Genomic DNA, 72,089 nt, shown 5'->3' on the forward strand with positions numbered 1-72,089 from the left:
AGAACCTGAAAAAAGATTGCTGTCGAGAAAGGAAAAGTATTGATGTGCAGATAAGAGAAGATGAACCCATCGTCAATGAGCCAGTAACGGAGAATGAAGCGATGGAATTTTTAAAATTTCTGAAACATAGTGAATACAGTATTGTTGAGCAATTGCACAAGCTGCCTGCCCGTATTTCTGTCCTATCGCTTCTTCTGAGTTCAGAGGCTCATCGCAACGCCCTGTTAAAAGTTTTAAACCAAACATTTGTCCCGAAGGAGATACCCACAGAAAAGCTGGACCGACTAGTTGCCAACATCCAGGCCGATAATTTTTTATCTTTTTCTGAGGACGAGATCCCTTCTGGGATGATTGGCAATCATAAGGCCCTACACATCACAGTTAGGTGCAAAGGGCATGTTCTATCCAGAGTACTGATAGATAACGGTTCGGCGTTAAATGTGATACCCTTGGTGACCCTGAAAAAATTGCCAGTGGACAGCACCCTGATGAGAAGCTGTCAAAGTGTGGTTCGAGCTTTTGATGGAACGAAGAGAGAAGTTCTAGGCAAGATTGATATCCCTTTGACTATTGGCCCGGCGATATACGAAGTGGAGTTCTTGTGATGAACATCATGCCTACATACAATGTTTATTGGGAAGGCCCTGGATTCATCAGGCCGTGCGGTTCCGTCAACGTTGCACCAAAGGATAAAATTTGCAATGGATGGGAGGCTTATATGCATTCATGCTGAGGAAGACATTATTGCTTCAGTTTTACTACTGCTCCATACGTTGAAGTGGAAGAGAAAGCTGTTGAATGTTCTTTCAGATCGTTGGAATACGTCAATGCCATGTTTGTGGCAGAAGGAAAGAAGATCCCGAAGCCTAGATGTCAAACTGCACCAAAATGGGGCTTAAGCTGACTCTTGGAAGAGGAGCAAAAATTGGCAAAGGGTTTGGACGTCGGTTGCAAGGACTGGTGGGCCCAATCTACCCTGTAACTAAAAGACAGGTTCGGTTAGGGTATCAGCCAACTTTAAAAGAAAAAATGAGAAGCATCAAGAAGATTCAGGAATTGAGAAAGGCAAGATTGACTGGTGAGGACCCACGCTGGGAGCCATGACATTCCCGCCATTGAGCAGTATTTTCGTATCAGGAGGATATATGTTTCAAGGGACTTTGGAAAGCAGTAAAGGGATAGTTGAGAATGCCTTGGAGGACTTGGGCATTAATGTCATAACCGATGAGGAGTTCAAAGAAATGAGAGCTATGGGCATCTACCCTGCGCCACTGGGCTTTGTGTTGAACAACTGGACTGCGGAGAATTGCCTGTAGTTTACAAATCTTTTGCAGAGTAATACACTAGAACTCTTCCCTATTGTTCATACCCTGGGACAGTAGGTGATTTGATGTAAAGGGTTAAGTTGTGTGTCTTTACTTGCTTTCAATAAAAGATGTGTTTTGTTAATTCCCAAATGGCAAACATTTCCTCATGCATTTTTTGGTTATATGGGAAAAGATTCTCCCATATGTATATAAGTATATATGTATATATATCTTCTTTTTCGTTATCCTTTCAGGAACTCAGATATCAATAATACGAATGCTAATGACTCTGACCCGGAGATTGATTCGAGATGCCCATATGTCAAGGGGAAATCGAAGGTTGTGATGATGATGAGGGATGTGAACCACCCTCAGAATTACTAAAGATGGTGGAACAGGAAGATGAGCAGATCCTGCCTCACGAAGAGCTTACAGAGATCTTGAACCTGGGTACAGATGAGGATAGAAAGGAAATAAAGATTGGTACCACCCTGTCTACTGAAGGGAGGCAAAGCTTGATAGAATTACTTCAAGAGTTCAAGGATGTATTTGCTTGGTCATACGAGGACATGCCAGGGCTGGATACAGAATTGGTTGTCCATAAATTACCAATAAAGCCTGATTGCAAGCCCGTACAACAGAAACTGAGAAGAATGAGACCCGAGATGCTGCTCAAGATTAAAGAAGAAGTGAAGAACAATTTGATGCTGGGTTTCTCACAGTGGCCAAATATCCTGAGTGGGTAGCAAATATTGTCCCAGTACCAAAGAAGGATGGGAAAGTACGAATGTGTGTCGACTATAGAGATCTGAATAGAGCTAGTCCAAAGGATAATTTTCCTTTGCCACATATAGACACGTTAGTGGACAATACTGCTGGAAATTCCTTATTCTTTTATGGATGGTTTCTCTGCTATAATCAAATTAAAATGTACCCTGAAGATATGGAGAAAACAACGTTTATCACTATGTGGGGGACGTTTTGCTATAAAGTCATGCCGTTTGGATTAAAGAATGCAGGGGCAACCTATCAGAGGGCCATGGTGACGTTGTTTCATGACATGATGCATAAAGAAATTGAAGTCTATGTCGATGATATGATTGTCAAAGCCAAGACGGAGGAGGAACATGTCGAGAATTTGAGGAAGCTCTTTCAAAGATTAAAGAAGTGCCAACTAAAACTTAACCCAAATAAGTGTACTTTTGGGGTGACATCGGGAAAACTGTTGGGATTCGTAGTGAGCCGAAAGGGAATCGAAATAGATCCCGATAAAGTAAAAGCCATTCAAGATTTGCCAGCCCCAAGAACACAGAAAGAGGTTCGAGGATTTTTGGGGAGATTAAATTACATCGCTCGGTTTATCTCGCAGCTGACCGAAAGATGTGATCCCATATTCGCCTTCTTCGTAAGAATGATTCAGGAGAATGGAGTGAAGATTGCCGAGAGGCTTTTGAGGCAGTAAAGCGATATCTTTCGAATACTCCGATCCTAGCGCCACCTATCCCAGGAAAGCCTTTAATTCTTTACTTGTCCGTTTATGACAATTCAATGGGATGTGTGTTGGGGCAACATGATCAAACTGAGAAGAGGGAGAGGGCTATCTACTATCTCAGTAAGAAGTTCACTGAGTGTGAGGCCAGATACTCACCAATTGAAAAATTGTGTTGCGCTTTAGTGTGGGCTACCAGAAGACTTAGACAGTATATGTTGTATCATACTACCTGGCTCATATCTAAGCTGGACCCTTTAAAGTATCTAATGGGGGTACCTGCATTGTCGGAAGGTTAGCCCGTTGGCAAATCCTGTTGTCCGAATTTGATATCCAGTATGTAAGCCAGAAGGCAGTTAAAGGGAGCGCCATAGCAGAATTCATTGCGAGTAGGGCTTCAGAAGAATATGAACAGTTGAATTTCGATTTCCCGGATGAGGATTTAATGGCTATCTCGGAGGAAGAAACAATTGCTCTTGCCGGTAAATACTGGAAGATGAACTTTGATGGTGCTTCAAACGCCTTGGGGCATGGGATTGGGGCAATCTTGGTCTCACCAAGTGAAGAGCATTATCCTTTCACCAGTCGGCTCAATTTTGATTGTACAAACAATATGGCTGAATATGAGGCTTGTGTTATGGGTCTTAGAGCAGCTATTGAACTCAAAGCAAAAATGCTGAAGGTATGGGGATTCAGCTTTGGTAATTTACCAACTCAGAGTGAATGGGAAACCAAAGATCCCAAACTTGTGGAATATCGTAAATTAGTTCTGGGACTTATTGAAGAATTTGAAGAAGTGACTTTCAATTACCTCCCAGAGAAGAAAATCAAATGGCGGACGCCTTGGCTACTTTGGCAGCGGCCTTTAAGATGAACGAGCATTCAAATATGATGCCTATGAGATGAAGGCTTATGAATATCCAGCCCACTGCTTTGACATTGAAGAAGAAGATGATGAAGGACCTTGGTACTATGATATCCTCCAGTATATAAGATATCAAAGTTACCCCGAACAGGCAACTGAGAATGACAAAAGGACCATTAGAAGAATGGCAGCAGGGTATGTGCTTAATGGTGAGATCTTATATAAGAAAAGTATGGATCAGGTCTTATTAAGGTGTGTGGACACTAAAGAAGCGAAAATGATTCTTGAAGAAGTACATGAAGGAATATGTGGCACCCATGCTAATGGGCATGTAATGGCCAGACAGATTATGAGATTTGGGTATTATTGGTCAACTATGGAAACTGATTGCATCAATTATGCCCGAAAGTGTCACAAGTGTCAGATTTATGGGGATAGAATGCACACCCTCCTCATCCGTTGCATGTGATGACAGCTCCGTGGCCGTTTTCTATGTGGGGCATGGATGTTATTGGGCAAATTTTCCAAAAGCGTCAAACGGTCATCGCTTCATTCTGGTAGCAATAGATTACTTCACCAAGTGGGTAGAAGCAGCTTCCTATGCAAGTGTTACCCAGTCAACGATATGTAGGTTCTTGAAGAAAGAAATCATCTGCCGATATGGCTTACCAGAGAGAATTATCTCTGACAATGCGTTGAACTTAAACAACAAGATGATGAAATCTGTATGTGAGCAATTCAAAATAAAGCATCATAATTCCACGGTTTATCGCCAAAGATGAATGGGGCAGTGGAGGCGGCTAATAAGAACATTAAGAGGCTTATAGAGAAGATGAATGAAACTTATAAAGATTGGCATGAGAAGTTGCCATTTGCTCTGTTTGCCTATCGGACTTCTGTACGAACGTCTACTGGGGCAACTCCGTTTCTCTAGTTTATGGGATGGAAGCTGTCCTCCCTATTGAAGTGGAAATTCCCTCGCTCGGGTTTTATCAGAGGTGAAGCTAAATGAGGCAGAATGGGTACAGGCCAGATATGACCAATTGAATCTGATTGAAGAAAAGAGATTGAAGGCTATTTGTCACGGTCAGATATACCAGAAGCGGATGATACGAGCACATGATAAGAAAGTTCGCCCTCGAGAAATCCACGAAGGAGATTTGGCGCTCAGGAGGATATTGCCCATTCAAAAGATTTCCGAGGGAAATGGATGCCCAAGTGGGAAGGACCCTATGTTGTCAAGAAAGCTTTCTCTGGGGGAGCTCTGGTCTTAACTGAGATGGATGGGTCTGAATTACCTCATCCAGTGAATTCTGACGCAGTTAAGAAGTATTTTGCTTGAAGAAAAAAGAAGAAGAAAAAATGAGTGAAAATGAAAAAAGAAAAAAAAGAAAAAAATGAAAAATGAAAAAATGGAAAAAAAGAAGGGTTCAAGATGAAAACTCGAAAAGGGCGTCTTGAAACCAAAGGAGGTCTCGAGTCGAAAACCCGCAAAGGGCGACTTGAGTTTTAAATTCAGAGTTCGTGCATGATGGATAATCTGAATTGTTTTTGGAAGTAGGAAGAGCTCCTGACATGGGTAACGACAATGGCAGTTGGGATTGAGACCAAAGATTAATGGGAGATTTTGGGGTTCAGAAAGAGCTTCGCACTCTTAGGTGTCATCACAATTTTGGAGATCCTTTTCACAGAAGCTACACTCGAGTCATTCTGACGGCCAGTTCAAAAGCATTTGTGTTATTGATATTTGAAGACACCTATCCTTTGGTCTTTTCCGATTAAAAGTTTGTCATGTAGTTGCCTAAAAATTCTTCGCATTTATATAAATAAAGAGATATTTTCCCTTTTTAATTTCCCTTTTACAAGCATCTAATTTTGAAAAAGTTAAAACGTATAGCTTAACTTGTGGTACATGAGATCATTTTGTATTATTATGCAAAAGGTTTGGAAATGCAGGTATTCTGAAGCTAGTAATGGTTTTACCCATAAGCTTGTAGGGTTGCGAAAAGCTAAAACTTTGGAATTCATAGACAATCTTAGCCATTAATGGATGACCCAAGGATGTTGTCATTTATCAAGAAGATTGGTCAGGGGTACTGGCAGGCCTCAAGAAAGAAAGAAGTCAAAGTCTTGTCAAGCCAAAAGTTATAGTATTGAGAGTATCAACTGGGGTGAACGGGTGAAATGCTCTATGCCCAAAGCGAAACTGAGTTCCATTGAAATCAAAGGGGATAGTATTCTTTCGAAGAAGGAAGTGCATTCAATTTCATAATTGCATACATCGTAGGCATGAATAGGATCATGACATTGCATGATTATTTTAAATGTTTGCAGATTTCCCAACAATTATTGAAGATTGTTCGAGTCTCATACTCTCTGAAGAAATAGGGAGCAAACGCAATTGATGAAGATTGTGGGTCTTATACTCTCTGAAGAAATAGGGGGCAGACGCAATTGATGAAGATTGTGGGTCTTATACTCTCTGAAGATATAGGGGGCAGACACAATCGTTGAAGATCGTTCGAGTCTTATACTCTCTGAAGAAATAGGGGGGAGACGCGATTGATGAAGATTGTGGGTCTTATACTCTCTGAAGAAATAGGGAGCAGACACGATTGTTGAAGATTGTTCGAGTCTCATACTCTCTGAAGAAATAGGGAGCAGACGCAATTGATGAAGATTGTGGGTCTTATACTCTCTGAAGAAATAGGGGGCAGACGCAATTGATGAAGATTGTGGGTCTTATACTCTCTGAAGATATAGGGGGCAGACACAATCGTTGAAGATCGTTCGAGTCTTATACTCTCTGAAGAAATAGGGGGCAGACGCGATTGATGAAGATTGTGGGTCTTATACTCTCTGAAGAAATAGGGAGCAGACACGATTGTTGAAGATTGTTCGAGTCTCATACTCTCTGAAGAAATAGGGAGCAGACACAATTGTTGAAGATATTCGAGTTCTATTCTCCCTGAAAAAAGAGGGAGTGAACCCGTTTAAAGACGTTCGAGTTCCATACTCCCTAGATAAAGAGGGAACGAACCCGTAAGAAGAAGATGTTCGAGTTCTATACTCTCTGAAGGACTGGGGTGCTGACGCGGTTTTTGAAGATGCCTCAGTTCTATTCTCCTGGAGAAAGAGGGAGCGAACCCGTTTTCAAAAGATTTTTTCAACTCTCACTCACCCTAGAGGAAGAGTGGAGCGGATGAGTCTATCAAAGTTCTTATGGTCGGACAAACTTGATCATCTCTTGGTCTTTGCCCTATTCTCGATGCACGACAATGAGCAAAGAGGGGCAGCTGTAGATACTCGTTTTGTCCGGGACTCTCTTTCAAATTTTTACTCCATTTTATATATATTACTATTTATTTATTATTACCAAGTCTTGCATATCTATTATTATTAGTTTATTATTGGCATGTGTGTTTAATTACGTATTGACCGTTCATTTAATTATATGAGTTAATAGGCTTGTAGTCATGTATATATATATATGCATATAAGTATGTTATGATAAATGGATTTACTAAGTAATTGATTTTTACAGGCCTACATTAAAATACAACAGGCTCAAGCCCAAAGTAGCAGCCCATTTGAGGATACCTAGACCGTTAGGGTTTCCTGTCACCATCTCCATGCGCAGCTGAGCCTCCACCGTTGGATCTGGCTTCATGATCCAACGACTCTCAATCCTCCCAGAAGCCTCCACCGTTAGATCGGAGGTGATCCAACGGCTCCTAACGCACTCAGAACTCCAAGACAGCACGAACCAACCGGGTGCCACCCACGTGAAGTCTCTCGGGACTGTTCCCCATCGCCTGTGCCCAGGCTGCTCGCGCCCGTGACTTGCTCGCTCCAGAGCCCTGCAAACACACCAAACGAGAACAGAAACAGAAAAGAAGAAAACTGGAAAGAAGTCTATCAACTAGAAATATAAAGGAAAGGAAGGGGGTAAGGGAGGGCTCTCGGTCATCGGCAACGGAGAAGAACCAAAAAAAAAAATGAAAATTTCTCAATCATAAAAAACAGAATACAACCCAAAAGAACACAAAAAAGGAAATACCCAGAAGATCATTCATCAACAACCAGAGAACAAAACAAAAGCAAAAGAGACTTACCCTTCCGATCCAGTAGCTTTCGTCACTAGGAATCCACACCCCGTCTGCGATAAGGTAAACCTTTCGCTTCGATCATTTTGAGTCGTGCATGTCAGTTTTAGGTCTCGAGATTTAGGGATTTGAAGGGTTCGGTGTAGATTTGGTCATAGTTGGCCGGATAGTTGGATGGTGGCTTTCATCGGAGTCTTTTGGGGAAGGAAAAAGGTCGCGGTGGCCGTGGTTTTTGTAGGTCTACTGGAGAGTGAAACAGAGGGGGATTCGAGGGTTTGGTTTGAGTCACGGGTTAGGGTCGTGTTTATTTTAGGAAGAGTTCGGCTGGGGTTGTCGTTGGGGCTTACGAGCTCCTCATTGGAGCGTAGAACGGCGGAGCCATGGAGGCTCTGGGTTTCGTCGAGGTTTAAGAATGAGAGGGGGAGAGAAAACCAGAGAGAAGCGGCGAGTGTCTGGCAAGGGTTTAGAGGATAAATGATTTAGGTAAAAAATATTATCCTAAGTATCATATGTATTCAATGACCAGAACGGCGTCGTTTAAAATAGGGCCAAAACGGCAGCGTCTTGATAGCTGAGGGGAATCCGTGTTTTGGGATGTTTGGGGTAAACCGCGCGTAAGGTCCATTAGGTTTGATCTGTCTCATTTTGGTCCCTAAATCGAGCTTTCTTGGGGTTTCAATTTTACCTCCTAACTTTTGGTGTGTTTCATCTTAGTCCAGAACCATGTTAGGGCCATTTTGATGTTGTTTATGCATTGGATATGTAATTTGAGAAGCTTCCAATTTGATCCTATGCAATATTTTGGTTATATTATGTTTGCAGTACCCAGAAATGAAAATGTTATGAAAAAGGTTGTTGTTATTTATTTTTTATGTTTTGGTCCTTTTAATATTTTATGCATGATTGTTAAGTTAATTTAGATTTATTTTAAATATATGCATGTATATATTATTTCAAGCATGTTGTTCATACGCACGTAGGTGTAATTTATTTTTATGAGCATGTTTGAATTCATTCACTTTGATCGCATATTTAATTATTTTTTGCATTAACATCACTTTGTATAATTTATGCATGTTGTCCTCATATACAACTTGACCTAATTACATAATCGGATTAAGGGTAATACCCTTTTAATTTAAAACCGTCAGAATGGCTTTTCTTAACTTACAGGAAAGTTATTCTTGACGATTTTAAATTACAAGTGTATCCCATCAGTGACATCAAAAATTCGATTTCTTCACTTTAAAATCTGGGAATGAAAGAAAAAGAAACATTCGGCTATTTAAAGTATTTGAGAAAAGATCGTTAGAACTTACCTAAAGATCTGGTCTCGATATTTTTAAATAATCGAATATCCTTTATCTTTCTAATGACTTGGTAATTTTAATTAAATCTGTTTTGTTGCTTTTCAATATTTCAAATTTGCATTTTTGTTGTTTTGAGGGATCATTAATCAAATTAAATTTGAACTTGTGAAATTCGTCGCAAAGAAATTAATTAATCGACTAGGTACCGATTTAGGGCATTGTGGGGGTGCTAATCCTTCCCCACACGTAACCGACTCCCGAACTTGGATTTTGGTAACGTAGACCGTAAATTTGTCGTTTTAATTAAAATTAATTTTTATTTAAAATGACAACGTTTTTGGGTGCCCAATCACACCCTAATCAAAGATTGGTGGCGACTCCTCGAACCTTATATTTTTATCGTAAAGGAATTTCTAATTTTTCGAAACGAGAGGTTTTCTAAAATTGTATTATTTTTAATTAAAATTCAATCGTAAAGAAAATAATTAAAAATGACACAGATTAAAAATCGTTTCCACAAACAGTAGAACAAATCTACCTTGATTCAATATTCCCTGAAGAATAGTGGAATAAATCAACGATCCCGTATCTGATTTTTCCTCAAAAAGAAGTTGAACAAATCCATCTCTTTCAAGATTTGATATTCCCTGAGTAAGAGTGGAACAATTTTACCTCGATTCAATCTTCTCTAAAGGATAGTGGAATGAGTCAATGTTTCTCGATTTGATCTACCCTGAAGAAACAGTGGAGCAGATCCCTCATCAGATTTCAAAGCATGGAGTCGACCGGACGAAACTCATTGTCTCTTCGTCTTTGATGTATTCTTGTTGACACAAGAATGGGCAAAGAGGGGCAGCTGTCGATACTCGTTTTTTTTCTTCTGGAGATCATTATTATTATTATTACTAAGTATTATTATTATTAATATTATTAAGTAGTATTATTATTATTAGTAATTATTACTATTATTATAAATAAAATATGCCAATATGTATTATTATTATTATTATTATTATTATTATTATTATTATTATTATTATACAGATCAAATGAAGCCCAAATTACAAGCAACCCAACCGACCCAAAAAGAACATGCCTAAGTGACCAAGCCAAACAGGCCCAACAGGAGCAGAACCCATTATGGAGTCTAAACCCAGTTAGGGTTTCCATTTTTGGCCCTAGAACAACTCATTTATAGCCCTTAGATCTGATCTAGATCTAAAGGTCCACAAGGGAAAAACATTAGGTTTTACCCTAGCCCATCTCAGCCGCACCCTCTCAGCCATACGATTTGGACCCATCTAACGGTCCAGATCAAGCCTCTAATGTCGTCCATCTCCACCAGTCGTATGCCACCATCGTTGCCACCAACCAAGCCCCCTTCCAAGTCAAAAGAACAAATCAACAACAACAAACCAACACACAAAGCAACCCCAAATCCAAAAGCAAAACCTTAATCATTTTTTCTTTGTAATCATTCAAAAATGTAAAAAGAAAAGAAGAAAAACAAATATGTAAAAATGGGTTATAAAACCCCAAACCTTATTGTAAACTCTCTCATTTTTCAGTATAGAGGAAAGTAATAAACAAACAAAAAAGTTGAAGGTATTTTCTAGTTTTTTTAGTTTCGAAGCAAACAAATGATAAAAAAAAGAAACTCGACTTGCATGTAAAAAAAACCAAAGGAGAAAGGGGTCGAGTAGTTTACCTGAGGGGAAGTCAAACTCAGACTGGTTCTTCGTCAGAGGTCATCGGAGGGTGAGAAAACCGAAAGGCTCAAGGACCTTTTTGGGGCTTTTAGGGAGTTTTTAGGTAGGGTAAGCCCTAGATCTAGGTTTAGGAGAGTGAGACGAGCGTTTTGGGCTATTTTTGGGTAGGTTTCAGAGCTCCGACCACCATGTGCGATGGTCAAAATGGTAGCCAGAGGAGAGGTAAGGCGGCCAGTGAGGGACTGACCGAGGGAAGAAGAAAGAGAAAGGAGAAAATGATTTTTTTAAAAAAAATCGGTTTCAAATGAAAAAAAACTAAAAGGTTGTATTTATAGAAAATTTTAGGGTCGAATCATGCTTAGGTCCTCTGACTTTAAGCATGTTTTTGTAAAATAGTCACTTGTAGGGACCGATTTTATAATTTAACCATTTTCATATATGCTTTGTAATTTTTGGTTTAATTATTGTTTAGTCCCCTAACTTTAGCATGTTCTTGCATGTTAGTCAGATGTAGGGATTGTTTTTGTAATTTACCCACTTTTACGCATGTTATACATTTTTAGGATTATTTTCTTTTTAATCCATGTATGTTTAGCGTGTTTTTACATTTTGGTCATGTGTAGTGATGATTTAATTTTTTTAAATACTTATGGACTGATTTAGTAATTTCTCCTTTTTATTAGAATGTATATTTTAGGCTAATGAATATTTAGAAAATAGCCCATGTAGTTTCTGCATGTTTATATTTCGAACCAGAATCTATTTTTTTATTTATTTTAATTTGGCAATGCAATTTTAGTTTATTTTAATTTATTCCCCATGTTTTATTTATTTTTATTCTTTGTAATTTTAGCATCCAATATTAAGCATTTTAGTCACTTTTGTACTTTATTTTATTTTAATTTTGCATGATGGTTTGATTGTTTATGTTTTAGTCCTATTTTTATTTTATTTTATTTTAATTTTTGCATGTTGCTTGCATGTTAGTTCATTTTAGTCCTTAATTAATTTTGCATGATACCCTCATAAGCATCTCTTAACTCGAATCGAAATAAATTGACTAAGGGTAATATTCGTTCATTTTAATATTGTCGATTGTCTTAACGTATAAGAAAGTTACTTTAGATAATTTTAAAATGAAAGTATATCTCATTTAGTGACACGAATTAAATCGATCCATTTTAAAATTCGGGGATTGGGAAAAAGATCAAGTTCTTTTAATTAAATTAATCGAGAAAAGACTGTTAGATTGAATCTAAGGTCATGTCTCGAGATATTTGAATAATGGAACATCCTTATTCTCATTAAATATTAGTAAAATAAATAATTAATTATACTTGCTTGATATATGCTTTTAATTTGATTTAATTTTGCATGTGTTTTCCAATGGGTTTTCAAAATAATAACATTTGAATCGATATTGAGAATAGTAATATTTTTTTCATTTCGGTTGGAGTAATAAATGATTGCTTTAAGGCATGAGAGATCATTTATTCTCAATTGGAAATAATTCGATATTATTGTTTTCTCTCGAATTAATATTGATTTTTTAAGATGAAATAGTGATATCTCTTCAATTCGATTAGAGCAATAAATGATTGCTTTAAGGTATGAGAAGTCATTTATTCTCGATTGGAAATCATTAGATATTATAGTTTTCACTTGAATCAATATTGAATTATAAGAAAAAATAGTGATATCTCTTCATTTCGATTGGAGTAATAAACGATTGTTTTAAGGTATGAGAGGTCATTTATTCTTGATTGGAAATAATTAGATATTATCGTTTTCTCTCTTAACATTATTTTGGGTGTTGTTATTTTGAATTAATAATGAACTTTAGAATGAAACTTTAATATTTCTTTATTTCAATTGGAGTAAGAATTGATTGTTTTAAGGTATGAGAGATCGATTCTTCTCGATAGGAAATAATTAAATATTATTATGTTTTGTCCAAAAATTCAATGAATATTATTTTTAGGGGATTTAAATTAAATTAGACTCGAACTCATAAATTTCATTGCAAAGACAACTAATTAATCGAATAGGTATCGATTAAGGGCGTTGTGGGGTGTTAATCATCCACCACACGTAACCGTCTCCCGAACTCAAAGTTTGATAACGCGAACCGCAAATTTGTTGTTTTAATTAAAATGAAAGTTTTTAAAATTACAAATACATTTTAGGTGCTCAATCACACCCTAATCAATAATTGGTGGTGACTTTTCGAATCACGTTTTACTATTATCCGACCAAAAAATTATTTGAACCCTGATTCCTTTTCGGAAAACCGTTTCTGCATATAATTCATTATGAAAAAGAAATCATAAATTAGAGAAAAATTTAAAAAACTCTCAATTTTTATAAAAGAATCATAAATTATTAAACTTTTTTTGGCCTTTTTTGTATATTATTAATTATGAAAAAAGCATAAATTAGAGAAAAATTTAAAAAACTCTCAATTTTTATAAAATAATCATAAATTATTGAATTTTTATATATATTATTCATTATGACAAAATTCATAAATTGGAGAAAATTTAAAAAACTCAATTTTTTTATTTTTTTGAATTCGCCTTTTCCAATACATATTTATATAGATAACACTTTCTTAGAATTTGATGTAACTTTTAAATATAATATATATTTTACCTTACATGTTCTATCTTAAAATTTAAAAAAAAAATATGCGAAAGACAAAATAGTTTTCTCTCATTCGAAAGTCCTTCATCTCTTTTTTTTATCGGCAGCAGTACTAATTTTAATATTAATTGTTGATTATTGATATTTTTATCTTGTTATTTATTTTTAATAAGTATGTATGTATGACATGTTTTCTTCTATTTTTTGACATATTTTCTTCTGTCATTTGACATGTTTTCTTCTGTCTTTTGGTCGTTGTTTTTACTTATCTTTTTTCTAAGGGTTAATTAGACATTATTAAGATTGGTCAAGATCTAATTTACGATTTTTCGGTGGTTTTTTAATACTTGATTCCCTTAATGGTTCGTTTGTCGATGCGAACAAATCTGTTTGTATCTATCTTTGTTCGAGTTTTCTTTGTTAGATTTTAATATTTCCTTGTATGGTCTTTATATGATCTTAAGTTGCTAGTTTTATTTCAATGATTATAGGAAATTATCCTAATTATGTGCTTAATTTTGATTATGATTGTAAATATTTATTGTAATTTAAGATATTTCCTATTTGAATAAAATTAGTGATTTCTTAAAAAATAAAATTAAAGACCAACTGAATTATAAATTTTTTGAAATACCAAATAATAATAATATAATTTAAAAGAAAAAAAAAACTCTACCTAAACTTCATTCCATTAATACATTACCAAATTGCAATTATGATTTTATATGTTACATTTGTCTGTTGGGTGAGGTTGGACGTCCTCTCCATTATTAATTGTGTAATTAATGATCTTAAATTCCTCGTTATAAAGCCTACCACCTACTTGACATAAATATATGTAATATGCATTACTTTTTAGGGTAGATTGTATATTAATCAAATTCTTTTTTTATTTTAAAATCATACTTAATGTTTAATTTTAATTTTTATTTTGATCATTTAGCGTTAAAAAATTAATAATGATGTTGATGTGTCGTCATAAAATAATATTATGTAATCATTAAAAAAATAAAAAAGACCACATCAATAGTTCTATTATTTTTTAAATGGTGTGTGTCCAGAATAAAATCAAAACTATATTTTAGATGTGATTTTAAAACAAAAAATAGTTAATAACTAAAATGAAACAAAAACAATAATTGAGATATTAAACGTGTAATTTACCCTACTATTTATCATAGCTTAAATCATGTGAGCGAGTTTATAGAAATATCGATGGTGTAATGATATTTTTTGTTCTTAATTTTTTAAAAATATTTTAAAATTTAAAATTTTCATTAGTTTTTTTTATTACTAATTTTTTATTAGATTGAATTAATTCATGAAGAAAATATTAGACTCGTTAATTTTTCCAATGTTGACTATTTTGATCGTTTTATATTTTTATAAAAAATAAAAATAATATTAAAAATTATAAACATTACATAATTTTAAGAAACATACAAAATATATTTATAATATTAAAAAATATGAAAATATAAAAATACATTACGTTTTCATCAATCTGTTCAATTTGACACAAATAGAAATTCGAAAGTAAAAGAACTATTAAAAATTAGAATTAAAATGATTTTTTCTGGTCATTGTAGGAGACCCAATTTATCATTTTTATCTCTATCGTATTTTTGCATTAATTTAACCTCAAAGTTGTTTAATTGCATTATTTTATACTCTACCCCTAACTTAAAACCCTAAATTGATAATCATATAACCTCTAAACAATAAACCCTATAACCTCTAAACAATAAATTAAAACCTCCCATTTAGGGTTTTAAGTTAGAGATAAGGTGTAGAATGATGCAATTGAACAACTTCAAAGGTTAAATTAATGCGAAAATATGATGGGAGCGAAAATGATAAATTAGGGCTATTATAAGAACAAAAGTTACCCTTTTACCTTTTTTTTAATAGTATCATGCAATATTTAATACTATGAAATTAAATTAATTATTATAATATTCTTAAAAAAAAATTTGACTTGTATGAGATGAATATAAGGTTAATATATTTTAAAATTTTCTTAAGCAATTGACAACGTGTGCACACTCTGTAAACGCATCTACTCCAACTCAAAATCTCTAGGCAAAATAATAACGGTTCGAACCCAAAATCTCTAAAAAAAATAACATCCACACACAACCAACTGTCTTTACCCTAATATGATTTAAAAAAGTAAAATAATACTAATATACTTTTAGTTAATCGATTAATTGCATGACCGATATTGATTTTTTTTTTGTTTCCCTTCTGATTTTAAGGTTTCGTTTTGACTAATTCGAACCAATTAATGTTGTACACTTAACTTTGGTCGGTGAGTCTCTTAGCATGTATTTTTCTGCATACACAATGACTCGAACTCGATGTCTTACTTAAACAATATCAAGTTACTTACCACTTGAACCAACCCTGTTCGTACCGATATTGATTTTATATATCAAGGTATTTCAGTTTTTTTCTCAAATCAGTTCTAATTTTCGATTATTATTGATTTGTGAAAAATAAATTAAATCAATTTTCATTTATTAATTAAACCAACCTGCTACTCATTCCTAATTATGATAGATCCCAAACGTTTTATCATTCATCTACAACACGAAAGAATGGCTGAAAGTAGAAGAAAAAATTGCCATGTTCTTTACGTGGTTGTTTGTTGTTGTCCCGGTTTTTCAAAGTTTTATGCTTATTAATTTATATTGTGCATCTCATTTTGGTTGTTGGGTTTTTTAGTAGAAATAAATTAAACCACCTCTTTGATAAAAAAAATTATTGTTATTTTTTGAGATTTTAAGTTCGAGCATAAAGAATGTCAGAGATACGAGTGTTAAATGTCAAATAGTTGAGAGTTATATTTAAATAGATATTACTTTGTATTTATTCCGGATTAATAATAAAAAAACATTTTTCGACGAAAATTGTTTATATCTAAAAAATCTCAAATTAAAAACCTACTTAAATAATATCAAACTACTCTTATAATATTTATTTGGTTTATTGTTCCTAATAGTGAACTTCCAAGCTCCACGTATGTTTAGTATTTTGATTAATCATTTTTAACTAAATTCATAATTTTAATTTACTTTTATAGTTTTCAAACCTATTTATTGATTATTATTTTCTATTCTCTTGCCTTTACCGTTTATCATTTTTCGGTTTTTTATTTTTTTTAATGTACGATAATTAAATTTAAAACGAATTTCAACTTAAAATATTATCATGTTTAACTTAACAGATAATATAAATTTATAACATTATTCTATTTGATCTAAAAAATTATGATTTTAATAAAATTTTAGATTATAATTAATTTTTACTTTTTTTTAATCATATATTAAAGAAATGCTTAAAGTAGAAGAAAATACTGTCATGCTATTTTCGAGGTTGTTTCTTTCTAATAAGTGAACTCCCAGGCTCCACGTTGCTTAGAATTTTGATTAATCATTTTTTTAATTAAATTCATAATTTTAATTTATTTTTGAATTAATCATTAATATTTAATCAATTAATTGACTAATCTAGATCGCGTATTGTAGAAGCGATGGCGACTCTTCCAACCTAATTTACTCTAACGTCAAAGTTCAAACCTTTAACATTGCTTAAAAATTTAATGCTTCATTTCACTATATCAACTTATTGTTGGTCATTTTTATATTTTTCAACCCTATTTTATGATTTTTATTTTAAATCTAACAGTTTAGATTAACTATTATGCCACCAACTCTCATCTAATGGCTGGAAATTTTTAGTCTTTAAGTTGGTGTTTTATTTTAGAAAGTTTATTTAGGGTAAATTACGTATTTAGTCACCCACCTATTATTATGGTTCCATTTTGCCAAACTATTTTTTTTTTCAAAATCATACATAGTGTTACGTTTTAATTTTATTTCGATCATCTACCTTTAAAATTTAAAAGAATTGCTGACATGATAAATTTTTTTATTTTTATTCAAAGATGACATGACATTACTTATGGTGACACTTCAGAATAATCATTAATTTTTTGCTTAAGGGCTATTTTTGCCCTTGTAGTAAACTCAATTTATCATTTTCACTCTCATGATATTTTAGCATCAATTTAGCCATCGAAGTTGTTTAGGGGCATCATCCTAGCTCTTGAAGACCATTTTGACTAACAGAACCGTTAGCATTCTGCATCTGTAGATGCCAGGAATTTTCACGTCAGCTAATATTACTGGCGTGACTTGATGATGACGTGATATTTATTAAAAAAATGAATAATAAAATATTTAAAATATTTTTACTAAGCACAACGGTTAGAAATCATCTCCAAAATTTTAACATAATCCTTTATCTCACTGAAATAAATAATAAAATTTTGGGATTTTTTCTAATTGTTGTGTTTAGTAAATATTTTAACATAATCTCTTAATCCATAGAGCATAAGTCTAACGGTTTTGTTAGTCAAAACCATCAACAAACTTCAAGGGTTAGGATGATACCCCTAAAGTACTTCGAGCGCTAAATTGATGCGAAATAAAATAGGAGCAAAAATGATAAATTGAGTCTACTACATGGGCAAAAGTAACCCTTAAGCGTTAACTTTGTAAAGGCGAGTGACCAAAATGAACATTAAATATGATTTTAAAAAATAAAATAGTTGAATGACCAAAACAATATTATGGAAATAGGTGAATGACTAAATACATAGTTTACCATTTTGTTATTTATTTAGTATTTTCATTTATTTATTTATTTTTATGTTACTTGGACGTTTATTATAAAACAGTCGAGCACCAAATATGAGTGGGCAATTAAGCTGAAGCCAAAGCAGTTTTCTAAAGGGAAGAAGAAGAAAAATGGAGGTGGAGCGAGTGCAGGCCATTGTTTCATCGTCTCTAACCAAAGAAAACATCCCCGAAGAGTTCATCCGACCCGAAGATGAACAGCCGGCGATCACAACATTCCATGGTCCGATCCCCGATATCCCCGTCATCGATTTCAGCCACCCTGATCAGGCAGATATCGTCCGTTCGATGGCCAACGCCAGCAGGGACTGGGGGATATTCCAGGTGGTGAACCACGGGATACCCTTGGATCTGATCCAACGATTGCAGATGGTTGGCAAGCAGTTCTTCGATCTTCCACAAGAGGAGAAAGAGGTGTACGCTAACACACCCGGTGCACCTTCCCTTGAAGGGTACGGAAGCAAGCTTGCCAGAGATGTTAATCGAAAGAAGAACTGGGTTGATCATCTCTTCCACAGGATATGGCCTCCTAACTGTATTAACTACCAGTTCTGGCCCAAAAATCCTCCTTCTTACAGGTGATTATCCCCTTAGTTTATGCATGAGATAATTATTTACTTTTGGTTTAAGTATAAGGGTAAAGGATACAAATGGAATTGAGTTATAGGATGTTATTCTGTTAAATTATCGACTATTAAAGTTATAAAGTGGTCTATTGAGTTAGGATATTGTTTTTTAATTCTTCTATTATTAAAAGTTTCAAAATGTTCATCCGATTATTAGTGGCGGAACTTGATAGAATTTGGGCGGTAATTTTGATTTTTTTTAAACAGAGGTTTAAATTGAAACTTTAAAAAAATTGAAGGGATCAGTTTATATTTTTTCAAAAAGATTGGGGGTCTAACTGTAATTTTTGAAATTTTGAGAGGCTTTAAAAACTATGGAAGGGTTTTAATTAAGAATATTAAACAATTAAAGATTAAAATGAATTTCTAAAAATTTTGTAAGGGCCAAATGAAATATTTTGAAATATTTTAAGGTTTAAATTATAATTTTTCAAACTTTTGTAGGGTTGTGACGCCCACCAACCTCCATTGTGTTCCGCCATTGCCGACTATTTATATGTTCTTAACTCGTCATTTTCTATTAAAATATTAACAGTTGTTTGAGCTAGACGTTAACATGCTGCTTATGATATGATAAAATCAAATTTTAATGATGTTTACTGGCGCTGACTCAATGACATAATGTTTAAAATATTGGCTCGACAAAATAAAATAAACAGATAGTCGATCCACAAAATATAGCTCAAACAGTTCTGAGATCAAATTTTATCATATCTTAGCCAACAGGTTAAAATCCAGCTCAAGCGTTCATCAATTTTTTAACGAAAAAGAATAATTTTGGAACATATGAATAATCGGATGACCATTTTGTAACTTTTCTAGTCAAATACTCAACAAAACAATGACACTTAGTTGAAATGTCATTTTGTAACTTTTAATAGTTTAAGACTCAACAAAACATCATGTATTCGGGAGACCATTTGTGTACTCTAACCTTGAATATAAGACAATATATCTGATTTGGTTGCAGAGAGGTGAACGAGGATTATGCACAGGAGATGAGAAAGTTGGTGGATACGCTGTTGAAATGGCTGTCAATGGGGCTAGGGTTTGAAGAAAATGTGCTGAAACAAGGAGCAGGAGGCGAGGAGATTGAGTATTTGATGAAGATAAATTATTATCCGCCATGTCCACGGCCCGATCTTACTCTTGGGGTGCCTTCCCACACTGATATCTCTCTCATGACCGTTTTGGTCCCCAACGAGGTCCCTGGATTGCAAGTCTTCAAAGATGGCCATTGGATCGAAGCCGAATACATCCCCGGCGCCCTCATTATTCACATTGGCGATCAGATTGAGGTTACATCCATCCCTTAATTCTCTCTCTCTCTCTTTTTTTTCAATTAGTAAGCATTTATAGTAAATCAAAAGCTATGTTGCATGGATAAGACAATCCAATGCCGTTTCAAGTATCCAATACATTCCTGAGATGACACGACGGGTATAATTTGGGTACATATCAAAGATATTTCATGTTGAAGGGGAATGACTAGCACTAGCAGAGCCAATATGTATTGTTATATATATATATATATATATATATATAAACAAAACAAACCAAAACGACACCCTTTTAGAAAAGTTTTAACATATTTTAAAAAAGAAATTGACTCTAAATTTAAAAAAAAATTAATAATAAAAGTTTTAGAATACAATTTTCTCAATTAAAAAAAATTCTTCAAATAATTTCTAAATTTGACACTCTAAAACAAATTTTATAGCTCTGCCCCTGACAGCTAGAATTAGTTGAGTGCATCAAAGAGATTTTTTAGATGTATTGGGAATGATGTTTGACCTTTACACACGTACACATAGTTATTTTTTAGATTTAACTTAAAATAATAATAACAACAACAGTAATAATAATAACAATTATTTTTTAATAAGAAATTGAAAGTTGGTTTTGAAATTTGTAATATCAACTAACTTCCGATGAATTTTCGGATGAGATCCATATATTTTTTTTGATTGAGATGCCTTCTTACGTATGAATCGTCTTTCAGTTAACTTTCTAACACATATCAAAATGCCTCAATTAGATGTTGAAAATTTAAGATATGTTCGTTTTAGTTAAGATAGAAGTTTTAAAATTTATTTATATTTATCGTACATGTACCATATAATTTTGAAAATTATCATTTCACATCTCTATTTATGTTCATGTATCCGTATAAGTGCAACATAGATTAAAAGTATTAATGAAATTAGCATAACAAATGCAGATACTAAGTAATGGGAAGTACAAGGCAGTGCAGCACCGGACCACGGTGGACAAGGAGAAAACGAGGATGTCATGGCCGGTATTCGTGGAGCCACCAGCGGAGTATGTCGTCGGGCCACTTCCTCAGTTTGTTGATCCACAAGATCCTCCTAAATACAAGTCCAAGAAATACAAGGACTATAGGTATTGCAAACTCAACAAGCTACCCCAGTAGATGAACCCTAATATGCAATAAATAAGTGGCATGTCCTATTTTATTACTGTTTTGGAGATTTTATTGTTCATGTTTGCCTTCGGATTTTGCTTTGAGCACCAATATGTAATGGTGTATATATGTTGTATGAACCGCCTCTTGAATGAATGATATGTTTTCCGCGTATTCACAGTCTATTTCCACTCATTTAATATGTTTAAATTTTTATAAAACTAAAAGAATTTTATATTATGTAAGTGAATTTTAATTAGGGGTGTGTAAAAAGATCCGATCAGAAAATTTAGATATTTGATCCATTTTTTTATTTTCAGATCGGATATCCAGAAAAAATCAAATAATCAGATCGGATATATTTCAATTTCGAATTATCTGATAATTCGAAAAAATTAGGTTTTTAGATTTTAGATAGCATTTATCCCATTAAAGAATAACTCACTAGCCCATTAAAGATCTAGCTCAATAAAAATTAGGATATTTAATTATTTATTTTGTGTGAGTAATATTATATATATATATATATAATATATATAGTAGAGGTGTCAAATAAGTTGCATTAAGTCGCAAAATATAAAATTTAAAGTTAATTTTTGTCAAATTAAATTTTATATTTGGATCCAGATATCTAATCCGAAGTCCGGATATCTAAGTTTTTCAGATCAGATACAAACTAATATTTTAGGTATCCAAAATTTTAAATATATGAATTTTCAGATCGAATTCGATCTGATATCCAAATTTACATACCCATATATATAAAAACAATAACAATTGTCTCAGTTTTGTACAAAGTGGGAGATGGAAAGATACTTATAAATTGAAACTTTGAAAGTTTAATGTCATTTTTTATAATTCATTTGATTAAACATATAATCATTAGATGATTAAATATACAATTCATTAGATGAAATATACTATTCATTATATCGCATTTGTGACAACGAACGTTGGTATAAGTGATTGAGATTTAGGAATTTGAGCTTGTAAGGCCAAGTTCAAATCTTACCACCGTGACTTTTGGTGGACAATCTGTAAATTCATATATAAATTCCAATTAGGTTTTAGGTATGCCCTGGCCTTGGACTGGGAGAGCCACCTCTAACCTAAAATTTTTTGTACCAAAAAATAGTATATCGCATTTGTAATTAGATACATAATTATATATTTTATTGAATTAAATGTATAGTTTATTATAGGCACAATATTAAAAATGTCCTTAACATTTGAAAAAATAGTCACTTTAGTTCTTGTTCTTTTTAGCACTTTGACTTCTAATATTTTATTTTAAGCAAAATAATCCATCTGCAAATGTAAATCGTTAGATAACAAACGATCAACGTTTAAATTAACTTAACGAATTCATGTAGACAAAAAAATATTGACATGGCATATCCATGCATAGTACCTTATCAGCAAAACAAAATCACAAACATATTGGTGCTACAATTTTTTATTGAAATTGATTTTATATAATTATTTTTTATTAGATTAATTAAAACTAATTAAATCATCATCTGATTGGTTTAAAAATAAAAAGAAGTTAAAATTTGCACCATGGGTTGATGGTGAATAGCTCAACACCATACCATTAAGCCAACCTACTATTTTGTTGTTCTTTTTCAAGAAATATTATATATGTTAAATACATTAATTTAAAAAGTGAAAAATATTATTGATTTGATATTGATAGAGTTCGAACCCAATACCAAAATTTAAAAATTTAAAATTAATTTCAACTTCAGTTCAAATTAAATTAATAAAATTTAACTTGAATTTAATTTAATTATACATTTCAAACTTAATATCGACTAAATAAAATAAAATGGTCAAATGTATTCAATTATATTTGGTTGAACTCAATTACTTAGCGAAAATTCGTTTAGAAATTTAACACAAATTTTGGATTAATAATTTTAAATACTAATTGTCGTAACCAATTTTCGCTGGCGAAAACCGATTCGACTTATTTGAAAAATAAATATAAATTAATTTTAATAAAAAGATGGGAGTCGCCACCAATCATTTTTAAGGTGAGATTGAAAAACCTAAAATCATGTCATTTAAAAAAAAATTATTTTACTAAAAATACCAAGTTTTGATTTGCGAAATAAGAAATAAGGTTCGAGAGTCGGCTATGTGAGGAGAATGATTAGTACCCCACAACGCCCAAAATTGATACCTAATCGATTACCCTATATTTTTAAATTAAAAATATTAAGTTCAAAATTTTATTTAATTTAAAAATCACCATGTATGAATATTCTGAGAAGGATGTCGATCTACCAAAACTAATAACGACCGCTCCCAAGCAAAAGCGGAAGCTTCGTTATTGATCCCAATAAATGAACATTACCTTATCTATTTTAAAATCATGATGCGAGGTTTTAAAAATGATGTTGATTTACTTCAGGAATTAATAGCTGGCACCCCCGGACAAAAGCGGGAGATAACTACTAACCCAACATTGCCTTATTTTGAAAACAAAATACAATCAAACAATCAGTTATGAAACTTAATTATACTAAATGAATTAATTAAGGATTCCCTCTAACTTAAAATGTCAAATACAAAATTTAAAGAACCTAAGGGATTAAACCTAAAAATGTCTGCCCTAATATTAACCCAAATCATTTTTAATAATTTATTGAATCGAATAATTAAAATGGAATCTCGAGCATAAGCGAGGATCAAATTAAGAACTCTCCTAAATTGAATGATTAAATGTGAAGTTAAACCTATGATGGAGGCTCTATTCATTAACCTAGTCAATTTTAACCACTTATTGATTCGGATAATTAAAATGGAACCTTGAGCAAAAACGAGAATCAAATTAAAAATTTCTCCTAAATTAAAGGACTAAGGTGAAATTAAATCTAAGGCGAATGATCTAATATTAAACCCTAATAAATTTTAAACAAATTAATCGAATAATTAAAATAGAAGCTCGAGCACGAGCGGAGACTATTCAAACTATCATCCTAATTAAGATAATAAAAAATTACAAGATACTAAACCTAAAATTAAGGCTTTATTTCAGTCAAGAATAAATTGCAGAACCTAATTAAACTAAATCTAAAAATAAGGCTTTAGGTATTAAATCCAGGTAAATTTTAAAATTTGAATTGAATGATTAAAATAGAACCTGGAACACATGCGAAGAATATTTTAAAATTCTTCTAATTATTCTAACTAAGATCCTAACAGAAAGTAAGAGTTAAACTTAAATCCAGTAACCTACATTTAAAAGGAAATAAATAAATAAATAGTGTGAAACGAGTAAATAAAATATTAACATAAAATATGATAATAACAAGTAAACTAATAGTAAAAAGGAAACACAATTAAACTTTTAACCTAACAAAACGAAATTAGAAAGAACAAAGACCATGAGTTAAAACATAAAGAATAGATTAAAAAAAACAAACAAGTTTAAAATAAAATACCATAGACTTAGCAACAATAGTGAACGGCCAAAATTAAGGAAAATTGTGGGAAATAGATTAACTCAAAGACGACGACTATCAGGTATGTCTAAACCGATCCCAAAACTACATAAAACTCTTCTTTTCTCTTCTAACCCGAGCTGTAAATGAGACGAGATAGATCGCGAGCTACTTAAGATCGACTCGATCAAGGTTCGATAAATACTCGGATCAAATGGACTCAACTCGAGCTCGAGCTCGACTCGAGTTCTTAACGAGCCGAAATGAGCTACTCAATATTCGACTCGAAAAGCTCGTGAGCAACTCGAAAAAAAATGTTATATTATAATTTTATATTTTTTTTAAAATTACATTATTAAAAATATATTAAAAATACACTATTGATAATTATAAATTTTAAAAATATATTAAAAATTCTATAATACAACTACCCTCAAATTTTAATTTTTTAATTAACCACCAAAGTCTAATTGTTACATTGTATATCACTAAAAGAAAAATAAAAGTAAATTTAATTAAGCACATGTTAGATTACACGTGTTTGGTTGATTTTTTTTTAACTTTTTACTGCACAAGTACCTGACAACGTAGAAAAATAAAATAAAAAAATAAGAAAAAACAACCAAACAATAGTAAAATTGAAAATAGTTAAAAATTATTTTTGAATAAATATTCTTATATTTATTTTAAATTAATAAAAAATTATTTATCTAATGACAAATATTTAATATATATCTAATGATAATATTTTTAATAACTAATTTCTTAAATTGTTGTTATATTTTGAGGTTTCAGGTTCAAATATCATAAATATCAAGGGTTTGAGTATTTAATATCAAGATACTATATTGTACTTACCTCATAAATCGGTACCAAGTCGATTAATTAATGTCTTTGCAATGAACCCTAACCCTAAACTAAACTCTTAATCCGATCATATGATAGGGGTTAAGTTATGCACATGAAGGTAACATACAAATTATGCAAAATGATGTTATGTGACTCCTAAATAAATCATTCGCATACTTATACATAAACATATCAACATGCAAAATAAATATACACAACTAATTAAAGAAAACAATCCTAAATAGAGACTAAATTAAGAGAAACCTAAATGTGAGGACTAATTTAAGCTAAATATACTAACTTTAGAATGATGATTAAATTCAAGTAAATGTAAAATTAAACTTCCAAAATTAGAATTAAACCAATGACTTAAATACAAAATGTGCATAAACTACAGGGTCTTATATACAATTGATCCTATTCGGTTTAAACTAAAATAATATGAAAAATAACATAAATGACACATGAACATTTAAAACAATTAAGCAAATTTAAAAAAATATGATTAAATACAAAAATTAAAATACAACATACCAAACTATAAATTTATTAAATATGCGGATCCAATTGTGAATTCCAAATTGAAAACAATCATAATATCTCACATCAGTAGGTGAATAGCGAGAGAATCCTTGAGTCTATTATAAAAGACGAGGGGATGCACAGGTTTAAGGCATCTTTGCGCTTGGGGCAATTGAGTTTGAATTGAGCTCAAAATCGAGCTTCAATCGAGCTCGAGTCTCGAGCTTCAATCGAGCTCCTGATTTGTTTTTGAGTTCGAACATTTTTAAGTTCGAGTCGAGTTTCAATATTATATTTCGAGTTCGAGTTGAGTTTGATAATTTTTAACTTTTGATTTTTTTAATCGAATCGAGCTTTCTTTTAAAGTTTTTGAGTTCGAATCGAGCTCAACAATACTAGAACTCGACTCGACTCGTTTACCCTCCTTACCCCAACTAGAGAACCAAAATGCCCCCCTAAACTCCTCTAAATCGAACCCCGATTTCTCACATTCTTGGGACTCAACGAACCAAAAGGCCTCACCTTTCCACTCCCCTACGAAAAGACCCCTGGCGGCCATGGGAAGAGGCCAAAGAGATCCACCGTGGGGTTCTAAAACAAAAGGTAAAACCCAAAAACCTAGTTCCTATTTCGTTCTATTTCTTGTTTTGAAGAAAATGGCTGATGGAAAAAAAATGAAAAGATCTGCCAAAAAGCTCTCTGATTTCTATTGCTTCGTTTTTGAATAACGGAAAAAACCCCTACAGATTACAAAAACCCATAAAATTGAAAAGCCTTTTCTCTTCTTGTTCTGACTTGTTGTTTCTTTTTTGTTTTGTTTTCTTGTTCATGGTGGCTTGATGATGCATTGGCGTGGACGGTTTGATGCCGACCGAATCATAGGCATGGGCTCAGCAGGACAATCGAGGCATTAAATGCCCCGGATTTCTTGCGATTTTCTCGGCTCAATCGGAATCGGCGACGGCTTTAATGGTTGGCGGCGGATTGGCGGTGGTTGCTAAAGGATAGAGACCCTTAAAGATTAGGGTTTAATCTAGGCCGTTGGATCATCTTTAGATCCAGTGGTTGATAGAAAAGGTGGCTAGGGTTAGGGTTAGCCAAATCTTCTTTAAGTTATGGGCCAACTAGGGTTTAGTATGATTTGGGCCTGGTGTGTTGTAAAAGGACTGGATTGCTTAATTTTCATATTTTGAGATTTTTGGTTTATTTATTTAAAATAAATAAAACGGGTTTAAAAGGTAGGCCTAAATAAAATTAGTGATTACAACTAGGGATGGCAACTCAACCCGAATCCGACGGGTTTCGACCCGATCCGATCGGGTCGGATTTTTTTAAAAAAATTTCGGGTTCGGGTCGGGTTTTTTTTAAATGCACTGTTCGGGTCGGGTCGGGCCGGGTCGGGTTTAGGGTAAAAAAAATCCGACCCGACCTGATCCGAAAAATATATATAATTTTATCTTATATATTTAGGGATAATTACAATAATATCCTTCCATATATAATTTTTTTCAATTAAGTCACTGTTTTTATTGAATTAAATTTTTTTTTATTATTTCGGGTCGGGTCGAGTCGGGTTTCTAAGTCATATATTCGGGTCAGGTCGGGTCGGGTGAAACATTAATTTTGTCGTGTCGGGTCGGGTCACGGGTGGAGAACCCTTTCTTCTTGGGTCGAGTCGGATGGCTCAAAAACTCGACCCGACCCATTGCCATCCCTAATTACAACTGTCTTTCTTTGATTCATTATTGTAAAATAAGAATAGAACAAAGATATAAAACACTAATTTTATCTGATGAGACTATTAACGAATTTCGAGCTCTAAATTCTTATTAGTATGAACTCTTTGCTCTGTTGTAAAGGTGATTGTTGAGTTTGTACAAACTCTCTTATATGAACTTTTCTTTGTCGCTTTTATCGTTCATTATGAGTAGGGGGAGAGGACTTAACTTTTATAAAATAATCTTTCTTTTTATGTTAATATCATATCACTTCATGTTCATATCGATTTGAATTGTATCTCCTTAATTAACCGATAAGATTTAAACTCTTAATATTTTTGAATTAAATTATCTAGTATTCTCCCACTTGGCCCATGTGATATTTACGCCATAGTTTAGTGATAATCATAATATGTTTAAATTAAACTAAATCATTTTATACGTTGATCATATCATAAAATCATCATCATAACGATAATATGTTATTAGTTCAACATAATTCCATCCATGTATCACAATATTAGCTTCAAACTTAATATGATCTATAATGAGATATATATCCTGTTAATACTTAAGTAATTCATTCATGTATTTATACTAATCATAAAAAACAAAATATTGAAAAATCAGAAACGATATTTAAATGAGCAAGGTACATAGGAGCATGTATAAGACAATATCAATTATGGTACCCAATAATGCCCATACTTTTGATATGTTCATTAAATATATTGAGCGACAATCTTTTTGTTAATGGATCCACAATCATAAGAATAGTGTTAATGTGTTCGATTGATAAACTCAAATATTCAAACCCTGTCATTTGTGAATGGAGTAAATTGGGTTGGGAGGGCCGCCTTCGTCTCTGCAGTATATGATCTGGATTAGTCGGTCTATAGATTAGATACCAGTGATTAATTAAAAAAAATTATTCCACTTCCATATGTTTTACACCCTTTTTAATAATTGTTTTTAAAAAAGAAGACTGATGTAGTATTATTACAACAAATTTTCAGCAATAATACTATCGATAAATCCAAGTCCTAAAATACAGCTCTACAACCATAAACCATGAATAATGACTTCAAAACATGCATTTCATTCCTTACAAGTACCTAGGTACTTTTTTCACATCTTTCCAATAATCTAATCCCATGTTACTTTGATATCTACCTAACATATCGAAAATAAAATTGATGTTTGGCTTGGAACAAGTATGAGCATACATCAAGCTTCCAACTACATATGCATAAACAATCATTTTTGTTTCTCTTATTTTTAATTCATTCTTTGGATATTGTATAAGGCTCAATTTATATCCCTTTTGAATTAGAACAACATTTGAAGTGTATTTTTCCATCTTAAACCTCTTTAAAACCTTATTAATATATGTTTTTTTGAGACAATCCCAACACTCATCGTGATCTGTTACAAAATATTTAACTCCTATCACATAGGATGTCTCACTTAGGGGTGTTCAAAAATACCCGACCCGAACTACTCAATCCATTGACCTTCCGACCCGGTTAAAAATATCGGGTATTTATAATAAAAATACCCAATTTTCAGAGTCGGGTACCCAGCCCTTTTTTTGGGTTTTCGGGTCTGGGTCGGATCACAAAATATCCTTTAACCGGGTACCCACCGACCCTGTACCCGAATTCTTATATATTTTTTATTCCTAATTCTCGAATTATTTCACCATAATATTTTAAGTTCTTAATTTCTTAAACCATTTCACTTTAAGATTCTAAATTATTAATTTTTTTTAAATTATTTCAGCATAACAATCTAAATTATAATTATATTTTTAAATTGTATTTTAATAAGTTTTATCTTTTAATTATAAAATTTAAATTTTTAAATTTTATGAGTAGATTAGTATTATAGACCTTTAAATTTAGAATTTTTCTATGTAATTTTCTTTAAAAAATAATATAATTTAAATAAAAAATAAAAAAGATATGAAACGGTATCCGTGACCCGAAAATACGGATACCCGATTTTGAACACTCCTAATCTCACCCATGTCCTTTATCTCAAAGTTCAAAGAGAGAACATTTTTGGTCTCATGTAATAAGGTAAGATCATTAGAAGATTATGATTTTTACAATTAGAATAAATAATCAAGAAAAAATGAATTTTGATCTATCGAATTGATTTTTGGAGAAAACTTTTGTTGAAAAGAATCGATTAGGAAAAATTTGATTTCTCCCACTTGATCCCTTAGGGTGCGTTTGATTCATGGAATGTAAGATTACCAGTAGTAATAGGATTACCGGCGGGAATAAGATTACCGACGGGAATAAGATTACCGACGGGAATAAGATTACCGGCGGGAATAAGATTACTGGGAATGCTGTATTTTCTGTTTGGTTCGTTTAGTAGGAATGTAAGATTACAGTGTTTGGTTAAAGAAATAAAATATTATTGGAATGTATATTTTACCAAATTGTCCTTATTATATATTTGTTTAAAAAATTTATATATTTTCTTTAAAAAATTTAACTTCATAAAATTTATATATTTTTTTTACAAAATTGAAAAGATAAATAGGTTTAATGAAAGAGTAAAATTTTATTTTAACCCTTGAACTTCATATAAAATTCTAATTATGGACTTTTTTTATAAATCTAAAATAGTTCAAGGATAAATTTGTAATTTAACCTTCGTAGATTTTTTATTATTCAACGACAGAAGAAGGATATTTTTGAAATTTTTTAAGGGCATTTTAGTCCAAAACACCGATAATCCAACAATACCTAAAGAAAGGAGGGTAATCACATTTCCGGTAATATACCCCCTGATCGCTTGTAAATGTATATGCTAAGGCAAGCAATTCTGTGCAAGTATACACAATCGAATCAAGTAATATAGGATAAGTGAGTATCGTCTCCTCAGGGATTGGTCTAGAAATTTATCTTCACCACAACTAGAACTAGTGGTCACAAGCTAATTCCTACTATCTTGTCAAACTAAAAAGCTAATATTAATAAAACAAGGAAATATTATAATGTATGATTGCAGAAAAGTTTGGTCGAGGCAAAATATAGATGCAGACTACTAAAAAAAACAAAGACAAGTGTTGATTTAAATATAATTCAAACAACCTCATATATTCAGACTTACCACAAAGCACTTATGCTAATATTTTGTATTAACAACAATTACTCTAAGTTTAGAATGAATTATTATGACTTGCTTAAGTTGCCCGACAGGATTACTAAGTATTCTTAGACGGTTGGTACAACAATACTACTCAGCGTTAACTACAACCCTTGGTTTGTCAGACTGTTGTTGTAGCAATACCTCTCAGTGTGAACTATAGGCATTGTATATCCTACTCTAGTGTCTATCCTTTTTAGTCGATTGAAACCTGCTCCTTATCTCTAATGTAGACAAGTTAGAACTTCACAATCCTGGATCCATTCCATTGTTCACGTAGATCTATCTTAATCCTCTCGAATCTAAGTATCACTATCTAGACAAAAGGCGATCTCTCGATGCTCTTACATTGCCAAGACATGTTTTACCAAAACCCCAAGTAATCTCTTGATGCTCTTACAATGTCAAGGTAGAATATTCAAACAATGAACAAAACAATCATGAGCAAAAACATAATTCGTCATTTATAAAACAGAAAATAATTGTCTAGGCAAAACAAATATTAACACCAAGTAAGACAGTCATGGTGCTATAAAAAAGTCATTAAAGTATCATCATTTAATATATCCCCAAATATGTAAAGAAATTAAGAACAAAGGAAGAAAGACTCCCAAAACTGGGGCTCTGCTGTGACAATTATGATCAGTACCACGCCTGCCTTGGGGATCAGCCACTCTCGAGACCTGATCACCACTTTGCTACAGTCTGGATATGAAGGACACCAAGAAAGGTCGGTTGGTAAACGGTGGGAAAACAGTGCAGTTGCTCGCTCACGCCTTAAGTAAAGCTCTTCTTTTTTCTTCCTTGCCCTTTGTTTTGGCGCCTACTGCTAATTATTTATAAGGAAGAATCTCCTAGGGTTTCGCATGATTGGAGATTCCTTAAATAACTGTTTCTATCTTGTCCAGACTTAAAAAGGAAAGGCGGCTGGCAGCTGTCAGAATATTTAAGTCTTGCTTGCACGTGAATGAGGTCATCCAATTGGAGTGTGACATAGGCAGTTTCGTCATACTCGCTTCAGACTCTTCAGATAAATCTTGCCTCAGCGAGATAAATCTGCTCCTCACGTTCTTCTCTCTTCCATTGGCCCTTGCAAATTATGTTGTCACGACTAAAATGTTCTTCCTTATCAGTTTCCTGCACATACACAATCCACACAAATCCATTCTCCTCAGCAGCATCAGTTAAACCAAATAAATCTTGTCGAAGCAAAACTTATCAACCACAAGCAAATATAACCTAAATGCAACTAAATGCAGCTAAAATACTGTGCATACTTTGTTTAGACGAGCAATAACTTAAGTGAAAAGACTAGAAATTGAGTCTTTTTACGAAGTTATCACACCCCCAAACTTAAGCTATTACTTGTCCTCAAGCAATGTACAATATCTAGAAGAAAAGTAAAATGGTCATGGCAAATCAGTGTTAAGAAAATCATATGGTTTGAGATTTCAGCCCTCGGCAAAAATAGTTGGCCTCAACATGTTCGACAATCATATCAGTCAAGTCCATTCCCTAGTCAGGATTCCTTGCTATTGTGTGTGCGTGATTGTAATCAGTCTATGCATAAAGGTAATTAGAAAACTTAAAGTAAGTTCTTCTGGTTTGTCAAGGCATCAAATTATATGTCAGGCTTAGTTTGTACTCCTAGTTATCAACTTTTTCTCTTTTTTTATTATTGGGGAGTCAGCTCATCACACCAACATCCCAAACTCTAGGTGAAAGGGAGCATACCTTCCACCCCCAAGCTAGTCGGGCAGGGTCATCCTGTGACTACTTTCATTCACTCATATGCCTCTGCAACTCTTAATTTCTTATGGAGTTATTATGTTTATGCCTTTGCATAGAGAAATGTCCCTTTTATTTTTCAAGTTTTAAACACTAGGGAGTTCCACCTTATCCTTAAAATATTTTTGAAGTCTTGGCAAGAAGAAAGTTCTTTCCTAAAAATTTTACAGATTACCTTAAGCAGGGACATCCTACAATCATGTTTATAAATTTCAAAGAATCAGGCCTAGGGTTGGTTCTATTCCTTAGACAGTCTTATAATAATTCTAGCCTAGGCAATCAAATTATGCATTCATCATTGGGCATCCCTAATTCATTCCAAACAATAGTCTTAACCTACTTATGTCATGACAACTAAAATTTTCAACCAATTATCATCAATTGCTTTTTAACAAAGTATGACAAAATATGGCACAATACCTCCCCCAAACATGAGGGATGCATTGTCCTCAATGCATGAGAACTAAAACTACATGATGCTATATGCAAATGTAAAAAATAAAAAAAACTAAAATGTAAACTTACTGTGGTAGGGTGGCTTGACTAGATGCAGAGGTTAACAAAGATGAGGAGCTGAGGAACTCGTTTGTGTCGCCATGGCCTTCCTCTGGTACAGGTGAGACATGGGTTTCCAGTGGTGCTACGTCTGTGGATACTTCAGGGGGGAGATTTGATGTCGAGGCGTGGAATGTGTTGCCACCAGCATTGTATTTGAGGAGGACGCTGGGGAAGGGTGGCAGATTGGCGGTTGTGATCGGGAGCAACTCGAAAAAGGCGTTGAGTTGCGTGCCCCTTGACATACTCGAAAAAGATCTCCATGTGATCCTCTAGGCACCCTATCTTCTCACGCATTTCTCGCGTGTGCGTAACAACTGCGGTCATTCTGACCGCGATAATAGATTTTGCTCCCCTCTCCAAACCTTCATGCCGAGCGTTGTCATCGAAACTCATCAGCTTTGGTACTTTCTTCTTGGTGATACCCTCCTTAGATTTAATGAAATCCTCAAAGGGCTCCTCGGGGACCTTCTTTTTCCTGCACAGAGTGGTTATCAAATTAGAAAATAGTAAATTACCCCAGTTTCTTTTAGCACACTCATGGATTTGCTCGAAGATGAGTTCTCCAACCTGGATATTCCTCCCGTATATTATCGAGTGCAAGAGTATCAATGTTTTCACGAGCACAGTTGTGTTGTGAGATGTTGTCATAAGCTTACCCTTGAGAAAATGGTTTCATAATTTAACGATCGGTTTAAGGGCTCGGCGATCGACTCTCTTCCTCGTTGGAGCATTCCCTTCGAACTTGGCCCACCCAAAGCTTAGATCTTCAAGAACTCCACTGTATATTTTATGGTATGACTCAACCACAAATTTCTTATGCTACTCCTCGACTTTCCCCAACTTGATGTATTTGTTTACTGCTGAAGGGGAAAACCAAAGGAGCTTCCCTTAGACATACACCGTGTGGTTTGATGGGTCTTCAAGATGGGCATAGAACTCCCTCGTCATCGCTGGTGATATAACTTTGGGATGGCGAACGAACTTCTCCCAGTTGTGCTTCTTAATTACGTCCATTACCTCTGGTCCAAATGGCTCTTCATCCTCTACTGGAAAGACGAACCCATCTTCCAAGTACACTTATCATTTTTGGAGGATTTTGAAGCTTGCTTCGGCTTCAGCTGTTTGGAAACGCTCAAAGCTCAGTGTTGTGGCTAGGGTTTTCCTTGATCTGGATATGATACTTGGTTGGTACAGTGAAGTTAGCGGTGACGATGAGGAAGCTTTTGTTGAAAGAAAGAAAAATATTCTTGCTTGGTAGAGAGAGAGTGAGGCACGATGATGAATAAGAAGAAGTTGGGCGGGTTTTTTTTCTGGAAAGTAATAGTTGGTTTCGGGGTAAATTGGTCCTTACACGAGGGGAAAAGATTTGGCATTAAATGTGAGATATTTGATTGGACGTAAAGTTGGGGAAAATATTGCTTTCCCTCTTTAATTTTGTCGCCTAAACCTCTTACCATAGGGTTTCCTTTCTTTTCATGCATGCGCTATCTCCCCATGCAACCACATGCCTACAATAAATAAAGAAACAAAAATAAAACGGATAATGAAAGCACAAAATAACCTAATTTATTTATGTATAGAATTCAAATTTTTTTTGCCTAGGCAACGAATTTTGTTCAAGTAAGTAAGGCAAACTCTTGGGTATCATGTGCCATTGATGCCGATTTGTCATGCATGACTAGGGCTCTTTTGTACTCCTTTAGCCTGTGCCCGTTCACCTTGAAGATGGAACCATCGTATTGGTTCTGGATTTCTATTGCTCCATTGTTATGGACTTGATGTACAATGAACGGTTTGACCATCGTGATTTTAGCTTGCCTGGGAATAACTTAAGACGTGAATTGTAGAGCAATACTTGTTGTCCAGAATAAAATTGCCTAGGTAATATATTTTTGTCATGCCATCGTTTTGTTTTCTCTTTGTACAGACATACATTTTCGTATGCATGTACTCTGAATTCATCCATCTCGTTGAGTTCCAAGAGTTTTCTTTCTCCAGCAAGCTGAGCATCATGTTTAACTTTTTATGGCCCAGTGAGCTTTATGTTCAAGTTCCATAAGTAGATGGTATTCTTTTCTGTAGACCAGTTTGAACGGGGACATTCCTAACGGTGTCTTGAATACTGTGCAATAAGCCCATATTGCTTCATCTAGCTTCAGAGACCAGTCCTTTCGACTTGGGTTGACCATATTTTCAAGGATCTTTTTGATTTTTCGATTAGACACTTTGCTTGTCCATTAGTCTGAGGGTGATATGCCATAGCGATCTTATGTCGCACCCCATATCATTTCAGTGCCTTGGTAATCAATTTGTTTTCAAAATGTGTGCCCTCATCACTAATGATAGCTCTTGGTGTTCCAAATCGTATGAATATATTTTTGTGCAAAAAATTTAACATCGTCTTGGAATCATTTTTAGGTGTTGCAGTGGCCTCGACCTATTTGGATACATAATCCATTGCCAAGAGAATGTACAAATCTCCAAATAATGTGGGAAAGGGTCCCATGAAGTCTATTCCCCATACGTCTAAGAGTTCAATCTCCAGAATATTTTGCCATGGCATCTCATGCTGTTTTGATATGTTCCCTGTTCGTTGGCATCTATCACATAACTTATAGAATTCATGCGCATCTTTGAACAAGGTTGTCCAATAGAATCCGGCTGAAGTACTTTGACCGTTGTTCTCATTCCACCAAAGTGCCCTCCATACGGTGACAAGTGACATTAGTGTAGAATATCTTTCTGTTCTTCTTCTGGAATGCATCTTTGGATTATTTGGTCTCCACATTTCTTGAATAAAAATCGTTTATCCCAGTAATAATGTCATACATCATGTTGAAACTTCTTTCGGCCTTGGCTAGATAAATCAGGAGGAACAATACAACTAACAATAAAGTTAACTATGTCAGCATACCACGGTGTAGCCGTGACAAATAATATTTTGTCATCAGGGAAATCTTCTTGAATTTCTGTTATGTCATGACAATCACATTTGTTAGCTAGCATAGACAAATAGTCTGTCACTTGATTTTCTGTATGCCTTTTATCTTTGATCTCTATTGTAGTAATAATATTCATCAAATTAGCCTAGGCTTTGCATCATTTTTATTGATCAAATATTTAATGGCAGAATGATCTGTATGCACAATTACCTTAGTGCCTATTAGATATGACCTAAACTTATCGAATGCAAATACTACTGCTAAGAGTTCTTTTTCAGTGGTGATATAGTTTACTTGTGCATCATTAAGAGTACGACTCGCATAGTAGATAACATGAAAGGTTTTACTTTTTGGTTGCTACTACTCCGACTACATAGTCACTAGCATCGCACATGAGCTCAAAAGGTTCGTTCCAGTCCGGTGGGATAACGATTGGTGCTGTCGAGAGTTTCTTCTTCAGTTCTATAAAGGTATTCAAACACTATTATTAAATTCAAATGGATGATTTTGTTGAAGTAAAAGGCATAAGGGTTTAGAGATTTGAGAAAAATCTTTTATGAATCGCCTGTAGAAGCTTGCATGTCCAAGGAAACTGCGTACACCTCTCACGTTGGTGGGTGGGGGAAGGTTTGCAATTACTTCCACCTTGGCTTTATCGACTTTAATGCCTCAGCATGAAATTTTGTGACCCAACACTATTCCCTCGGTTACCATAAAATGACATTTCTCCCAATTTAGTACTAGATTGGTCTCTTCACATCGTACAATACCTTGGATAAATTGCCGAGACGTCGGTCAAAATAATCACCTGAGACGGAGAAGTCGTCCATAATATTTCCATACATTATTCCACCATATCTGAAAAGATTCCATAATGCATCTTTGGAATGTAGTTAGAGCGTTACACAGCCCAAATGACATTCGTCTAAATGCATAGGTACCATATAGGCATGTAAAAGTGGTTTTCTCTTGATCCTCCGGTGCTATGGCTATTTGATTATATCTTGAGTATCCATCGAGGAAGCAATAAAATGCTTTTCCCGCTAACCTATCAAGCATTTCGTCGATAAAAGGAGGAGAAAATGTCTTTCTTTGTGGCTTTATTAAGCTTCATGTAATCCATACATATGCACCAACCCATGACTGTTCTGGTGGTGAGGACCTGTCATGCTGCTTTTAACCATGGTCACACCACCCTTCTTTGGTACACATTGCACCGACTGACCCATGAACTATCGGATATAGGATAAATCACTGTCGCATCCAACCATTTTATAATTTCCTTCATGATTACCTTCTTTATGATTGGGTTGAGCCTTCTTTGGGGTTTCATCGAAGTGCTATTGCTATCTTCTAAATTGATCTTGTGCATGCATATGGTAGGACTAATTCCCTTCAAGTCTACCATTGTCCATCCTAAAGCCTTTTTATGTTGTGATAAAACATTCAATAAATTATTCTTCTGTTCGGAGGTTAGATTGCCAGAGATTATTACGGGTAAAGTTTCATCAATTCCTAGGTATGCATACTTCAAATGTGATGGAAAAGTTTTAAGCTCCAATTTCGGTGCATGTTGTGAAGATGATTCTGGAGAATTAACTTCATAATAATCTAAGGGTTTGAATTTCATACCTAATCTATTATGAAGAATCCTCGATTAATCCTTTGTCTTTCCTTCGTATCCTGCATTGGTGTTGTTTTAAGGCCACTCATTGTGTGCTTTGTTTAGATTTCTGTTGTCAGGGCTATAATTTTCATAATCGTCAAAGTTTTCTTGTTCATGCATCTCATTTGCAGGGTCATGGTACAAAGCGTTGTATTCGTCGAGCCTTAGAGATTCACCATGTCCAAGGATTGTCTTTTCCTCTATTTTTCTAATGCATTGGCATTCCTCTGAGCCACATATTTCATGGAGTTGAATACATTGACGGTGACACTTTGCTCTCCTACTCGCATTATGAACTCTCCCTTTTCATAATCTATTAGGATTCTTCCAGTGGCTAAGAAGGGTTCTCCCAGAATGATCGGTGTGTTTTCATGGGCTTCGCAGTACAAGATGAGGAAATCATTGGGAATATGAATTTGTCTACCTTATTATAATGTCTTCTATTCTGCCTTCAGGCTGCACATAAGACCGATCGGCCGGCTGTAGGATGACTGTGGTTGGACAAGCGTGATATCCTTCGAGTTTCATAAATATGGACTTTGGTATCAAGTTTACACTTGATCCCAAATCAACAAGAGCTCATCCTACAAAGTCATTACCAATTGAGCATGATATTATAAAACTGCCAGTGTCTTTTTATTTTGGTGGGAGTTTTCTTACTGTAGAATAGATTTCTGTTGCCGTGGGAACACGTTCTACCTTCATTTTCTTCGTAATGATGTCCTTAAGAAACTTGGCATAGGAAGGCATTTTCTTGATGGCTTCAAGTAAAGGCACATTGATATACAACTGGTCCAGAATATAAACGAATTTCTTGAATTGGATGTCATCATTATGCTTCTTCAATCGTTGAGGGAACGGTGGTGGAGGCCGTACATTATCTGCTATTGGTGTTGAGGAATCTTTGGCCTTGGCCATGAATTTCTCATTATCTAGACGATGTTTTTCTGAGCCTTCACTCATTTCCTTCTCTTCAGGTGATTCATCTCATTCCTCATTTTCAGCTCGATCCTTTGGTTGTATTATGCCATGGCGAGGACTATTTATGTGTTCTCCCCCAAACTTGTCATTTTGGTTGACTTATGTTCCACTCCTTATGTAAGTACATTGCATTGCTCCTTTCCTGATGTTTAGTGATCTCAGTATCACTAGGGAGATTTCCTTGTGGCGAGAATGCAATGTCGTAGCAATTTGGACTACTTGATTCTCCAATACTCTTAGAGATGAACTATGGCTTTGCAAAAGTGTTGCTTGACTTTGTAGCAAATTTCCTTTATTTTTAATTGTTGCAGAATGCTCGTGCATCAAGGTCTTTGTTGAAGCCATGAAATCTTTTGTCGAAGCCATAAATTCCCATAATGATAATTCCAATGAGTTAGTATTGGAATTAGTGTTTGAGGAAGAAGCTATACCTTTATTATTTTGCCAGGGCTGTTGATTCTGAAAATATTGATGGTCTGAATTATTCTGCTGTGACCTGTAATTTGCTGCTTGAATGTTACCTTTCCCTTGATTGCTCAATGAAAAATTCGGGTGTTGTCTCCAACCAGAATTGTACATATTTGAATAGGGGTAATTATTGCTCCGGTTATAATTGCCCACAAAATTTGTTGACTCATGGTTTTTCGGACATTCACTCTCATGATGGTTGCCGTGAAAAAACATGCATGCGCTATTGGTCACCTTGACTTCTCTTATCTCATTAGGACATTGCAAATTTTCAACATATTAATTATGGTAGAAAGTTGAGCAACTACCGAATCCTTACCCTCTAATTCATATGCTCCAGATGTTTTTCTATTGGTTCCCAATCTTATATTTTGGAATTGATAATCATTATTTTCTATCCTGTTAAGGATGTCAAAGGCTTCCTCGGGTAATTTGTCATGTAAGGTGCCCTTTGCTGAGGCATCTAACGTCATCCTCGGGTAAAACATCACCACCTGCGTCCAGTCATGAAATCCATGGTTGACACATTTGTGAAGTAGACTTTTGTACCTATCCCAACATTCGTACATTGATTCATCATCTCCTTGGCGAAAACTTGCAATGTCATTGCGAAGCTGTGTATTCATATTGGGCAGATTATATCGAAGTAGGAAACTCTTTCATAAATATACCCATGACTCCATTGGCCGAAAGGAACTCTACTGAGCCAGGCTCTCGCTCTATAGCGTAGGGAATAAGAGAAGAGTTTTAGTTTAAGCACGTCTTCATGTACTCCTTGTTGACAAAACGAGTCGTAAACTTCAAGGAAATCACGAATATGTTGTCTAGCGTCTTATTAGGTGAACCACCAAATTGGCCAATAGAGTTTAACATATTAAACATGACCGGTTTAAGTTCAAAATGAGTTGCTTGTATTTCAGGTGCCACTATGCCTGGGTTGAGGTCATCAAGAATTGGGTTCAAATGATCTCATATTGCTCTTGGTCTTGCAACTTATTAATTGATGCATCAGGGTCTCCGAGATCTCCCATGTTGTCTTGCATTTGAAGTTGGTTTAAATGTTCTCTGGTTCTTTGGGCACGTAGCCTTTGTCTGAATGATTGTTCAACTTCAGGGTCGAATGGTTCCAAAGGTTTACTAGAAGATCTCAGGGTCATGCAATAATAAAAACCTACAAAAGAAAATAGTAATCTACGTTAGACTAGTTAAATATAAGGTGACAAAAACTTGTTATGACAAATAAAAATTTCGTTAGTTGCCAATCCTCGGCAACGTTGTCAAAAACTTGATGCTTATAAATTTATATGCTAAGGCAAGCAATTTTATGCAAGTATACACAATCGAATCAAGTAATATAGGGTAAGTGAGTATCGTTTCCTCAGGGATTGGTCTAGAAATTTATCTTCACCGCAACTAGAACTAGTGGTCAGGAGCTAATTCCTACTATCTTGTGAAACTAAAAAGCCAATATTAATAAAACAAGGAAATATTATAATGTATGATTGCAAAAAAGTTTGGTCGAGGTAAAATAAAGATGCAGACTACTAAAGCAAAATAAAGACAAGTGTTGATTTAAATATAATTCAAACAACCTCAGATATTCAGACTTACCACAAAGCACTTATGCTAATCTTTTGTATTAACAACAATTACTCTAAGTTTAGAATGAATAATTATGACTTGCTTATGCTGCCCGACAAGATTACTAAGTATTCTTAGACGGTTGCTATGCAATACTACTCAGCGTTAACTACAACCCTTGGTTTGTCAGACTGTTGTTGTAGCAATACCTCTCAGCGTGAACTATATGCGTTGTCTATCCTACTCTAGCGTCTATCCCTTTTAGTCGATTAAAACCTGTTCCTTATCTCTAAGGTAGACAAGTTAGAACTTTGCCATCCCAGTTCCATTCCATTGTTCACGTAGATCTATTTTAATCCTCTCAAATATAAGAATCATTATCTAGACAAAAGACGATCTCTCGATGCTCTTACATTGCCATGACATGTTTTACCAAAACCCCAGGTGATCTTTTGATGCTCTTATAATGTCAAGGTAGAATATTCAAACAATGAACAAAACAATCATGAGAAAAAACATAATTCATCATTCATAAAATAGAAAATAATTGTCTAGGTAAAACAAAGATTAACACCAAGTAAGACAGTCATGGTGCTATCAAAAAGTCATCCAAGTATCATCGTTTAATACAACCCCAAATATGTAAAGAAATTAAGAACAAAAGAAGAATGACTCCCAAAACTGGGGTCTCTGTCATGACAATTCTGATCAGCACCGCACCTGCCTTAGTGATCAGCCTATCTCGAGACCTGATCACCGCTCTGCTACAATTTGGCTATGAAAGACACCAAGGAAGGTCGGTTGGTAAACGGTGGGAAAGATTGCAGTTGCTCGCTCACGCCTTAAGTAAAGTTCTTCTCTCTTCTTCCTTGCCCCTTCTTTTGGTGGCTACAACTGGTTATTTATAAGGAAGAATCTCCTAGGGTTTCACATGATTGGAGATTCCTTAAATAATTGTTGCTATCTTGTCTGGACTTAAAAAGAAAAGGTGGCTGGCGGCTGTTAGATTATTTAAGGATTGCTGCATGTGAAGGAGGTCATCCAGCTGGCGTGTGACCTAGGTGGTTTCGTCATACCCACTCCAGACTCTTCAGATAAACCTTGCCTCGGCGAGATAAATTTGCTCGTCACGTTCTTCTCTCTTCCATTGGCCCTTGCAAATTATGTTGTCACTACTGAAATGTTCTTCCTCTATCAGTTTCCTGCACATACACAATCCATACAAACCCTTTCTCCTCACCAGCATCAGTTAAACCAAATAAATCTTGCCGAAGCAAAACTTATCCACCATAAGCAAATATAACCTAAATGCAACTAAAATATTGTGCATACTTTGTTTAGACGAGCAATAACTTAAGTGAAAAGACTAGAAATTGAGTCTTTTTATGAAGTTATCACCCCTAAAATACCATTATTGGGAATAAATGATTACCGGGGAATAGGATTACTGGCCAACCAAACGGGGGAATAACATTTCATTCCCCCGATAATCCCATATTACCTGAACCAAACACCCCTTAGTATTTGACAACTTTTTGATGAAGAAAATATTTTTTGTCGTGCATTATGGGTAGAGAGATGTTAACATCACATATCTTCGTGTTAACATCACATCTCTTCGTGTTAATATCACATCTCTTCGTGTTAATATCACATTTCTTCATGTTAATATATCTTTTTGTGTTAACATCACATTTATTTATGTTTATATCCCATCAATATGAATTAAATTTTATTTTTTAATTAATCAAAAGGATTTATTGATAAAATTTCTATAATACGACGTGTTAGCACTAACTAGAACAATATAAATAAATAAGAAAGAAACAAATATTCGTGTCATAGTAAATCATTGTTCTAAAAGAAATTCGTCTTCATATGTGTAATTGATACATTAAAGGAACTCTCGCTAAGGTTAGCACGATCTCTATAAGAATTCATATACCCAAAAACTGGAGTAGACTTTTTTGGTACTGTTCTTCTCTAAAAAATCGAAATAATAACTTAAAAATATTGAAACCCTAAGAGGAAGGAGGGTTTTAAAGAAAATGTTTTTTTTTTGCTTGGAATAAGAAAAAAGAGAAATTTCTCTTATAGTTGTACATACCAAAATGGAAAAAGAAACCTCTATTTGTAGGTTCAAGGTAGGGATAAAATGGTAAAAGATCCAATAATAGTTACAAAATAATTATTATCAAACACTAATTTAATGACCATAAATCTTATTAAATATTTTGTAACATCTAGAAATGTTAAAATATAACCCTAATTAATAATAGTTTATCAAGAGGATTTTGTCTAATAGGAAATGCACACAAACCAAATCCGAACCACGCTAAATGATTCCTACCTAATGTGGAATTCTTTGTATTACCAACATCTCCCATTAATACGAAAGAATTCTTTTTAATAAATGAGAAATTTGAGGTTAAAAGGCAAGAAAAGTAATAATGAGATTAACCACTTACGCACTAGTGAACATATCTTGAACTAGTACAAAGTGAAAATGAGTAATTTTTCTATTAACTAAGTGAACGGATCTTGAAATTGTTAAGATATGAACTCATAACACACGACTAACCTCATTCATCTACCGAAGTCCTCCGTATATATATATATATATATAACCATAATACCTCATGATTCAGTGTGTTAGAAAGACGACTCAATGTCTTTCATAGAAGATGGTTAATTCTTCTCACCAACGTATATAATTTTATCGGATTTATCTCGTTATAAACCTCTCGAATTAGGGCTATGAAATTATTAAGAGCTTTTCTGTAAGCTCAATCTCATAATAAAAATAGAGGAATTCCTTAAATTCATTTAAAATGAACCTCCTAAACTTTGGGATAATAATTTATTAAGAATAAAAACTTAACCTCTTTTATCGATGAATTCAATAAGTCCTTCTCAAATAAGACAACTCAAACTCTTGGGATTGAATTCATTAAGAGTTAAGCAACTCATTCTTCCTTTTGGTAAGTCCTTCCAGTCTTTCTCAATATGACCACCCAAACTCTAGGCTATGGACTCATAAAGAGTAGTTATTCAACAAGAAAGGTAAATTCATAAAAATTTTGCACTAAGACCACCAAAAACATGAGCTATAAATTTATTAAGCGCAAAAAACTCATCATTGTGCATACACATTATTCGTCATAGGGATAGGCAAAAATGTACACTATGAGTTTTTTATGGTTTTGTTTGCAACAATGAACTTACATAACTAAGTTGGGTGTCCACTATGAATTCCTCAACTAATGAGCTTTAGGCCTATCCCCCTGAACGAATCTAGAACTAATTTCAGACTTAACCCTTTTGTAAATGGATCATCTAGGTTCCTCTCCAACTAATTTCAGACTTTACATATTCATGTCTTATGTGAATGTGTTTTTTTTTACCATTGTAAACTTGACTATGAGCCATATATCGATCCCTATTAATCACATAACAAAGAAACTAGAAGAGTTAGTTTTTCCCATAATAGAATTTATGCTAATAAGTTCATAAGCTACTTAACTTCTTACCTAGCTAAATTGAGAGCAGAAGACCTGGCCCCATAGTAGAACGAGTTATGCACATTTTCTAGTAATCTTTCACAATATTTTGCTCTTTTTAGCATGAAGATATACTCACTCGTAGAGCTTACCTCATCATTATCGGTAATCCAATCATTATCCCTCTAGGAATGTAATCGCCATTTTTATTACCCCATTTACAAACAGACCTCAAGCCCAACCAAACCAACCTCAAACCCAATCCAAACCAACCTAAATACCAAACCCGACTCAGAACCCAAACTAAACTCGACCTGATCTAACCCTAACACTAGGGTAGCCACTCAAATCCCCCAATCAGCACCACCGTTTTCTGCACCAAACAGTGGAAGATTGCTCCAACACGTAAAACACCCAACACTCCACGCAACTCCTGTAGAAAACATAAAGCAAGCAAACAAGATTGTAATCATTTTCATTTCCTTGTAAATGGGTATAAAACTCGGGCATTAAAGACTGTAAATCTCTTTGTTTATCTAGTTTTTCGAAGCAATAAGCATCAACATTCAAGGTTATTTTTTTCATTTTTTAATTTCAAGTAGTTTTTTTTGTTTTTCACTGCTTTTAGTTCTGAATCTCAGTAAAAAAGGGAAAGCTTTTTTTTTCCAGTTTTTGAATAAGCCAATGTTTAGTTTCATTTCAAAAAACAGTAATAACATGTTAGAAACCCACATTAGGTTTTAAAATAGCAGTAAAAAAAGAAATATTTTTTTCATCGAAATAACAAAACCACCCAAGCCTTTTCGTAGTTAAAAACAAAAAAAAGTATAAGAAAATAATAGATCTGAGTTTACCTGAGTCGGGGAGGCATCGTCGGAGGTCGTCAGAGTCTGGGGAAGACAAATAGTTTAGCCTATTTTTGAAGGGTTTAGGAGTGTTTTTTTGTAGTTTTAGCCCTAAACAAGGGCCTAGGCTAGTAGGTCTAGGTTTTTTTGAGTGTTTTAGTTTGTTTGGGTGTTTCGAACGCGTGTGTGGCGGTCGGAGAAAGGTTCGAGCCAGTCGATAAGGGGTCGGTCGGGGGAAAAATGAGAGAGGGGAGAGCGTTTTTTGGGTGAGGTTAAAATTATATAAAAGAGAAAAAATAGTATGTATAGAAATAATTTAGGGTAAAATCACGCTTAGGTCCCCCTAAGTTTAGCGTATTTTTATATTTTAGTCACCTATAGGGACCAAATATATTTTTGTTTTTTTCGTGTGCTTTGTAATGTTTGGGTTATTCACGTTTTAATCCCTCTAACTTTAGTGTGTTTTTATATTCTGGTCACCTGTAGGGTTTAAAACTATTATTTTCTCCTTTTTTGCACGCATTGTAATTTTTGGGTTATTCACTGTTTCATCCCTCAAAGTTTAGCATGTTTTTACACTTTGCTCATGAGTAGTGACTTTTTAAATTTTTAAAATTTTTGTGGACTAATTTTGTAATTTTTCAATTTTTGTTTAGTAGGTTATTGTAGGCTTAAATAAAATGAATAATTATCTTTTAGTCCTTGTAACTTTCATGTGTTTTTCATTTTAGTACCTAAACTATTTTTATTGCTTATATTTGGCCATTAAATTTTAACTTGTTTTAATTTAGCCCCTATCATATGTCTAATTTATATTTTTAGCTTGGTAATTTGATATTCTTGCAATTTGGTCCTTGTATTTATGTTTATTTTATTTTTTATGTCGTGTTTGTTGTTTTTATTTATTTAATTAGGTTTATTAAGTGATTCGATATTTCATAGTTTTAGCCTTTTGGATTTCGCTCTTAGATTAGGTTAATAATTCAAATCGGACTTAGAAATTAGGATGACATCATATTTAATTAAGGAACAATTCAAGTTGAGTTTTCACATAAGATGCCCGATTACTTGACTCGATTGCTTGACTTTTAAAACTTGTTAATCATCGATATTTTTTTAAAAAACATTTTTGGTTTAAATCCCCTTTTTAGATTAATTTAGATTCCTTAGGATTTTGGTTTATTAATTAGTCCACAAGCTTTAGGAATTATTGATTTAGATCCTTAAATTTCTAGTCTTTTAGGACTTAGCTTTTTAGATCTTTGACCCTTTAATCCCTGAACTTTAATTAGACCTTTAAGATTGGCATAATCAAATAGGTTAAATAGAGCCTCCACTTTTAGCTAGATTTCAATATAGTCCTCTTAATTTAGGGAATAATTCGGGTCGACCCTCGCTTAAATGCTCAAGGGACCATCTCGATTATTCGATTCAATAATTAATTTAAAAATCAAATAGAGTTAATATTAGAACCTACATTTCTAGGTTTGTTCATTTACGTTATTTAATTATCATAATTTGACACTTTAGGATAGAGAGAGCCTTAAATTACCCTTAGTTAATTAGGATGAATAAAAATTTGTTCAATTCATTTTATTTTTAAAACCTAAGGCAATGTTCACTTATTAGGGAATTAATGGTATATCTCGCGCAAGTATGCTCAGGGATAACTACTGGTGATTCCCGAAATAGGTCGACATTCTTTTCAAGACCACATCATGTTTTCTAAAATTAAGGCAATGTTCGATTGTTAGGTACAATAGCTTATCTCCCGCATTTATGATAGGGGCAAATGCTATCCGCCTTAATAAACGAATACTCTTTTCAATTTTGCATCGTAATGATTTTTAAATTGAATAAAGCTCGAACTCAAAATTTTTGATTCTAAATATAGGGTAACCAACTTGGTACCAATTTTGGGTGCTTGTGGGGGTGCTAATTCTTCCCCACACGTAACTTGTTTTATGGATTTTCCCTTGCCTCATATAGACACTCTGGTAGACAATACTGCGGGGCATTCTTGGTTTTCTTAATATGACTAATAGGGGTATAATTAGATCAAAATGAATCATGAAAACATGGAGAAAACAACATTTATAACCATGTACAGAACTATAAAGTCATGTTATTTGGTTTGAAAAATGTTGGGGCAACTATCAGATAACCATGGTAACTCTTTTCATGACATAATGCACAAGGAAATTGAAGTATATGTGGATGACATGATTGCCAGGTCCCGAACGGAAGAAGAGCATGTACAGAATCTGAGAAAATTGTTCCAAAGATTAAGGAAGTACCGATTTAAGCTCAGTCCAACCAAATGCATGTTCGGAGTAAAATCAAGAAAACTACTGGGCTTTTTTGTGAGCCAGAAAGGTATCGAGATCGATCCAGATAAGGTCAAGGCAATTCAATACCTTCCAATACCTCCCATGCAGAAAGAAGTTCAAGGGTTCCTGGGAAGACTAAATTATATATCACGATTCATTTCTCAATGACCGATAAGTGCAATCCGATGTTCAAATTGCTCAGGAAGAATAATCCTGAGGTATGGAATAGCAAATTCCAGGAGACTCCACAAATTATCAAGAAATATGTCCAATGCCCCCATACTAGTAGCACCAGCTAATTCTTTACTTAACGATTTTGAGAATTCAATGAGATGCATGCTAGGGCAACTTGACGAGTTAGGAAAGAGGGAAAGAGCCTTTATCACTTGAACAAGAAGTTTACTGACTGCAAGACTCGATACCCACCAATTCAAAAGCTGTGTTGTGCCTTAGTATGGGCAACCTGGAAATCAGGCAGTACATGTTATACCATACCACATGGTTGATATCGAGGATGAATCTATTAAATTTTTTGATGGAATATCCTGCTCTGACTGGCAGACTGGATAGATGGTAGATGTTGTTATCTGAATTTGATATTGTCTATATGAACCAAAAGGTAATAAAAGGGAGTGCCATAGTCGAATTTCTTGCAAGTCGTGCCTTGGAGGATTACGAGTCTCTAAACTTTAATTTCCCATATGAGGATTTGTTGTGAATTTCTACCGAAGAAGAAAGCATCGGGGAACAAATCATGAACATTGTACTTTGATAAAGCCTCTAACGCTTTAGGAAAATGAATCAGGGCAGTGTTGATTTCCCCAGAAGATATATACTATCCTTTCACAAGTATATTAGAATTCTTTTACACCAACAACATGGAAATATGAAGCTTTCATTATAGGGTTAAAGGAAACCATTGAAAGAAATGTCAAAACACTTAAAGTATATGGAGATTTATCATTAGTAGTGTACCAACTAAGGGGAGAATGGGAGACAAAAGACCCTAAGCTAGTCGAATATCAAAATTTCATCCTCGATCTACTGAAATAATTTGAGGATGTCACGTTCAGGTATCTCCCCTGAGAAGACAATCAAATGATTGATGCTTTGGCTACCTTGCTGGCAATGTTAAAATCTAATAAGAGGATGTTCATGATGCCAACAAGGATGAAAGTATATGAGGCCCTGGATCATTGCTATCTTCTAGAAGAAGAAATAGATGGCCATCCATGTTACCACGATATCTTACGATATGTAAGGTACCAAACGTACCCTCCCGGTGCTTTTGAAATTGACAAGAAAACAATTAGAAGAATGGTAGCTAGATACTTCCTTGATGGAGAGATCTTATACAGAAGACGTAGTGACCAAGTTTTTTTGAGATGGGTAATTTCCAAAGAAGCAAAAAATGTAATGGAAGAGGTGCATGGCGCAACATGTGGAACACATGTAAATGGTTTATCTATGGCCAGGAAGATCATGATATATGGATATTATTGTGCCACGATGCATACAGATTGCATCAATTACATAAGAATATGCCATAAATGCCAGATATATGCGGATAAAATTAAAACACCGTATTCGCCTTTACATGTCATGACAGTCTCAACTATTCATCTACACTATTGATAACACATTACCCCTCTTATTCTTTGAAATCCTAGCTAAGTCTATCTCAAGTACTAAAGGATTAGGCTATAGTGATTAACTATACCCCATTACTTATGTTAATCTTACTTAAGTTTCTCTCGAACACTTAAGAATTAGTTATCATATTTCTCTCGAACAACTACTCTTCATCTAAGAAATGGACACTATCATGCCTCCTATAATCTTAAAACATGAAGTACATAAACAAAACAAGTAAATACAAAAGATAAATATTCATCAACCATTAAAATAAAGTTTCAAGCATCCATCTAATGAACCCCACCAAATATAACTTAGTTCATACTGGGGTTCGAATAAAACATAAAGTATACCCAATCATTCATTCGACCTTACAACCCAAATAAAGTTTGAAGCTTTAAAAATAAAGCAAAGGTTGGAGAAGAAAAACACTATTAAACCACCTCAAACGACTATAGCATGAGCTCTTCTTGGATGCTATGTCACTCCCTTGAGTTTCACCAATGGAGGAACACCAATAAAAATGGAGAATGAAGAATGATAATGGAGGTAGAAAAAATAAAGAAGTTGGTGATGGATTTCTTCCTCCCCCTCTCATGTGAGGTGTCCTTTAAATAAAAAATATCTAAGGTACTCTTGGGAATTTTGCACTCAAAATACCCATCATACCCCAAATTCATTCCTTTATAGAAGTGGACCCCATTGAGATGATTATTAGCAGAAGACACGTGCTTTGACAGATGTTCTCTTGTGAAAATATCTCTTTGTCTGTTTTAGCAACATTCTTCTCAGTTCGCCATATGCTATTTGTTTCCCGCACATCTTTAACCAACCATATATTTCCCATCATATAGCACCTTAACAAAGTAAAATAACACAACACTAAAAATACAACTACATGCAACTATATGAATATAAAATGACCTATATGAACCCTTAGAAAAACAATAACTTAAATGAAAATGCCTTAAAAATAGCCTTTTATGGAGTTATCACACCCCAAACTTAAGCTATTGCTTGTCCTCAAGCAATAGATAGCAATTAACACAATCAGAATGTCATGGCAATTTTCAACAATAGGACATCAAGGAGAAAATAGAATTTTAACCCTCAGAAAAATTAGGGCTTCAACATGCTAGACATATTAAGAAACCAAGTACTTTTCCCTAGTCAAGATTCTTTATGGTTGTATATGTGCGTGATTGTAACTAATATATACTTAACGAATCTAGGCAATTTCTAATTGAGTTCCCTAGTTTTGCCACTGTATTTACTCATTCATTAAAAAACATTTAAACTCCTTTTTTATTTAATACACATTTTTTTATGTTGCTACGAAGAGAGTCAACCCATCACACCTACCATCCCACACTCTAAGTGAGAAGGGGCATACCTTCCACCTCCAAGCTAGTCAGGTTGAGTCATCCAGTGACTGTTTTCATTTACTCGTATGTATATGACTTCCATTTACTAAAGAGAGTTTCAGGAAATACCATGGAAAAGAGGAGTGTCCCTCTACATCTATGCTAAAACATTTATTCATGATTAAACATTATTTAGACATAAGGGAGTTCTTTAAACAGTGATTTATCATTTAGGCATAATACCAAATTTTAATGCCTAGGCTAACCAGAGTTCTTTCATAAAAACTTCATAAGTTCCATAAGTACAAAGAACATACAAATCGTGTAAGATTAATTCACAAAGCATAAAGCTCTAGAGTCAGTTCTATTATTCTCCACAGTTATTTACATTCAGTTTCTAGCCTACAAATTTTCATCATCATCGGGTATCATCAAAACATTTCATCTAACTATCCTACCAATTATTGATGCCACGATATAATGTTAAGCTAATACTATTATGCACATGCTCTACAAAGAACACTACTTCCCCAAAACTTGAGAGACATATTGTCCTCAATGCTTTAGAGAACTAAGTATCTAATTAAACTAAATGCAATGTCATGATATGTAAAAATGAATACAAAATGACGTACCCAATTTATATGATGGTGGTGTCGCGGTGGAGGTTCTAGCAGTTTAACGCTTGGTGTTCTTGTGCAATGGTGTGGGGCTGGGCTGGAGTGTTCAGGGTTCGATGGTGGTACAATCCAAACATGATTGGTTGTCTTCTTTAGGCGATACTTGTACAGAAGTGTTGCAATTTGCAGTGGCATTTGTGCAGATGTGTGGACATCATCAGTAATGTCATCGTTTATGCACACCAATTTATTTTTCTTTCTAAGTGGGTACAACTACCATAGGGGCTTTACCCTTGTCCACATTTTTGGGAATCTATTCTTTCCAAAACATCTTAAATTGTTATGGCAGTTTTATTGTGTTCGATCAGAGCACCTATATAGAACAAAATGCGCCATACATATAAAAGTTCCACCTTCAAAATATTTTTCCCTGACATTTTGTGCCTTCGCATATGAATTAAATGACCTTTGTAGTGGTCCTCTTTTCTTCAAAGTTCTCTCTGCATGAAGTTGAATGGCAGCGGAATAAGATATATTTTCATTCCTCTTTATTGTGGCAACTTTTAATCATTTCGGTGGCAAATTCTTTGAAGAGGTAGGGCTCATCCCAATGATAGTAGCCACCATTGTATATAATCTTGTTATTTCCCTGGCTATTCAAGTAAGGAAGCAAAACACCACTAACGAGAAAATTAACAATGTCAGTATACAACAAAATTACTGCAACAAATAATAATTTCTCATTAGGGAAATTTTCGTTAATCTCCATTTCATTCCTTAGTTCTTTCAGAATTTCTAGCCTAGACAGATGGGTAGTTACTTGGGGTTTAGGATGAGTAAATTCAATGAAATCCAAAGGTTCAAATTTTGTACCTGGTCATCAACTCCTACTGATGGGGATTTTCTTTTGTCGTGGTAAAATTTTTCTTATTTTCATTGGTTGTACTCTTTGAACCCTCATCCTTGTTTTCCATCGAATGTGAATCTTCTTGCATCTCCGGATCTTCATGCACAATCTCATGACCGGGCTCTCCGAGTGTTTCCCTCCCAAACTTAGCATCTTTGTAGATTTTAGTGTCACTCCTTAAGGTAAATATGCAACAATCATCTCTCTCTCTTAAGCCTTAATGACCTCAGTATCACTAGGTAGACTACCATGTGGACGATAATGTAATATCGTGGCAATTTGGCCAACCTGACCCTCCAAGGCCCTCAAAGATGAGTTATGGCTTTGAAAAAAATATTCTTGACTGTTTAATAAGGCTCCTTGGTTTTTGATAGATGTAGCATGGTCTTTGTGTTGCTATAAAATCTTGAATCGTGGCCTCTAAAGAGCTTGTGTTGGATGAAGATGATATTCCCTTATTAGAATTATGTCATGGCATATTTTCTTGAAAACCTTGTGAGTCACTGAAATTTTGCTGCTTAGTGGGCTGACTAGTATTGTTGGTTCCTTGATTTCCCCAAGATAAATTTAGATGCTGACGCTATCCAGTATTGTAGGTCTTAGAATAGGGGTTTTTATTGCCTCGATTGTAATTCCCTACATAGTTGATAGACTCCTGATTGGTTGGACACTGCTCTTATTGTGATTGACATGGTATTATGGTCATGCTGAGTTGGATTCCTTCACTTATTTCACCTCACTTAATCATTACAAATTCTTCAACATATTGGTGATGATAGAAAGTTGGGCAGACATGGAATCCTATTATCTAACTTGAATATCCTAGGTGTTTTTCGTCCAACTCTAAGCCTTGAATATGGGAATTGATAATCATTATTGGTAATCCTATCCAGGATGTCAAATGCCTCTGCATGTGATTTATCGAGCAATGTCATATTTACCGAGGAATCTAGCATCATCCTCGTGGGTGCATTGACTCCATTGTAGAATATTACTACTTGAGTCCAATCTTGAAAACCATGATTAAAACATTTATGAAGCAATCCTTTATAGTGATCCCAACATTCATACATTGATTGTCATCAGATTGACGAAAAAAACAATATCATTCCTCAGTTGGATGTTCATGTTCGTCGAATTATACTGCAGATAAAAAAATTTTCACAGTTCAGTCCAAGACTCTATCAAGCCAGCTTGAACACCATTCAACCAGCCCTTGCTTGGTCACACAAAGAATATAGAAATAGCTTTAACTTCAATACATCCTCATGCACTCCTTCTTGTCGGAAAGAATCACACACCTCCAAAACGTTAAGAATATACTGCCTAGCATCTTCATGAGGTATGCCCCCAAACTGCCCTATAGAATGCAACATATTAAATACGACTAGTTTGAGCTCAAAATGGGTTGCTTGAATTTTAGGTGCCACAATTCCAAGATTTAGGTCATCTAGCATATGATTCAAATTATGACGGATAGTACGAGGCCTATAACTAGGCCTAACATTGTGTAATACCTTGGTATTCTGATCACATTCTTCTTTGCATTCTGATTGTATTCCTTTGCCTAAAAAGTCTCTTAATTTCAGGTACTAATGGCTTGTCAGAATGTCTTCTAGGCATACACTAAGCAAGCCTTAAAAAGAATAAAGTAAAATAGCAAGTAACTATAAAGAAAAAAATAAATGATATGGCAAACTAATTAACTTCACATTGCCAATCCCCGAAAATGGCGCCAAAAACTTGTGTGTGAGAGTACTAAAAATTATACGCAAATGATGTGCAAGTATACACAATCAAACAAGTAATAAAATGATGAGTGAGTATCATCTCCATAAGGATTGGTGGAAATTATGAGTTTGGCTATAACACTACACTAATTTATCTAAGTATAGAAATAATATATACACTGGTGATGCTTCGCAATGGAAATGTGAGAGTGAATGAAAAGATGGTGAAGGAGTGTGATTGGGTGAATAATTTTATGGAAAAAGAGTAGTTTGTAATAATGAAAATGATGAAAATGTCAAGGCAAAGTAAAATGATAAAAATAGCAAATAAATAGAATAGCTTAATAATCCTCACACGGAAACTACTTCGGGAATGAATTGTGGGGAGTCACTTAAAGAGCTGAAAACTTATCTTTCTAGCTGATTTAGTCTTCTATTGCTTTTCTTGTTTGAAAGAGTTTGCTAAACAATTTCTTGCCATCTCTAGTCATAAGAACCTAACAGAATAGAATGTCACGGTATCTCCTCTCAGTCTCAACTATGGCAACCTACACCATTGATGACGCACTACCCCTCTTAGTCGTTGAAATTCTAGCGTAGTCTATCTCAAGTACTAAGGATTAGGTTATAGTGATTGACTATACCCTATTAGTTATGTCAATCTTAGTTAAGTTTCTCTCGAACACTTAAGAATTAATGACTAGATTTTTCTCGAACATCTAGTCTTAATCTAAGAAATGGATACTCTCATGCCTCCTACAATATTAGAAGATGAATACACGTAAAATATAAGTAAAAACAAAAGATAAACATTCATCAACCATTAAAATAAAGTTTCAAGCTCCATCGAATGAACCCCACCAAATATAGCTTATTTTATGGTGGGATTCAAATAAACCATAGAGTATACCCAATCATCCATTTGACCTTACAACCCAAATAAAGTTTGAAGCTTTAAAAATAGAGAAAAGGTTGATAAGAGAACACTAGGTGCGTACGGTCGGTGTTTCCCTCAAACCACCACGAACGGCTATAGTATGATCTCCTCACGGATGCTATGCCACACCCTTGAGTTTCACCAATGAAGAAAACCAATAAAAATGGAGCAAGAAGAACGGTAATGAAGGTAGAAAAAATGGAGAAGATGATAATGGATTTCTTCCTCCCCCTCTCTCTTGTGAGGTGTTCGTTAAATAAAAAAATATCTAAGGGTATTCTTGGGAATTTCTAGTCAAAATACCCATCATACCCTCAAATTCATTCCTTGTGCTTGAAGTTTATCTCCATATGTGGTAGTAACCCCATTGAGGCAGTTATTAGTAGTAGACACGTGCATTGACAGCTGTCATTTTGTGAAAAATATCTCTTTGTCTTTGTCTTCACCAGAAATGCCAAGGCATTGCAGTTTGTTTAAGCAACATGTGATGCCACATTATTCTCAATTCGCCCTATTCTCGTTGTTTCCTGCACATCACTAACAAACCACACCTTTCCCATCATATAACACCTTAACAAAGTAAAATAACACAACCCCCACAAATGCAACTACATGCAACTATATGAATCTAAAATGACCAATATGAACCCTTAGACAAACAATAACTTATGTGAAAAGGCCTTAAAAATAGGCATTTTTTAGTTATAAAAAACACTGCTAATTTTGTCACACCATGCTTTTCATTTCTTAAGTTAATTTATTTTAATTGAATTGTATTGAGGACCAAATTGCTAATTTTGGAAAATTTTGGGGATGTTTTATGAACTTTCTGGTTGTTTGGGGGTTTAAACATGATTGTTTCATCGTTATTTGTAAAAATAGAGGGGTGTTCTCATCGATAAAAGTAGAAAACCCCCAAATTTGGGGAATCAAATCCTTATTTGCCTGGTCGTCTCCCTGAATTCCACCCTATCTCCTATCAGTGGTGTCGTACACCGCCACTACCAAAATAACTGGTGAATTCTCGCGACCAAACCCCTTAGTCCCTTCTCGTGGATCATCGTCGTTTTCTGCAAATCTTTGATTGATCACTCGTTTGTAACCTTGCCATCGACGCTAAAATTATTTGATTTTTGCCGATTTAAATAATGTTATATTTCACCGCATCCACAACTTTGTTCTCCGGTCCGTTTCGATCTAAACCTAGGTGCTCACTCGCTGTGACTTACCGTAAAATGTCATGGAAAGCCATTGAAAAGCTTTGAAAGAGAATCCTAGCCACCATTGTTGTTTTTTCTTTCAGCTCCGACCACCACAGAAGCTCGTTTATCACATCGCCTCCCTCGTTGAGTTATCGATGTTCTTTCCACCAAAACTGGTTGGCCGTCGCTCACTATCGTGGCAATCATTGTTCGCCATTGAGGGTAATTCGGTTGATCTTTTTAATGATTTTACACTATTCTGGCTTATTATTAATATTGATTTGGATCAATTATGGTGATTGTTGAAGCATGGAGTAATTGGTGATCGAAACAGCCCTTTTCACGCCGCCATACACCTCTATCGCGCGTGGGGTTTCCTGTCCAATCGTGGAACCTTCTAGAAATAGTTTGGGTAGACCAGACCACCCCGAACCGAGTCTGGTTGACCCGACTGATTCAACCCGGACTAAGTCAACTCGTCTTAGTCAACTCATTCGAGTCAAACCGTTGACTTTGACCAAAAAGTTAACTTTTTTGAAAAGGCCCTACTTAATGTTTTTCGACATCCTGAGTCCGAATCCGAAGTTTGTTTTGCCAAATTCGCGCTCGGTAAGCCATTTTTCAATGTTTTACCTTCAGAATCAATAAGGTTTTTTGATTAAATTCAGTTTCTGACGTAAAATTGTTTGTTATGTATCTGAGGAATTATTGGACATTGAATTAAAGTCGATGGCAATCAAATGGAGTTTAAATAGTCGATCGACATGGCACAAAAAACATGATAATACTCTACTACCTTTGGTATACTTTTCGAAACACATTAATAGATGGCAAATGCATGAATGAAAATGATTGATCAGTTAAATGTATTTAACTATCATTAGACTCATACAAAAATTGGAATAAATATAGAACACTGTATAAGACTCAGACGGTTCAAAAAAGAGAAATTGGTAGACTGGTCGAAAACAAATTCAATAATTTAATCAGTAAATCAATCAATCTCATAACTCGTAAATTATGATTAATCTAGTTAAAGGTTAAATTTCGGGAATATTTAGATAAGAAATTACCAAAAATATCCCTATAGGGTAAAATTACAAAAATTCTCTTGTACTGTAAAAGACCAAGACTTCCACAGATAGAGAAAAATAACTCTGAAATGACATACTTAACCATTTATCAGAAACATTGCATATGATTGAATTGAAAGGAATTACCGAAATGCACTCGAGCTTCTTAATAACTAAAATAACCTCTATTGATCAAAGGAAAAAAACACTCTGAACTCTAGAGGAACTAGAATACTTGAAGCCTAATATATCAGAAGGAATGTCACAGACAGATTTGAATGAAATGACGATGATACGCTTAAATTATTAAGCAAAATAGATAACTATGATAATAGAGATGACCTTAGAACTTATATCTTGATCCACTTGAACCTTGGAATCATCGATTTAAATTCAGGATATATACTGGAATACCCCTAAAATGTAAAATGTCACAAGGAGCGTCTAAGCACTATAATAACTAAATACCTCCGGTTCTAAAATGAATAAATCAACCTCGAATACTAAATGACCTAGAATTTCTATATTCTGAGATAACACTCAGAGACTGAATTATCGAAGTTACTTTACACGTCTGAATTTCATGAAATGACTAAATTATATGACCAAGTTGAATGGATTGGAAGAACTGTATGTATCTAAATTTTAGAAATGATTGAATTACACGGAAACTCCAAAGTGACCGGAATAGACTTAACTACTAAATGACCTAAGTACCTTCAAAGACCAAGAATTAAGTGAATGACTCAGACAAGTCTAGAAACTCTGATGAACTTATATGTTGTACTGCCCTCAAGGGTTTTAAACTCAAATCAAGCATGTCAACATTTATTGACATTGTAGCATTACATAAAAGAAATAAATACCACTAGAATACCTATTCGTCTCCTCAAGAACTGATCACGGATAATTCTGATAGTGATGAGATCAAATGGTGCAGTCTGTAATAAGAAGTGAATAATAATGAAATAACATAGTCCAAATGATTGACCAGTATTACATTATTGGTATTTGATCAGTTCGAGTTGACCGATATTCTAATAAATTCACATGAATCTTGAATACCATAAATCATCGATTCATCCTTATTAGAATAAGTTGCTAAGAAATCCACTAGAAATCATAATGTCTAAAATGCCCTTGTTAGTCTGAATAATGGAATCACTCTCAATGAATTTGATTCTTGAATTATCATGATGTAAAGGTTCCTAAAAACCTTTCTAATGCACCTGAACCATAAAGGGGTCCTAAAGTACCAACATTAAATGTATGATTAGATCCATTTGTAATCGATCCCTTTTTATAGGACCTCGATCATAGAATCTGATCAAATTACATAAGTTTCATATTTTCCATTCCTAACAACTAACAAAATACTCGGATCCTCTAGTATGTTCCCTAAGTGCACCCAACTATTTTATCTAATTTGAAATATGTTTCACTGAAAAAATTATGATTTAATGGTTGATGGTTTATGGACTATGATTGAATGATACATGACATTGGAATATTTGTTTCCACTGAAAAAATATAATTTTTTCGAATACAGGTTATGAAATTACTGTTCATTATGAGAATTGTTTTATGGAAACATTTTCTTTCGGTAAGCTGAAGAGTATAGGTTCAGCTATGATCAAGCTGGTAAATCCTTACGGATCTAAGGCAACCCTTGGGCAACCTCCGAGGCCCCGAGATCTTTCTTGGTACGCCTTGAGGCCCCAAGATCTTTCTTGGGTAGGCCCCGTGGCCGTGAGTAACTTTCTTGGGAAGGCTCTCGGGCCCCAAGGCATTCCCTTAGGGTGGCTCCCTTTGTTGTGTGCTTAGGGTAAGCCCTTATGGTTGCAGTTCTGAGGAACTGTATAACGGTGTTCGATTAGAGAGTTCTATTATGGTTTTGAAAATATGTTTTAAACTGTTATTATTTTAAAAAGATCCATATATTTTCATTGGTTTTAGTTGGAACACACTAGACATCCTATTCCAATCTCTGAAACCTGGTACTATGAATGTTTCCTATGAACTGAAATCTTCATGACTTTTACTCGAAGGAAATACTAATGATCCTCAGCTCATCCCAAAAACCTGTAGACAATTGAATCAATAAGAAAATGTTATATTTTTCCATTTATCTGCATGTCCTCAGCATCATCTGGTAGTTTTTATTATTGAGCTTCCATAGCTCACTCTTTTACTCACCATTTCAGGTTAAAAGGATCAAACTAGTGAAGCTATCAACATTAGTAAAGGAGTTCCACCGGTGTTGCTCGCAGAGTACGGTGTAAGTAATTAGGGGGCATATAGATTGTATTTTATTTTATATACGAGTCTAAAATTTTTATTTCTGAATATTGGTAAATTTTACTTTTTTATTTATAAATTGTTTTATGATTTTATGTGTTTTAACATAAATTTTATTTTTTCTGAGATTTTTACGGTAGGTCGCTCTGGTTGCCCTAATGTGACACCCCGGATTGGATCGGGTCAGTATCAGCTCGCGGGTGTTACATTTAGCGGTATCAAATCTTAGGTTAAGTCGTGTTTTTCTATATAGATCGATCGGTCGAATGTCATAGGATGTCTGGTTAGTACATGCCCCTATATTATAACCGTACTTCTCTAAGTCAAAACTCTAATGTTAAGAATTTATTCTATAATAAGAAAATCAAAGTATATTATATGTTATGACGAAATCTGTGTAAAAGGGATTAATGTTAGAATTCACCCTAATCTTAGAAGTTACCTCATGAGTAACGTGGGAGATTTTTTGTTCGAGGATTTTAGCCCGACTACCTACCTGAATTTGAGTTTAGTTAACTCTAAATGTTCGGTACTGATAAGCCCACAACCAAACGTTATAAGTAAAATGATGAGATCAAGATTGCTACCCGAGTAGATTGGAGAACTAGGTATTTGGTCCAAACCTAAACAAGGTGTTTTGCCTCAAAAAGGTACTGCACTGATATACTAAAATGGAGAATTTTGGAACCAGACTTGTTCTAATTTTATGAGATTGAAACCCAATAGGTGCCAAGCCATGTGCCTTAATAATTTAACTTGTATGAGCTTAAAGTAAATGTTCGAATACTTGGTAAAAGTGTAAATCTCGAGGTGATGCTACTCGTATAAAAGAAAACAATTATGTATGCATGTTGTTATGAAAGTAAGCAAGTATTTTTTTATTAAGGATTGGTAATTAAGGTAAGTTTGGTTATATGAAGAGAACTCTATTCAAATTCTGGAATTATGATAAGGAAAAGTTTTGGTTAGAACTCTTATTCAACTGGTTAAAGTCTAGTAGAGAAATCATATACCTGTAATAGATACCTGAGAGAAAGAATATTGGATGAAAACTAAGCATCTAGATTCTATGACTTGAGTGAATTTCGAGGACGAAATTCTTTTAAGGGGAGCATTGCAACACCTCGATTTTCATTTCTTAAGTTAATTTATTTTAATTGAATTTTTGAGGACCAAATTGCTAAATTTGGAAAAATTTGAGGACATTTTATTAACTTTCTGGTTGTTTAAGGGTTGGAACATGATTATTCCATCGTTCTTTGTAAAAATAGACGGGTGTTATCATCGATAAAAGAAGAAAACCCCCAAATTTGGGGAATCAAATCCCTAGCGCCTGGTCATCTCCCCGACTTTCACCCCATCTCCGATCAGCAATGTCATACATCGTCACTACCAAAATAACTGGTGAACTCTCACAACCCAAACCCCTCTAGTCCCTTCTCATGGATTGTCATCGTTTGCTACAAATCTCTGATTGATCACTCATTGGTTAACCTTACCATCGACGCTGAAATTATTTGATTTCTGGCCGATTTAGACAATGTTATGTTTCATCGCCTCCACAACTTTGTTCTCCAGTCCGTTTCGATCAAAACTTATGTGCTCACTCATTGTGACTTACCGTAAAACATCATGGAGAGCCCTTGAAAAGCTTCGAAACAGAATCCTAGCCACCATTGTTATTTTTCCTTTTGGCTCTAACCACCAAAGAAGCCGTTTATCACATAGCCTCCCTCGTTGAGTTATCGGTGTTCTTCCGACCAAAACCTGATCAGGTCGTCGCTCACTGTCGTGGCAATCGTCGTTCGCCATTGAGGGTAAGTCAGTTGATCTTTTCAATGATTTTACACCGTTCTGGCTTATTATTGATATTGATTTGGATCGATTATGGTGATTGTTGAAGCATGGAGAAATTGGCCGATCGAAACAACCCTTTTCATCACCGTCACACACCTCTGTCGTGCTTGGGGTTTCTTTCCAGCTGTGGCACCTTCTAAAAAAGGCTCGAGTGGACCGAACCACCCTAAACCAGTGTGAACTGGGTTTGGTTGACCTGATCGAGTCAACTTGAACCGAGTCAACTCGTTGACTTGGACCCATTAACTTTGACCGTTGATCGTTGACTTTGACCAAAAAATTAACTTTTTTAAAAATTTCCTATTTTATGTTTTTCGATGTCCTAAGTCCAAATCTAAAGTATGTTTTCCAAATTGCATTCTGTTTTGCCAAATTCACGTGGGGTCACAATTATGTATGCATTTTGCACTAAAAATAAGCAAGTATTATTTTGATTAATGATTGGTAATTAAGGTAAGTTTGGTTCTACGAAGAGAATTCTATTCAAATTCTAGAATTCAAATAATGAAAAGTTTTTCTTAGAACTCTTATTCAACTGGTTAAAGTCTGGTAGAGGAATCATATACATGTAATAGATACCTGAGAGAATGAAGATTGGATGAAAACTAAGCATCTACATTCTATGACTTGAGTGAATTTCAAGGACGAAATTCTTTTAAGGGGATGAGAGTTGTCACGGCTCAATTTTCATTTCTTAAGTTAATTTATTTTAATTGAATTGTATTGAGGACCAATTTGCTAAATTTGGAAAATTTTGGGGATGTTTTATAAACTTTTTGTTTGTTTGGGGGTTGGAACATGATTGTTCTATCGATCTTTGTAAAAATAGAGGGGTGTTCTCATCGATGGAAGCAAAAAACCACCAAATTTAGGGAATCAAATCCCTAGTCTCCTGGTCTCCTCCCCAACTTCCACCCATCTCCGATGAGCGGTGTCGTACACTGCCACTACCAAAATGATCGATGAACTCTCGCGACCCAAATGCCTCTAGTCTTTTCTCATGCATCATCATCGTTTGCTACAAATCTCTGATTGATCACTCGTTTGTTAACCTTGCCATCGATATTGAAATTATTTTTTTGGCTGATTCAGACAATGTTATGTTTCACCACCTCTACAACTTTATTCTCTGATCTGTTTCGATTGAAACCTAGGTGGTAATTCACCGTGACTTACCGTAAAACGTCTTGGGAGCCCTTGAAAAGCTTCGACAGAGAATCCTAGTCACCATCATTTTTTTCCTTTCGACTCCGATCATCAAGACGCCCGTTTATCACACCGCCTCCCTCGTTAAGTTTTCGGTGTTCTTCCGACCAAAACCTGGTCAGGCCATCGCTCTATTGTGGCAATCGTCGTTCGCCATTGAGGATAAGCCCAATCATTTTTTAACGATTTTGCACCATTTTTACTGGTTATTAAAATTGATTTGGATCGATTATTGTGATTGTTGAAGCGGGGAGTAACCAGCCAATCGAAACATCCCCTGTCGCTGCTATACGTACCGTCACGAGCCTCTATCACGTATAGGGTTTCCCCTCTAACCTTGGCACCTTCTACAAATCGCTCGGGTAGACCAGACCGCCCTGAACCTGTCTGAACAAGGTTTGATTAACCCAATCGAGTCAACCTGCATCGAGTCAACTCGTCTGAGTCAACTCGTTGACTTTGATCTTTGACCGTTGACTTTGACTAAAAATTCAATTTTTTCTTAAAAGGTCTTATTTTATGTTTTTTGACATCATGAGTCCGAATCCGAAGTCTATTTTTTGACGTTGACTTTGACTAAAAATCCATTTTTCAATGCTTTACCTTCGGATTCAATATGGTTTCTCGATTAAGTTTAATTTCTGAAGTAAAATTGTTTTCTATGTATCCAAGGAATAAAAATCAAGGTAATACTCTACTACCTTTGGTATGCTTTTCAGAACTCATGAATAGATGGTAAATGCGTGAATAGAAATGATTGATCCATTAGATGTATTTAACTATCATCGGACTCATACATAAATTGGAATAAAAATATAACACTGTATAAGACTCAGACGGTTAAAAAAAGACTGATGAAATTAAATCTAAGTTCAGTGATTTAATCAGTAAATCAATCAATCTCAAAAATCGTAAATTATGAATAATCTAGTTAAAGGCTAAATGACGAGAATATTTGGATAAGAAATTATCAAAAATATCCATATGGGGTAAAATTACAAAAATACCATTGTACTGTAAAAAACCAAGACTTCCTCGGATGGTGAAAAATAACTTTAAAAGGACATACTTGACCATTTATTAGAAACATCGCATATGATTGAATTGAAAGAATTAGTGAAATGTCCTCGAGCTTTGTAATTACTAAAATAACCTCTATTGATCAAAGAAACAAATACTCTGAACTCTAAAGGAACTAGAATACTTTAACCCTAATATATATCAAAAGTAATGTCACAGAAAAATTTGAATGAAATGATGATGATAATGGAGACAACCTAAGAACTCAAATCTTGATCCACTTGAACCTTGGAATCATCGATTTAAATTTTGGATCTATATTGAAATGCCCCTGAAATGTAAAACATCACAAAGAGTGTCTAAGAACTGTAATAACTAAATACCTCCAACTCTTAAATAAATAAATCAACCGTGAATACCAAATGACCTAGAATTTCTATATTCTGAGATACACCCGGAGACTGAATTATTGAAGGTACTTTACACGTTTAAATTCCATGAAATGACTAAATTATATGACCAAGTTAAACGGATTGGAAGAAATGTATGTATATGAATTTTGAAACTAATTGAATTACTATGGAAATTTCGAAGTGATCAGAATAAACTTAACTACTAAATAACCTAAGTACCTTCAAATACCTAGAATTAAGTGAATAACTCAGACAAGTCTGGAAACTCCGATAAACTTATATGTTGTACTGCCCTTAAGGGTTTTAAACTCGGATCAAGTACGTCAACATTTATAACATTGTTACATTACATAAAAAAATAAATACCACTAGAATACATATGCGTCTCCTCAAGAACTGATCACGGATAATTCTGATAGTGACCAGATCAATTGTTGCAATCTATAATAATAAGTGAATAATAATGAAGTATCACAGTCCGAATGATTGACCAGTATTGCAGTGTTGGGATTTCATCAGTTCAAGTTTACTGGTATCCTAATAAATTCACATGAATCTTGAATACCATGAATCATCGATTCATCCTTACTAGATTAAGTTGTAAGAAATCAACTAGAAACTGTAATGTCTAAAATGCCATTGTTAGTTTGAATAATGGAATCACTATCAGTGAATTTGAATATTGAATTATCCTGATGTAAAGGTTCCTGAACACCTTTCTAATGAACCTGAACCATAAAAGGGTCTTAAAGTATCAACTTTAAAAGTTTGATTAAATCCATTTGTAATCGATTCCTTTCTATAGGACCTCGATCCTAGAATTCGATCAAATTAAATAAGTTTCATATTTTCCATTCCTGAAAACTACCAAGTGCCTCTAAAAAATACTTGGATCCTCTAGTGTGTTTCCTATGTGCCACCCAACTATTTTATCTGATTTGAAATATGTTTCACTAAAATATGATTTATTGGTTGATGGTTTATGGTTTATGGTCTACGATTGAATGATACATGATATTGGAATATTTATTTTCACTAAAAAATATAATTTTGTCGAATACGGATTATGGAAATTACAGTTCATTATGAAAACTATTTTGTGGAAACATTTTCTTTGGGTAGGATGGAGAGTAGAGGTTTAACTTTGATCAAGCTGGTAAATTCTTACGGACCTATGGCGACCCTTGGGTAGGCTCCAAGGCCTCGAGATCTTTCTTGGGTAGGCCCTGCGGCCCTGAGATCTTTCTTGGGTAGTCCTCGTGGCCTCAAGATCTTTCTTGGATAAGTCATATGGCCCCGAGATACTTTTTGGGAAGGCCCCATGGCCCCGAGTAACTTTCTTGGGTAGGTTCTCGGGCCCAACGCATTCCCTTAGGTTGGCTCCCTTTGTTGTGTGCTTATGTGATAACTTCCTAAAAAGGCTACTTTTAAGGCCTTTTTCACTTAAGTTATTGTTTGTTTAAAAGCTCATTTTAGGCATTTTAGGATCATGTATTTGCATATAGTTGCATTTGTGGTGGTAGTGTTATTTTATTTCTTAATGGTGCTGCTTGAGGGAAAGGTGCAGTTTGTTTGTGGTGTGCAGGGAATAGCAAGAAAAATGATTCTTTGGGAAGTAATGCCGCGGCATCACACGTTTCTAAAGCAGAATGAAATGCCTCGACATTTCTGGCGCAGAAAAAGACAAAAAAGATATTTTTGCACAAGGACAGCTGGCACTAGACAACTGTCTCTGCACGTGAAGGACTGTTGTAACCGCCTGCCAGAGCCGTCAGAGGACCACTGCACTTGGAGGATAAGATTCACGCTCAACATGTGATTCTAGGGGTATGAGGGGTATTTTGCACCCAACAATATCATCATTACCCCTAGATATTTATTTTATTATATATGACACCTCATGGGAGAGAGGAATAGAGGATTCACGCACACGCATACTGTAGCAAAAATCAGATTTTTATTTTCTTTTTCTTTTCTTCTTCCTTGGGATATTCCTCCATTGATAAAGCTCCAAGGAGTGGCAAGCTAGGCGCCGAAAGGAGTTAGCGAGCTAGGTGATTCACGGTGGCCAAAGGAGACCTCCGGTGGTGCGTCGAAGGCATATTCTCAACTTCCCTTTTTGCTGCTATTTTATATTTATTTGTGGATTATTGGAACAAATATTTTCATGACTTTGTGTTTGGATATTTTGAACCCCACCATGAACTAACTTATTGGTGGTGGTTGATTTAATGGTTGTTTGAACTTTATTTTTAATGGTGTATTTAAGTTTATTTTTGTTCTTTATTTTCTTTGCTTATGAATACTTCACCATCTAGGCTTGTAAGAGGCATGGAAATTTCCATTTCTTAGATGAAGGTTAGGTATTCCGAAGAATCCTAGACTAAAAATACTTGTAAGTATTCGGAAGAAACGCAAGATAATATCCTCATAAGCAATGGGTTATAGTATTTTCAAGGGGCTTTGAACCGGCCTGGGAATATTATAACTTAATCCCTTAGATCTCGGAAGAGACTAGGATAGGATTTCAACGACTAAAAAGGGTGTCTTTATCAATAGGGTAGGCTGGCCAACATCGTTGAGTGAGAGCAGATTCCTTGGCATCCTATTCTGTTAGGTTCTTTTGAACACTTTAGGAAAGCTCTGTCGAGTAAGTAAAGAGCAGGTAGCTTAAATATACTTGAGAAATAAGTTTAGCAACCTTAGATCAATCCCTACCATTCATTCTCTTGGAAGCTTGTCACGTGAGGATTATTTTCTTTACATTCTATTTTCTTTTTTATTTACTGTTTTTACCATTTTTCATTGCCTTGACATTTCACCATACTCAACATTAAACATCCATCATTGCCATTGCATTTCCATTTGCTACACCATCAGACCATCACTCCATATCCACCAGCATACACATTTACATTGCCGTGACATTTGTATATATCAAGACTAACTATACTTAGATAGAATAGTGCATTGCTTTGGTTAGACTTTTGTAATTTCACCCAATCCCTGTGGAGACGATACTCACTCATCATTATATTACTTGAGTGATTGTGTATACTTGCACATTATTTGCGTATAATTTATAGTACTCACAACACGCGAACATTAGGGTAAGCCCTTATGGATGCAATTTTGAGGAACTGCATAATGGTGTTCTGTTGGAGGGTTCTACTTGGTTTTGAAAATATGTTTTAAACGGTTACTCTTTTAAAAAGATTCATATATTTTCATTGGTTTTGGTTGGAACACACTAGACATACTATTTCAATCTCATGAAACCTGGTACTATGAATGTTTCCTATGAACTGAAATCTTCATGACTTTTACTCGAAGGAAATACTAGTGGATCCTCAGCTCATCCCGAAAACCTGTAGACATCTGAATCAATAAGAAAATGTTATATTTTCCATTTATCTGCATGTCCTTCTACATCATCTAGTTGTTTTGTATTATTAAGCTTCCCAAAGCTCACTCTTTTACTCAACATTTCAGGTTAAAAGGATCAAACTAGTGTAGATATCGACATCAGTAAAGGAGTTCCATTAGCATTGCTCACGGAGTACGGTGTATGTGATTAGGGGGCATGTAGGTCATATTTTATTTTTTATACGAGTCTATAATTTGTTTTATTTCTGAATATTGGTAAATTTTACATTTGTATTTATAAATTGTTTTATGATTTTATGTGTTTTAACTAAAATTTTAAGTTTTTTGAGATTTTAACGATGGGTTGCTCTGGCGGAAAAATGTAACACCCCGGATAGGATCGGGTCACCTGCATCGGCTGTGGGTGTTACAAATTTAATGCAAAAATTAGAATAACAAGGAAAATTAAATAACAAAAGTTAATCGAATCAAAATACAAGTTAGTGGTTAATATTTTAATTTTACCCGAACCATAAATAAAGCGAATCATACCCCAATGCAAGTTATCATGAGGTCGTGGAATGATTCAAAAATATTTTATTAAGTTAGATGTTAGAAAATTTGAAAATTAAGTGGTTAAAATTAAAATTTTACTCGAACCATGAATAATGCGAATCATACCCCAGGGCGGGCATCGCGTGGTCGTATTAGCATTTAATATTTGTATTTTAACATTAAGGACCAAAATAAAATAAAATAAAACAATAGCCAAATCAGACTTTAATCAATGTCTAAAATGCATAAATTACAACTATCATATCTTAAACATAATCAAATAAAGAAACATAACCCAAACAGTGGTTAAATGAAGTAATTTAAAGATCAATGGCTAATTTCAGAAAAATAACATAGCAGAATAGTGATTAAATTGAAACAAAATAAAAACAGAATGTTAAAATCAGGAAAAATAAAAAAAACAAGGCACCTATTAACTAAAGTGTGGAAAAAGGCAAACTAAGGGGAACTATATGGCGATTTACCCAAAACCTAAGCTAAATATACCATTAAGCCATATTTGGCTAAAATTTGACCTAGCTTAAAAAAAGACTCCCATTTTTTGTTTCAAAAAGCTTTCTCCCTCTCAAACTCTCCTAAATCTAACCCCCACCGACAACGCCCATATCCAAGCAACAAGATCACGCCGACGACCACTCACAACGGCCCTTTCCTCTCTGAATGACGATCAAGATACGAATAACGACGAGATTCCACATACTAACCCAACCCCCACTTCTTCATACTACTTTCGGCCGAAAGGGCACACCTTTGGCCGCTGCCACATGCAGTGGTTCCACTCTCAATGGCCACCACTAAAGGTGGCCAAAGGATATAAACACCAATATAAACCCCCAACACACAACTATTAAACTGAAATAAAAAACCCAAATAGCCCCTACCCATTTCCTAAACAAGGAGGCCTAAACGACCCTAAAGCCCAACATTCACATGCATAGGCAAAAAGGCCTCTAGCACGCCACACCCGGCGACTATCTCTACCCGGTGAGGGGTAAGACTCTCTACCTTCTCTTTGTTTCTTTTGTTTTTTTTAACTACATGCATATGCAAAACCGAAAAAGATGAAGGTTAAAACGAACCTTTACGAAGAAGGAAGAAAATTATAAATTTTTTTGTTATTTCGAGTCTTTGTTTTGTTACAATGAAATTTTTGGGTTTATATACCAACCCATTTCACATAAAATGAAAATAAATAAAAATAAAAATTTGTTAATTTTTTTCTATTGTACGGTTATTGATCTAGAGCCTTTGGGAAGTCGTAGTTATCTGCAGAGGCCATAATCGAGCTTGGGACCACTATGCTTGGTCAGCTACTGGCGTTTGTATGGAGAAAAAGACCATGGGTTGCAGGCTTATTGGAGGCTCGGAATTACTGGCAGCGTGGCTTGAGAAGAACCCTTGTTAGGGGGCTCAATGGCTGAGGCACCATTGTGTAGCTAGGGTTTCTCAAACCCTTAGCATTTTGTGCTGGTTGGTTTAATGGCATTTTGGGCAGAATTTTTAGTTTTAGTTGTGTAAATGGGTGTAACCCCTAGACTCAGCTTATACGTTTAATTAAGTTTAACGGATTACATAAAAAATATTTAAAACATTTTCCAAAAATGTTATTCGATATTTTAAAAATCATATTACAAATAACATTTATAAAAGTATAATAATAATGATAAAAACTCAACTCGTAAATTTAAAACTAAAAGTGACTAAGTAAAACAAAACATGTCATAAATCTGAAGCATGATAAATCGAATATCAGTAGTAAAAGTAGTAAACATAATCATAAAATAAGTACTTCGAAATAAAGGCACATGTCACCATAGTTGAAAGTAGTTCGGAAGATAAAACATTACAATAAAAAGTTCTTTAAAAATGCGTCAATCCTCCGACCTGATTCGGGTGCCTATCAGAAAGTATCTGAAAGGGGGTAAAACAGTTTGAAAAGTGGGTTAGAGCTTAATGTGTCCCAATAGTGCAATAAAACATAATGTGTAAAGTAATTGAGTAATAGTCAAGTAAAATATCATGGAAATCCTGATAAGCCATAAGTTTTTAAAACTCGTAGATTATCCTCCTCTCGTACACCATATGCAGTTCCCATAACTGCATCCATAAGGCTTACCTTATACTCATGGATATAAGGAGCCAACCTAAGGCAACATCTTGGGGCCTGAGAGTCTACCAAAAAGTTACCGGGGCCACGAGGCATGCCCAAGAAAGATCTTAGGGCTGCAGAGCCTACCCAAGAAAGATCTCGGGGTCGTAGAGCCTACCTAAGGGTCGCTTAGGTCCGTAAAGATTTATCAGCTTGATCCGAGCTAAACCTCCATTCTCCAGTCTACTCAAAGAAAAAGTTTTAATAAAAATGTTTACATAATGAGCAGTAATTTCCATGATACATATTCGACAAAATCATATTTTCTAGTGAAAACAAATATTCAATATCGTGCATCATTCATTCATAGTCTATAAACCATCAAACAGTAAATCATAATTTTCAAAGAAACATATTTCAAATCAGATAAAACAATCGGGTATCACAAATGGAACACACCTCGTAAAATCATGTCAAACAACAAATCTACTGAGCATGGACCTCGTCACGCTCTGCTACAATGCTCGAACCTAATTCATAGGAAACTAAGTTAATGTTGAAGTAATATTCTAATCGGGGTATTCATAAAGTTCACAGTTCATACGATTGACTATCGGATCACGAGGTCTAGCGGATCGAGAAGAAATGAGATCAGATAAGTCTCGAGTACCTTCAAAAATCAACAATTAATCAGTTTCAAGTCTTACTTTAATTATTTTGAAATTAAAACACTTAATTACATAAGCATATTTGGGTTTGACGGTCAATTTGGATGCTTTTTTCTTTGAATTTGGCGAAACAGACTTAAAATCGGAATCAGGATGTCGAAAAATATAAAATATGACTTTTAAAAGTTTGACTTTTTTTGGTCAAAGCCAAATTCAACGGTTATATCAATCAAAGTCAACAGTCATACCAGTCAAAGTCAACGGTTTCATCGGTCAACGGTTCTGGTCATTTAACAGTTCGGGTCGGGTCAACCCAGTTCTAGAAATTTTATGGATCGTCTGGAGACCACCATGCGCAATGCCGGTGCGTACGGCGGTGACAAGGGTCATTTTCACCGACTGATTACTCCCATGTCTTCTACAAACTCCAAATTACCAATATCAACCCTTAATTTCAAGAACATAAGCTCAACAATCATTGGAATATTAAATTGAGGGTATGTTTCTTTAGGGGAAAACAAATTACGGAATGGGTTTTTCCCGAAATCCTGTGTTTGTTTCACGTAATTCGTTTTCTTGAAAATGTTTTCCCGTGTTTGTTTCACGTAATTCGTTTTTCAGAAAATATTTTTCCAATGTTTGGTTGTAGGAAAACTGGTTGGTCAACATAAAATATTTTCCTGGTCAATAGAATTTCCTTTATATTTTCTGTAAAATGACTTACGATCTGATTTTCCGTAAGTCATTTTCTAAACTTTTCACTTCAAAGAATAAATACTCAAAATAATTTTATTTTATGAATGTAATATTAATAAAATATTTTAATATCATTTTAATCAAAATATTAATTATTAAAATATTTTAAATATATTTATTAATATTTATAATAATATAATTTTATATTTTTAATATTATAATCAAATAATCAATTATATTATAATAATATAAGATATTATATTTTATGCTAATAATGTATAATAAATTATTAATAAAATTATATTATTTATTAATTTCATAGAAATAATATTATTAAATTATTAATAATGAATAATATTATTTATATATTTAATATTAATATAATAATCTAATAATATTTTAATAAAGATATTTAAAATATACAAATTAATATTTTTAAAATATAATATAACACTATTACTTAAATAAATAAATAAAATAATTTATAATATTTTTATTTCAATAAAATATACGAATATTAATATTTTTATTAATAAAATTATAAAAATAATATTTAATAATAAATAAATTATTTTAATATTTTAAAAATAATAATATTAAGTTTTATGATAAATAATATTATTTATTGTATTTAATATTTGTAATAAATAATTTTTAAAAAACTCATCAACTAGTGGAAAAAAGGTTTAAACAATATCTTTCAAGCATCGTAAAACGTTTTCCATATTTTTTAAAGAAAAATGTAATTCATTTTATGAAAAGCATTTTTCAGAAAACGTTTTCCAGAATTGTAATTTATTTTTCAGGATTAAATTACTAGTAATTCATTTTCCAAAATTCAATTTCCAAAAAACCATTTACATCCAAACAAACAGACCCTGAACTTA

At 34.3% G+C, this 72,089-nt stretch overlaps 1 protein-coding gene across 2 annotated transcripts; it reads left to right on the forward strand.

Annotated features, from left to right (window-relative positions):
- Nucleotides 1–18,193: 18,193 nt before the first annotated feature.
- On the forward strand, nt 18,194–51,155 carry LOC120188023 (flavonol synthase/flavanone 3-hydroxylase-like). 2 transcript variants are annotated; one of them, XM_039191579.1, is made up of 5 exons: nt 18,194–18,710; nt 19,729–20,056; nt 20,980–21,203; nt 32,848–32,857; nt 51,121–51,155. In XM_039191579.1, exons 1-3 carry the CDS (start codon nt 18,244–18,246, stop codon nt 21,190–21,192), a joined length of 1,008 nt encoding a protein of 335 aa, XP_039047510.1. In that variant the 5' UTR covers nt 18,194–18,243; the 3' UTR covers nt 21,193–21,203; nt 32,848–32,857; nt 51,121–51,155. The 2 variants fall into 2 exon arrangements, with proteins under 2 accessions (XP_039047510.1, XP_039047511.1); XM_039191580.1 differs by lacking the exons at nt 32,848–32,857; nt 51,121–51,155 and adding an exon at nt 23,698–23,745 and having other exon boundaries at nt 20,980–21,202.
- Nucleotides 51,156–72,089: the final 20,934 nt, after the last annotated feature.

Source organism: Hibiscus syriacus, unplaced genomic scaffold (assembly GCF_006381635.1).
Source record: "Hibiscus syriacus cultivar Baekdansim isolate YM2019G1 unplaced genomic scaffold, ASM638163v2 tig00116937_pilon, whole genome shotgun sequence".
In the NCBI taxonomy this organism is placed as follows: domain Eukaryota; kingdom Viridiplantae; phylum Streptophyta; class Magnoliopsida; order Malvales; family Malvaceae; genus Hibiscus; species Hibiscus syriacus.

Excerpts from the sequence above, each read along its gene's own strand:
- LOC120188023 (XM_039191579.1), top strand. The coding sequence starts at position 18,244 with ATGGAGGTGGAGCGAGTGCAGGCCATTGTTTCATCGTCTCTAACCAAA. Across the intron at positions 18,711-19,728 it reads AAAAATCCTCCTTCTTACAG|AGAGGTGAACGAGGATTATG; the intron begins GTGATTATCCCC and ends ATTTGGTTGCAG. Across the intron at positions 20,057-20,979 it reads ACATTGGCGATCAGATTGAG|ATACTAAGTAATGGGAAGTA; the intron begins GTTACATCCATC and ends TAACAAATGCAG.